This window comes from Necator americanus, chromosome V, assembly GCF_031761385.1.
Source record: "Necator americanus strain Aroian chromosome V, whole genome shotgun sequence".
NCBI classification, from domain to species: domain Eukaryota; kingdom Metazoa; phylum Nematoda; class Chromadorea; order Rhabditida; family Ancylostomatidae; genus Necator; species Necator americanus.
In genome coordinates, this window is record NC_087375.1 from 6527976 (window position 1) to 6597663 (window position 69688).

Consider the following 69688-nt stretch of genomic DNA (forward strand, 5'->3'; position numbering starts at 1 on the left):
CTCCTTATTAGAGCTTAATTTTTATGCTTGAATCAAAAAAACCTGGTAATTGGTACAGTTGTGTAGGAAGCTGTGTTTTAAGCGACGCGATGAAGCTAGCGGCCCTGATCGAGGTGGAACTTTCTTTAGCTCCACTCATCTCTGCACTCCTGGTCGGCCGCAACCGCCACCACAACCGCGCCGTTTCCAGCGGAGCCTCTTACTCAATTGCGCTGAGTCTGAGTTCATTTTGAGCATTTGGCATTTTTCACTTCACTGAAGTCTCGCTTCGCTTACGATAAGATAAATCATTGATGTGAAAAGTCTGGAGCACTTTTAAGACCTATTTTGCTTAATTTCGACTGCTATACTTGTTCAATGAACTATGCGAATAGCTATACCAGGGTATCCATAAGTAATCAATCATTGCTAATATGGATTACTTGCTTCAGTCTAGTCCAGAGCGTGGATTCATAAAGACTTATTTCATATGACAATGTTGCAACTTTTGTCCTTGAATCTTGTTACAATTAAATTCAAACTTTTTATTGAGTCAATAAAAGTAAAATAGCGGGCAATTAACCAACAGAAGAACATTAAGTCACTGCCTTGTCATTTGCATTGTTATGCTGTTTCATTTTTGATCAGGTGTTAATGCGACGATTGCAGCAAACAAAAATTGTTTCGAAAAATTTCCAAAAAAAAATTTTCCTGGAAAGATTTCCAACGGTGATTTTGACTTGTTTGAGAGCGATGGAAGTGGGCCTGCATTTGACAACGACGCCTTAAAATTACTGGTGGAAACTGTTCCCAAACTAAGCATTCAGGACATAGCAAATACTCTTCAGGCTACTTGTTCAAAACTCCAAAGACATCTTCAAGAAATTGATATGGTTTACAGGGGGGGTATATGGGTTGAGATGAATAGAGAACAACGGGGTACAATGCGCACGTCTCTATTTTGGAGACAACTAATTGATCAGTTTTTACAAAGTATTGTTACTGGTAACGGTCTTGTACAGCAACAACAAGCACACCAACCAGTGACTTTCTCCTCATCAATCACCTGTACCCTCATCTAGATCCACCCTCACTTTGTTATTAATTACTATATAAAGAAGGTGTTATTGTGCTGGGACTGTGATGGCACAATTCATTTTAAATAATTGAAATCGTGAGAAATAGGTACGGTTGAATTATACTGCCAACAATTGGATAGATTAAGCAAAAAAATTGTTTGTAAAATGGCCAGCTTTGGTTAACAGAAAAGCGGTAATATTGCAGCACGAGAATCCCAGCCTGCCCGCGGGAAGATTAACCCAGGAAAAAATAAGACAGCCAAACTAGGAGGTTTTTCCACATTCTCCAGACATAGCACCATCTGATTTTGATTCCGGTCGATGGGACATTCTCTAAGGGATAAAAATTTGAAAAATATCGGTGAACTACGTGCTCACTTGGGATCATATTTTGTTTTAGAAAAAACGAAATTTTATGAACAGGGGACTCAGCAAGATGGCAAAAAGTTCTGGATAACGACAGAGATCACACAATCGACTAAGAATTTAAGAAAACCAAAATTAAAATAAAACTAATGCAAGTAAATTCCCTTTTTTGTTCCGACCGTAATAACTTATTACTTATGGGCACTCTTAGTAGATTTACAAATGTGAACTTTTGGAATTTAAACAACAAACTCACAGCAAGGACTACCACAGAAAGTAAGTGCATTCTAAGCGAAGTGTAGCTCACAAACCTCGTGCATACTTTTATATTAAAATTTTGAACATTGATGCCAAATTTCTCTGTTAGACACCTCAATTCTACAATATATTCGTGAAATGTACTACATTTTCTATAGACTCAACGTAGCTCGAAGCAATGAAAATGCTTTGAATGAATATTGTCTAGCCGTAGTTTCATGTAAATACTAATTTAGAAATGTTTCCGTTGTTTCGGTGAGTTGGTGGGGAATATTGTTCGTAGTGCAATAAACGTACTATGAAAAATTTATCACAGTGAAGAACACAAGGTTACGTAGAGGGGTTGTCTCAAATTTTTACAGTTGCGGACTTCTGCCACATTTACTAATAATGACATGTAATGAGGAAAAAAAGATGGAGTGGATGGCGTAGATCAATCCCTAAAAGGATGCTCCTACGCGCTCGACTTCGAACCATACATAAACCTCAAACCAAGTCTGAGTTATATACAAAAGGTGCATTTGAACGTTTTGACCTACCGCTTCTTCGTTATGCATTTTCTTTTTCTTCTTTAGTAAAACTTGTATCCCCTGAGTACTGGAGAAGGTTTTATGATTTCAACCTTGTTATTTTGTGAGGTTTAAGAACTAGAAGGATCTCATCACATTAGTCGCTTCTTATTAACTCTTAATTTGTTAAGGTGATTTGTTTATTGTACTGACTCAATCTTCAGAAAAATTGCTTACACTACTAAAGAAAAAAAAGCAAAAATAGAGGAAAATATGCATCTTTTTAGACAGTTGTGCAGGCTATACTGGACTGCATCATAAATTCAAATTTTCTGACACCACTCCAACTTATTACGAGGAATGGGTTATTTCGCTGAAAATTTCACAAAAGATATGAACATTTGTGGTTTCGTCAGACTTCGCCACCTTGATCTCCCAGCTTCAACCGTTTGTTTTCTCGAGAGAAAAAGCCGTGTGTTATGTCGACCGTTTCGACCCAGTCGTATTGCTGAAAGAATGTCCAGATAGAGTATAACAAAGTCCTGTGCAATTTCTCTTGAATATTGCTATGCGGAACTTTGATCAAATGCTTTGTGCGGATCTTCGAATCTCATGTGATAACTTCGAACTTGAACAAGAGTTGAGGGAAGTTATTCTAAAAACGTATCAGGTAATTGGAAGAGTTTGGGTAGGGTGGAGGGTAGGGTATCCTAAACGATTTTTTTTTACGGGAAAATAGTGGAGAAGTTATTACAAACCAGTTCCCCAACATTCCCCCTCAAAAAGTTTCCTAGCAAACAGTAACCGTTGATGGTGACCCGCTTGAAAAAAATTTCTTTTTTTTTAAATAAGAACATTAAAGAAGAACACTTGCTGAGAAGAATCTATTTGTTCTACCTCGATTCTTCCCTTGAACCCTTTCCACCTCGACTGGCGTGAACTTGGAGTAAATTTCTGCGAGCAATGGATCAAGCACTTATTATGGCCATTTCGTTAAAACACTACATTCGATGTAAGAATGCACTGTTGAGCATGTAATCTGGATAAATCACTAGGATTTATGAGTTTTTCCTAAGCGTCTCTGGGAAGCTTTTAGAGAAAAGTTTTCTATTGAAGCTTAATTTTGGTGCAGCATGTCTTGGCATTGGAAATGTGTGACTTACATCAATTTTGTGATACGCTGTCCTTAAATTCTGTTGTGGTTGCAATAATGTGGAAATGTCTAAAAACTTCCAGGATCTTTAGCGCGTCTAATACTGCCTAGTAGGTTTTTTTTTGCTTAGTTTTTATTGAAAGAGGGGTAGATTTATAAATGTCAACCTCTAGAATTTAGGCAGCAAGAAATTCACTAGAAGAATTAACACAGGAATAAAATGCATCGGAAATGTGAAGTGTATTCCTTTGCATGCTCTTATAGTAAAAATTTGATCATTGGTGTTGTTGAACAGCTTCATTAGCTCATCAGACTTAAAGGCATCATCCCACGAATCTGAGGTGGTGCAGATTTCATGTGAAGTATCCGTATACAGGATGGGAGACTACGGAGAAGGGGGTGATTCCATCCATTTCTTCCTAATTGCCGTAAAAAACGGGCCAGAAGATACGGCTTCATTCGTTTTGGCGCACCATTTTGTACAAGAGGTTCGATTGGAGCGCGCCAGTCTTGTGCGGCGCCGCATCTTCCGGGCCGTTTTTTACGGCAATTAGCAAGAAATGGACGGAATCACCTCCCTCTCCGTAGTCTCCCATCCCGTATACGAATACTCCACCTGAAATCTGCACCACCTCAGATTCGTGGGGTGATGCCTTTAACATCGGGTCGAACCACTATCGATACAACGTATACTATAGTTTCATGTAAGCTGAGGCAATGAAAACATTTACACATACGTATAGAAGCTTTCTCATTGACATTTTGGAGTTCTACTAGTAAACATGTTTATCATGATGAGATTTGTTGTCCTTGTTAAAAGCAGTGCATCAATATTTTGACGTGGTGCTGGTACCACACCGAAGCCCTAGAGTTCGGACTGTAGGTTGCGGAAACCAGCGTGGTACCGCCCCTCTTTCCCTAATCGTCGTTAAAAACGGGGGTGAGAATGGTGTTTTTGACGAGGTACGTTAAAACGTAACAATTTTTACATGCTGCGGTTCCCTTAGTTGCCTGTTCAGTGGTTTTACTTGAATAGGCAGCCGAGGAGACGTCATCGGCTCTTGACCGTTCGCTTGTGGATGGGGCGCGTGAACAAGGGTGGCAAGTTGCAACTGATTTCGTAGGAAAGAACGGCATCTCCCATGCCTTTTTTGACGACCATTAGGAAAAGATGAGTGTAGCTAGACTGGTTTTCGCATCCTCTCAAAATCATGACCTGCAGCCATTAAGGTTTCTCACCGGTGCAGTTCTCTTAGCACAAACATAGCGAAAGGTCGTCGTAATTTTAAGCTTTAGTGTTCAGGGTTGGAATTTTGCGAACCACAAATATTTACTCAAGTAACATTGTTTCTATAGATCATCTCCTGTAACGTCGTCCTCTTCGGCTTTTTCTTCACTCCACTCTCTTCACTCATTCGAAGACAATTAAAAATGATCACTATCATCGCCATGTACCAACTCTATTTGTGATAGTGTAATTGTCGTGGATCACATTCTTGAGTGCTTTTTTATTCCACTTTTGACGACTAAAGGATAATGATAAAGTGTCTGGCGTTGATCAATCCGCTTCGGATGCGCCCCCACGTTCTCTTCAATTCAGAATCGTTTGAGGTTCACAAACCTATAACTGGCCCATACAATGACTTGCGGGGGCTACCGGATGTGTCGAGTCAATGTTTTTATCCTCCCTGACAAGTCTGGTACCAATTTAACGACCCCGGAGGGATCAAAGACTTGGTGAGCACTAGGGCGGATTCGAACCTCAGATCGTGCAGGAAGCGGAACCTCTAACCGATACGCTACTTTGTTTTTGAACTTGCTCTGTTATAAATAACAGGCCACGCGGCCGTCCGTTTGCTGCTTCAAATTTGGGTAATCAGACCATCATCAATAAAATGGATAAATCAACAAATAAACAAATAGAAACGATATATACTGATCCAAAAGAACTGAATAAAGAACTCCTAAAGAACTACATGATGAGCACCTTTACAAATTAACGAGAACGTAAATATTGCTCTCAAATTAGTGAATGAGACTATCAAACAGAATATATGCAAAATGATAAGAAGTGGACTATCTAACTCGGATTAACTAACAATCAATGTGTTCAGATAGAAGATGAAGGGACATTACATATGATGTTTCGAGGCAATCGCCCACATCCGAGACAGCTGGTGGTAAGTTTTCCTTTATGCATCTTTTTGCGAATTTCTTTGCATATGGAGACTTTACTACAACCATTTTATTATTATCCGTTTTTATTCCGTTTATCCAAAGTTTGATAGAATGTGCAGATGACTTTAGAGTAGGTGTTGTACAGTTTGTAAGAGATTTAACTTTGACCGCACAGTTGATGGTTTGAAATCGCCATGCTGAGAACCCAGACTTTCACCTTCCAGGCTTTGGTACTAAATTTGTTTGTGGAGAATAAAAACACTGATAGGATACAACTCCTGACTCCTGCAATTTACCGTTCATTTAGAAAAAAGAACTATTCCTAATTGCGGTCGAACGCGTTGGAGCATCCCAAGCGAATTGATACGCCAGAGACCTATAGATGTTCAGAATAGTTTAAAAAAGTACTATTCTTAACTACTCTACTTATTAGCTATTCTTTTTCAAAAACTTTGAAAAGCCGATAATATATTTATTTAGAAAATTTATTTAGCGAAGTCACATGCTATATGATGCTTCTTGCCGCTGACTTGATAGTTGCAACCAAACCTCTTTAGGTCTTTTATCTGCAATTAATTAATTGTGAAAGGAAAACGAAATTAAAATAACAACTGCATTAGCAAAATGGCATCCAGAGAACTATTATTGAAAGACCTTGTCGTATTTTTCGAATGCCCATCTGCTGGCGGCTTCAAATGCAAATGTTTGAGCGTCGAACGGATCGTTCTCACTGGAAGCAAAAACAATACACAGCAAGTAGGTTTAGGTTTTTTTAAGGTTCGAAATTTTGAATACTCGTTAGCCCCTTCCTTCGCGTATTTGTAATAACTGGTTTGTTCCAGACGTGTATAAGAATAGGTAATCAAATATAATAAAATAAAGTACAAGAAGCCCTGTGTCTGTGCGCTTCTTCACTATGGTCTCCCAGTGACCCTTGACTCTAACGTAGCGATACTAAGTAGACGGTGAACGTGAACGAGCGTCTTCACTGGAACGAGACTCTCGAACTGTGACAGCAAGGGATAGCTTTTTGAAGAAATGTAGCTCACGTAACAATAAAAATGATAGTAGAAATTCAAAGCTGTGACTACGCTAATACTGTGGTTGAAGCATAATGAGATCCAACATCCCGATTTAAAGCAGATTTTGAACGACAAAGCCTTACCTTTCGTGTTCTACGTGAACATCAGGTTTTCTTGTAAACAAACTGGTGACGAAATTAGTAAGCAATGAGCCTTTACCCTTAAGTTTGAGCTCCATTTGACAGTCGTAATCCTAAAAGAATGTCCAAAAAGAGTGTAATAAAGTCTTGTGCAACCTCGTTTAAATGTTGTTTTTGTAGAAATTCAATCAAGTACTTTGTGCAGACGTTCGAATCGAATAACTGATAACTTTGAACATGAACAAAGTTTGAGTTAAGGGAGGTTATTCTGAAGACGTACCAGGTAATTGGAAGAGTTTTCCGGTGGAGAGTACGGTATCTTAAATGACTTGTTTTTTAAACTGGAACAAAGATAGAGAGAAAGTCAAGTTAATACGAACCAATTCTCCAACATTGCCCCTCGAAAGTCTCCTAGCAGACAGCAGCCATGATAGCCAGTTCGGTGTAATCCGTTTGACGAAAGTCTTATATTGCACAACATTGCACATGAACAGAAGCTGAGAAGATTTTATTTACTTACCTGGGATTTCCCACTGGCATATTTCTTAAGTGCATACCACCATGGGGTGAACTGGCTGTAAACTTCCTTCTGTATATAGTAACGGACATCTGGTGTCAAGCCTGATAGAAGGGCAGGGCATTCGGTATAAGAATACACTGCCGAGCATGTAATCTGAAGGAATCGGCGAGATAATATAGTATTTTTTCAATAATTTTGATTCTAAGAAGGTTTTATGTCCTCACCGGAGCTAATTTTTGTATTCGGATCAAAAGAGGACTCCGTAATTGGTGTACTTGTGTAAGCCACGCGGTGAAGCGAGCGGTTCTGATCAAAGTGGGACCTTCTCTAGCTCCACTTATCTCTACAGTCCCACAACTGCCTCAGAGCGCAGTCGCTTACACAACTGCACTGAGCCTCGACCAATTTTGAACCGAATATACACATTGTCCAAATATGGTCACTTCAGTTATGTTTTGCTGCATTTGAAATAAGAACAACTAGTAGTAAAGGAAATATCTAGAACAATTCTGGGATCTATTCTGCTTAATTTGTATTGGTATTTCTGTCCAGCAGACGATGCGAGTAGATATAAGTTTGTAAATGTCAACTGTCAAAATTCGAACAATAACAAACTCACTGCAAAGACTATAGCAGAAAGTAAGTGCATCTTAAGCGAAGTGTAGCTGACTGGCCTCTGCACATACTTTTATACAAGGAATTTGGACATTGATGCCAAATTCTCTGTTACGTACGTGAATTTTGTCCGTGAAATGTACTACATTTTCTATAGATTGAAAGTAACTCGAACTAATAAAAATACACTGAATGGATGTTGTCTGACTGTAATTTCATGTAAACACTAATAGAGGAAAGTTTCCGCTGTTTCAGTCAGACGGGTGGTGGATAATGAAGAACACAAGGTAGTGGATGTTGTGGGGAATTATGTTTGCTGCGAACTTCTCTCAGATTAATGATTGTAGTATATATTGTAATGTGAAGTGTAAAAAATAAATAAATTGTCTGGCATTAATCAATCCGCTCGGGATCCGCCACGACGTTCAATTCAATTCAAAATCGCTTGACGTTCACGAACGTGTATCTGGCCTATACAATGACTTGCGGGGTTAGCCGATGTGTCAAATAAGTGTTTTTATCCTCCCAGACAAGTCTGGTACCAATTTATCGAACCCGGAGGGATGAAATGCTTGGTGAGCACTGGGACGGATTCGAACCTCCGATACGATAAATATGCATCACGCTAAACATTTCACGAAAGGTATGAACATATGTACATAGTTTTCTCATTCTCTGCCACCTTGATCTCCCGACCAATTTCAACTCTTTGTTTTGTTGAGAGAAAAAATCGAGTGTTCTATCGAGCTCTAACGGATGTCATCTGATTCTGATTTTCCAAAATCCAAATACCCCTCTCCGGGGACCTTCCTCAGATGAAGGAGGTTGAGCTCATGGGGTGCAGCTCAAGTGAAATGGATCCTTTCGATAGCCGTCCAAAAGTGAAGTGGGTAATTTCGGCAACCGTTTAAAAGTGAAGGGGGTCAGAGCACCGGCTCCGACTATCGCATGTATGTATGTCCCTGGGGTCTACATATGTATTTATATTAGCACGTATTTGCATGTATGGGTGTACATACTTATATACAGTTGAAAATATACTTCTTCTTTCTTAGCGTTTCACTTGTTCAACGTTCTTCAGCGCTAGATATGTACATATGATCATGAGTTTTCTTGTTTATATGTATAACTAAACAAAGAAACTCACGATCGGGTCTTGTGACTTTGATTTTACTGCAATACTTAATGAATGATCCAAGAATAGACTGTTTGATTTGGAATATCTTCTCCTAAGAAGAAATGATCTTACATGGTTCATGAAATATTTCTTTCCTCTTTTATAGCTATACTAGCCTGGAAAACTCTGATTTCCTCTCCATCGAAAAGTCGATAACACGTTGTTGAACATTTGGAGGTAAATTATCATGAAACCCTCGGTGTCAGGGCCACTGCAGGCAAATATAGAGTTTGGTGGTGTAGAATACGCTGATGGGGTTGTCCGCGCTCAATTCCCTCTGACCGAACTTAGGAACGGCGTGAGAAGCGGCGTTTCTTACTACGAGATGTGTAAGAAGGCATCGTTATTGTGCACTCTTATCTTCCTTCCACATGCAAGTTGTCGAAAATCATTGAATTTCCCTGCTGAGATTGCTGAGAGAACCGGCGCGTGCAAACATGACGTTTTTTAAAGTATCTCGCAGGAACAGACACTGTTCCCAAGAAGATTAGGAAGAATTAGGCGGGGCCACAGACATACTCGCAATCTACACTTCGAACTCTATGCTTGCCCACAGAAACTACATCATGGTCAGTTCCGTGAAACGCAATCCTTAAAATTGGCTTTCCTATTGTTTTGCTTCGTCTGTGAGGCAATACTTTTTACTTTTTACTACCTGGTTACGCACAAAAAGTCCCCACTCCCCACTTAGCTTTCATTTTTTAAGGAAGCTGCTAGCGGATTCTTCGAGCGAAGAAGTAATTAGAGGTTTCTCTGCCTGTAATGAGTTATGCATGTATGTACCACCACTAATTTTTTATAGTGTACATTTGTGTTGTATTTTCTCTGTATGCTCCTTTCATGCACACATGGATGAGCGTGTAATGAATGGATAAATAATTATGTGTATATGTGCATGCATGTAGGTTTTCCGTTTAAAAATTTAAATACATTTAAAAGTGGTATACCAAAAACTGACGATGTCGGAATCTCTCTAGGAAAAGATGAGATTAGGGGGTGTAGATTACAAGTATGATTCTTCCTGAAAATGGCTTGGAGAATAGCGTTCCGTCACCACTTTTCCTTCGTGAGACTTTATAATTCGTCACCTCCACACAAGCGCCATAGGGGACGAAAATTAATAAAGTCTAATCTACATTCTGTCAATGTGAATCCTACGAATAGGCTACTGAGGGAACCTGCGCGTATACGAGGTTGGTGCCTCATAGGGTGCGTCGTGCCGAAGATCTAACGGAAGGTCGTTTTGCACGCCGTTTTTCAGGACGATTGGGAGGAACTCAGCGTGATCACGCTCATACTCGTGATATGATACACCTCTAGCCCTAAGAGCCCTTCTCTAAGAGAGATCCCAACACCGTCCATTTACTGTCTTTAACATTATTTTCTCTCTCTCTTTCTTGTTGCTTTCCTAGCGACGTTCATATAATATGAACTATAATACAACACAACATATCATATAACATTACATATGACATAAGTTTAGGTGGGGTTAAAGGCATCACCTCACGAATATGAGATGGTACGGATTTCAGGGGGAATATTCGTATATGGGATCGTAGGTTAATAAGAGGGAGGTGATTCCGTACATTTCTTCCTAACTGTCGTAAAAAACGGCCCGGAAGATACGGCTTCAAGCGTTCCGGCGCGCTATTTTCCACAAGGAGTTTGATTAGAGCGCGCCAGCCCTGTGCACGCGCCGCATCTCCCGGGCCGTTTTTTTACGGCAATTAGGAAGAAATGGACGGAAGCACCACTCCCCTCCTCCTCCCCGCTCCCTTCCATAATCTACTATCCCGTATACGAATACTCCAAATCAAATCCGTACCACCTCAGCTTCGTGGGGTGATGCCTTTGAGTCGAAAAATGATGACTTCCTTCAGCTCTATCAATCCCAATTTATGTGTGGATAAAATTGACATTTTCTAAATATCTTTATTATTTCTCTATTTTTTTGGTCAAATTAAAAATGTTGTAAAAAGACGGGAGTAGAAGTTTAATAGATGGACTGTAGGATGTAGGGTGTGGAAAATTTTTAGGATACTGTCCTCGATTTTTAGGATACTGTCCCTGAGCTTGAGATTTGCTCCCCCCACTAGGAGGATTCGATTCTGACATAGACGTTTTTATTCTCTCTGAATGAATGTACTTTTTTTGCTTGTAAAACTCGTACACACGTGCACATCTCTTGGATTAAAACTTCATAATCGAGAAAGATGTTTGGATCACATCTTCACGAAGAGACAGACAACTGTGTGATTCCCGTTCTCCTCCTTGTGGTTGCAACCAAATCTCCGGTGTGATCTCATCTGAAATTAACTAACGGTAACAAATAAATGTGAAGCACGGGAACTATAGAAGAGACAGGGTGACAGCTTGTTTAAGATGACTATTAGCGCAACCTTTTTGTAATCCGGCGACCAAGATTTGACAGCTTTTTTTGCGAAAGCTTTAGCATTGAAGTCAGATGAATTATCTCTGGAAATGAGTGCAGTTATTGTTGTTTCTGTTTAAACTCAGATTTGAACAATTATTCCCAAAAGATTTTGATATCTGACAGTTCAGTGAAGTATATTTCTTAATTAACAGATAAAACCTTACGAAAAGCTTTTTTCCAACATTTCTCGGTTTGGAAGCAACTGCTTTAATCGTTCAGGATTTTCAATTTTTAGAAGAGCATCATCTTCCAAGACGCAGCTGTACAACTAAAGTCGTGTTTAGAGATTACCGGTAAAATGTCAAGAAACTGCTAGAAAACTTCTAAGCATAGTTTAAGGATTTACAATTATTTACACTAAAGAATGTCTATCTTGAACAAACCGGGTCTTCTTTCCAGAATTGAAACCAGTACCATGTGATCTTGGGGAATAGCTCGCATAGTAAGGGCTCTCGAATGGTGAGATTGAATGTGGAGTTTGCATGGCAAGGCTCTAGCGGTATGGTATATGGCACTGATGAGTGGAAGAGGGATAGAACCTGAATTTGATCGTTAAATCAACCATCGGATTAGACAACCAATAATATAGCGAAGGTTCTGAAGCGCTTTCTGTTTTAGTTTCCGTCTCATTTCAAACCCCTCCGAAACTCCGTAGTACTAGGAAGCAGAGTTTTTTTTTACTGTACATTTTTAGGTGAGTACGTATGAACTATATAATCGTTTTTGCTTCATAAGAATTTGCTATGGCTTCTCCTTGAAGGCATCACCCCACGAATCTGAGGTGGTACAGATTTCAGGTGGAGTATTCGTACACGGGATCGTAGATTATGGAGAGAAGGGTGATTCCGTCCATTTCTTCCTAATTGCCGTGAAAAACGGCACGGAAGATACGGCTTCGAGCGTTCCGGCGCGCTACTTTCCACAACGAGTTCGATTGGAGCGCGCCAGTCTCGTGCACGTGCCGCATCTTCTGGGCCGTTTTTTACGGCAACTAGGAAGAAAAGGACGGAATCACCCCCCTCTCCATATGCCGTATAAGAATACTCCACCTGAAATCCGTACCACCTCAGATTCGTGGGGTGATGCCTTTAATTGGTTTTTTTCTTTTGAATGGTATTCACCGCAACTATGTAAAACTTTATCTGAGCCCAATCTGCGGTTATTAATGGCACTTAGTTGGATTAGTTGAATCTATTTAGAGTTGCATGAAAGAATTCAATAGCGATCCGTACTAGACATTTTCGTACAAGCAAACGTGACCATAAGCTGTTGAGGTTTCAACTCACCCATTGAGTTAAGGCCTATATTTTCTATCCAAATCCAATCGATTTCATGAAGTGCCCTTTAACGGACAGGTAGTGTACGTAGTAAATCATCCAAGTGTGCAAAACGTCTACGTTGTTGATTTATTTGTGGATGTTGCGTTTAGCGGTTGCCAAAAAACGCCCGCATGGCGCTTGAAGGCGGCGTATGCAAAAATTCACGTGGTGTGGAGACCCGATTTGAAACATAGAGTAGGGATGTAGATTATGAATATAAAGGTAGCCCCACCCAGTTCCTCCAATCGTCCTGAAAACGGCGTCTGTTTCTACGGGGTCCATTAGAACGCACGCCCTTGTACACACTACTGTCCCCTAAATAGCTCAGTCATTGGCTTTACTTCTATAGGGTTGTAAGGAGACCTCATTGAACTTCAACCGCTCGTTCGAGAACCCGTGGATGGGGCGCGGCCAGAAGATGGAGTGCTTCCACGTACCTCGTAGAAACAGACGCCGAATTTAATTCGTTGGTGTTTAGCGCGATCAGGGTAAATTGAACGACGCGACCCTCATATTTGTAATCTGTACGCCGAACCCTACGTTTTCCTTCAGACTTCCTCACTACGTCGTAGGTTCGTGATAGTATCTCTTCAATAATATTATTATTTCTGCATGCCAGCTATATGAGAATACTTGTTACCTGTTTCATGGGCGTACGTTCAGAAATTTCATTTCAATATATAACCGCTTCCATACCGCTAGCGATAACTTTCAACCAATAAACCCTTATCTGAAAAGAAAATACTCACCCAGAGGATTAGCATGGTACGAGAGCACGTCTGAAATATTATAGTGTGGTATGACAAAAGGCCGTTTCGTCCTTTTATGTTTTGTTTTGAACATCAGCGTTTGCGTAGGATACGTCGATAATACTAAGCGCCCGGTACCACAGTCCATTTCCAGTACTTCGTGTAATCCGCACCAGATAACATTTAATTGAGAGCTATTTTGCTTTGATTTCACAGCGAAAGCAACGGTGACAAAAATTTTAGCTCACTGTGATATAATGCGTGATATTATGCAGCTTTGCGATAATGTCTGAGGTCTAATGAGGTTTATCGGTTATTCATTAAGAGATTCTATTGAGCTGTGCTCTCGTTAGACAAAGGGAGATGATATTTTGTCGATATTGTACTCTTAGTTAAGTTTGACTTGGCTTAGTGTGGTATTGATAGTACATGATATGAGCGAGAACATCATGCTACATAATGAGAGGTCTGCTCTGTCACGTGTGTATGTGACAGAGCACATGATCAAAACCAGCATAGGTGTTGATGTGGGGGTAACTCGTCTGTGATAGCAATGCACTCATCCTTCTTGTTCATTTTTGGACTTTTGGCAGTTATCCAAAAGGTCTCTAGTGTTCCGCGTGCTGTGATCTCGGACTCGTAGGATAATATACGAACTTCTACCTCCACTTCGGAGTTTGGATGATATATTCTAAGGTGTACTCCAAGTGGGGTGAAGGTTTTAGATTTTGCGAGTCCATCTAGATGCTCCTTGACTTAAAGGCATCACCCCACGAATCTGAGGTGGTGCAGATTTCAGGTAGAGTATTCGTATACGGGATGGGAGACCACGGAGAGGGGGGTGATTGCATCCATTTCTTCTTAAAAACGGACCGGAAGATACGGCGCCGCACAAGGCTGGCGCGCTCCAGTCGAACTCCCTGTAGAAAATAGTATCTTCCGGGCCGTTTTTTTACGGCAATTAGGAAGAAATGGACGGAATTTCCCCCCTCTCCGTAGTCTCCCATCCCGTATACGAATACTCCTCCTGAAATCCGTGCCACCTCAGATTCGTGGGGTAATGCCTTTAACTTAGTCGAGAAATTGGCAGCTCACCTTATCAGTGCGATGATGACATGTTCACATCATTTCATATTGCCGGATCATTCTGCTTTAACCGTAGAGAAAAAAAGAGGGGAACCCCCATATTTCAAGTAATGTTTCGAACTTGTACCGGTATCGAAGGAATATAGGTATAAAATCAAGTTTCAGTTTCAAATCACCTACAGTGCTTTGACGACGAATAACTCCATCACAGTCGTTCTTTAGGTGTGCAGCGCGCAGGAAGTCTAGGAGCATACAAGTATTTGTTGAAGGGCCAGGTACATGGCTACCCTAAAATGAATAGTAATAGTGAATAACTCTCGATCACGCGAGAATTCGAACCATATCTTGGGTAGATTTTCTGACTTGAGACATTCGAATCATTTGCTCGATCAGTCAGTGATCACTATTAGGCTTCTCCAATCTATGGTGAGCATTTATTGTAGTCGCTCGGTACATCCTTGTAAGGTAGGCCTTAGAGATTTTGTGTTTAGTGGTTGAGAGATTTGGTCGTTTACATTGTTAACTAAATCGCCCATTTCAGGCTCTGAAGAAGGCGATCTGCCGAAACGTTAACCAATGGAATCTGCTAGCAATCTCGTGAAGAACCCATCAAAAATAATTACATTTTACTGTGCCGAGGTTCATTGAAAGTCGAACATTTCAACTAATATTCGTATGCTTGTACTCGAATAAAAAATCTCAGTGAATGGACAGATGTGGGGCGTACCAATAAAAAAATATAAAAATGCTGTATATAAAAATGTTGCGCTTCAGTTATACAATAACACGATCTGTTGATGTTTACTTTTCAGCCCTTTAGTGATCCGGTCTCCGCAGCTCGAATACGTTTCATTTCTAGTATGCGGAGGTGAAGAAAGGCGGTTGGTATGTTGTTGTTTGTCTTATAAGTCACTATAATTCTCTTATGATTCATTATTTGACCACGACACTTCATGTGCTGAGTCCGGGAGCAGCATCGTTTCTGGCAAATAGGACTGGATATTATAAACGGAGTGTTACCTGGAGTGCGGAAGCACAATGGCGCGTTGCAGTCGTACTGTGCCGCATAACTGCCGCTCTTCTAGGCGTTCTAGGGAATGTAGAATAAAAGAGGACTGCGTCTCCGTATCTTTTAGCTAAAATGAATAGTTAAAATGTGAGAAAACATGGATGTGACAGAAATTTAACTCCAAATGGTTACAGTGTGAAAAATATAGCATTTCTTCAAACACATCGACGAATTTGGTATTATAAAGAGGATAACGATAAAGTGCACGGCAATGGTCGATCCCTATGGGAGCGCCTACGTATTCGACATCAATTTAGAATCGATTACGGTTTATGAACGATTAAGAAGCCTTATAATGACTTAGTGGGACGAGCCGATGTGTCATCTCAGTGTTTTTGTCTTTCCAGGGAAGTTTGGCAGCAACCTAGCATTCCAAGTTTTTAGATCAACGGAGAAATAAAAGAATAAGAGACTTCAATTCAGAATCATTTGTTTTGTGAGCGGGTGCCTAGCTTATAAAGTGGCTTACGGTGGCCAGTTTATCGTGTCGGTATTTTTATCCAATCTATCAACCTCGCGGAGATGAAAGACTTGATTGGCACCACAGTGGATACGAAACATCAATCGTTCGTTCACACCCGAACCTCTTACCGACTGCACTACACCCGCCCTCTCTTTCGTTTTACGAACTCGGAGGTCGTTGAGTGCAGCTGGGGAGATCCCCACCAGGATCGTAACTATTACCTCCAATACGCCGATTTAAGCCAAGGCGGTTACACAACTGCACCAGGCTTCAGGTGGTTTTGGTCGATAAAATGACGGCTAGTGAGACAAAACTTGCAGCGCAAGTTAGTACTGGAGGTGGAAGTAGAGGTTAGTACAGACTACAGATTATACAAAATAAGTTTCTGAATAGATTAACCTGTAAAATCGACTTTTTTTTGCTACCGATACAAAAAAGCCATTCATAGACAGTTGCAGGCAAACGAATCGCGTATTAGGTTAGGAGGATATAAGGTTGGTAGCAGAGATTGGAATTTTTCCTGGTACCTTTTCTTAGATGCTGAGAGATTCTTTGTTGTACCGTATACGAGTTCTGATAGTGTAATACTAGATTTTTAAAATAAATTCCAGATGACATTTCCGACAATAATATTATTGTTTACGAGTGTTGTGTTACTAGCGTCATTTATGTTGGTTGTTTGTAAACATAAGAAGAGTAAACAAATTTACAAACCAGGACACATTCCAGAATTTGAAGTAAGTAACCGGCAAATTGAATTAAGATTAAGCGATAAGAGCGGACTTTTTCCAGAATCCTGAAAACGAAGAAACCGATACTTATTACGGATTAAACAGCTCTAGATTGTTCCCTGATCGAGAAAAAGGTCGTTTGAACAAATCAGCATTGGTGGAAGAAGTGAAAGTGAACAAAACAGATGGTAGCGAACGACAGAATCACCCATCAATCAATTAATAACTTCGTTTTTTTTTCAAATTTTAACACTGCATTTTCAGATACACCGATGAGTGAAGGGAAAATTCTAAGTGAGACACAAAAGACGAATGCCGTTAACAATAAAAATTGAGATTTATTGAGGATCTTGAGGACAATGTTGTGCTCTTCTCTTGCTATTCGAATATTCTGAAATATTCGACTATTCATAAGCCGGGAAACTTTTTAGGTTACAACTTAGAAATGAAAGAAGAGCTGATATGAAAGGACTTAAATTAGCGATTTCTCTACAGTCTCAAAAGTCACGCTGTTGATCCCATCCTGTGGATTTTTCACCCATCGAATGTCCACAAAAAAATGTTTACTATTTTAAGAAGTGTTGTGCATCACTTCATTTCTGAGGTTCAAAAGACAAAAATCGATAAATTTCGCATACACTATGATCACTGGGATTTTCAGTTTCATTACAAATCTTCAAGAAATGAGCGAAAGCGGCCTGCGTCAGGGTCTATCGCTCTTATTAATTTTGAACCATCTACGTGGTATCTTTTTAAGCGATTTCGGTTTCGTGATCTTCTACATTGAAATTGTTCCATTAAATGTCCTTATTTCGAAAAAAAAACTAAAATGATTAATTACTTTAAAGACTCTATTCATAAAAATTATCTCAAATCTTACGAGAAGCACCTTTGTTCCGCACTTGCTTGAAGTTGGCACGTTTTCAAAATCACAAATTATTATTGTTTACAGTTGTAAACTTTGTTCTACAATAATCACGATGCCTCTACCTTACACAATGTGATCATCCATTCGATCGTAGAAGGTCTTTTAGTTAAAATTGACTTTTCCAAGGTGTTCTTATGATTTATGTCGAGTTCAATGCAAAATGGACACCAATCGTGAACCATGTCTTGAACTATCCAGCAACTCTTAACGAAGCTAATACGCATATTGATTTTCAATGAACTGTACACAAGGTTGTTAAATAATTTTATTGGCTAACGTTCTGGCTAATTGGTTTTCTTCAGAGCCTGAAATGGCCGATTCAACAAAAAATCATTGAATGTTGAACTTTTCAAGGAGCTAATACTGTTTGGAAGCTTTAAAGACTCGTTCTACTAATTCTCGGTGCTGTTTAGTTATTAGTATCTTTTTAGTAGCGCAATTTGAAGTGGTCTGGCAAGTTGGAGTATGCTTTACGGTCGTTACGGTTTGAGATATTTTAGGAATAGTGTGTACTTTTTTATTTATCTACTTATTTACTATTTAATTTATACATTACGATAATATACTATTAATTTCTATAATATTATTTACTACGCCATTACTGTTGAAACTTATCCATATTGGGGGCGGGTGCAGCGCAGTTGGTAGGAGGTCTGCTCTAGCTGCGCTATCGATCGATAGTTCGAAACCGTCCTAGTGCTAACCATGCCTTTTCATCCGTACAGGATCGAAAAAATGTAGCCAGACTTTTCTGAAAGACTAGGAATAGTGACTTGCTAGCCGTTGGCTACCCCTTTTAAGCCATTGTATAGGTGAACGCGTCCATAAACCTCAAACGGATCTGAATTGAAGTGAACGCGTTGGAGCATCCTAAGCGGATTGATCAACACCGTACACTTCATATCTTACTCTATTTCTACTTATGCCCATATTTTATCTTATCTATAATATTTATGAACAATTCTATCCAATTCTACAACGTTATCATATTTCATCGCTCCTCAGATATAGTGGCCCTCGAGGTGGTAAAGGAATCCTAACGCAGAATGGAAAAACACTTCAATGTCCAGAGGGTTGCTAAGACGAATTTGAAGGCATCACCCCACGAATTTGGGGTGGTGTATCCGTATACGAGGTTGTAGATTATGGGGAGGAGTGTGATTTTGTTCATTTCTTCCTAATTCCCGTAGAAAACGGCCCGAAAGATACGGCTTCAGGCGTTCCGGCGCACTATTTTCTACAAGGAGTTCGATTGGAGCGCACTAGCCCTGTGCGGCGCCGCATCTTCCGGCCCGTTTTTTACGGCAATCGGGAAGAAATGGACGGAATCACACCCCTTTACATAATCTACTATCCCATATACGAATACTCCACCTGAAACCCGCACCACCTCAGATTCGTGGTGTGCTACCTTTAACTGATTTCCGTACCACGGCGGCTAACTTTTCCAAGCTTTCCAGCGAATACTGGGTAGTGGATCTTTTGAGAGATTACGCAGTAATTCAAAGAGTTGGAATCCCTATGGGAGATGGGAGTCCGAACCAAGTAAGTCCATCATTGCTGCGAAACGCCAATCCGAAGTCGAATTAAGATCTGGGAAATCTGTAGTCTCATCGAATAAAATTTCCTTTTGTTGCAAATTTTTGTTGGAACATGGATCAGCGAACGTTCCTATTAATTCCACATTTTATTTTATTTTGGATTTCAAGCTAAATTTTTATTTTCAACACAAAATAACCATTTAACCAAAATATGGTTTTCTACTGTGATAGCAGAAAAAATAAATTTATTTGGACACACGCTCCAAAACATAAAAATTTTTGTAGTGTAATTGATGTGAAGAATAGAAAGTAAATTATTTAACTAATTACTCTTTTTAATTGAATCTCACTGTAAAGACTGTTTCTACTGTATCCTTGCACAAATATCAAATGGAGCAGTTACTCGCCTTTTATAGCAAATAATTGATTGTTATTGATTGTTCGTATTTTCTTCCAAACTGATCAGCATTCATACTTTTGTAGTAAGTTACGCTTCACATGTGTGACCCTTGTATACTCAGTCACGGTCTATAGCCGTTCGTTACCTTGTTTGTTGCTTCACATTCTCATCTTATAGTGTCTAATGGTACAAGCCATTATAATTTTCATTTTCCTTTTTTTTCTGGAAAACATCTCCTTTGTTGTGTCCAGAATAGTGCATTCATTGCTTGATTAACATTTTCTAGGTATTCAATTGTATAATTTTCATTTTTTCCATCTAACGTCTATGTATTGATGATGATATTTAAACTCATGTTAGTGTTATCCTTTGAAATCTGCTGATATCTGCTCGAGGAAAGTAATCCAGGATAAATCCTTGAACCAAGACGAAAATCAGGATTTTATTGGAATTTCAAACTTATTGCTGCTTGGCGAAAATGATAGGGACATGTTTTCTTGCGTTTTGGGTGGTCTCTGCTAATTCTGTAAAGACCTCCATTTAGAATGATCTCCAGACGTGCTTTTAAAGTTTGATTTGACTTATTTTCATCAGCTGCTAACTATTCATGGGAGAAGAGAAACGAGGTGATGATCATCGGCGATAACTCGAGAAATGTTAAAAGATAAAGGAAATCGAGTACTTATTAAACTATTTACTAATATACTAATTAATATAATAATATATAATATGTAATAATATACTAATTACTTATTTCAAATTTTGTTTTGTTAGGATTGGCCTTCCTTCCCTACTGAGGAACCTCAAGGAAGGCTAATCCAAAAATGGATCGTCTAGGTAGAGGCGAAACGATCCATATTTCAATTTTATCCTCTATCTTATTTATGTTGATTTTTTTACATCTGGGATAAGGTTTCAACAACTTATTATTATTATTTGAGATTACTTCCACGAAGAAAAAAGTGATTTTGAAAAAAAAAAGTTACTGGAAAGCTAAGTAAGTAGAAACTTCGTTTTCTTAGTATTATACATAAACGAAGAGAAATCTAAGTAACCTGTAGAAAGAAGATGGCAGAAAGTAGATTTTCCTCAGTTAATATGTACTTCATAGTATCTTTACTAGTTATCTACGATCTGATAGCGCTTTGTTTCTCGGGAACTTTTTTCAGAATCGTTTTCATCCAGAGTGAAACTATCCTCAAATAACTATAGTTGGCTCTTTTTTTTCATTGAAACTCGCAGTAACACATCCACAACGTCGTTGCTCCATCACATTTTTGGAATCGACGGCCCGTCGAATCCTTGAGCATTTCACACGGACTGTTTACATCTCGTGATCTCACAAAAATGATTTTGATGAAAGACAAAAATTTTCACTTCGCTTTTTCATTCGGAACTTCCACTCAGCAGTTAATTTCTTATATAGAATAAAAAATAAGAATATTTGATCTTAAAAAGGGGTTGTGAAAGTTCTATATAGTGATGAAATAAATAAATTAAAGTTACAAAATTTCTACTATCACTTCCACTCAGCAGTTAATTTCTATAAAATAAAGTATAATAAGACTTCGTCTTCAAAGTAGTGTTCAAAAATTCCTTTGAAGTGATGAAATAAGTGAACTAAAGTAACTAATTATACAATCTCTACTATGTATTCCGAAATATTCAATTCCGGTCTACATTCGGGTCCCTCCTCCCTCCCGTAACCCTTTTTTATAACAAAGTTATAACGATAGGACTTCAACGAAGTGATCTTTGATTAGAAGCAGTTCTGGAGCGCGATCGACTCTCCCTCATCATCGACTCGTCGTGTATTTGTCAACGTTATGCGTTCACCCCTCAATGACAATCCAGATGCGAGTCGCTCCGTCCGACCCGCTTGCAAAGCAAACATTCGGGGCTGACGCCATGATGCGGCGCAACTGCTTCTACGAACTGAACTGGCGACAACGTCTGACCTTTCGTCTCATCTCATCGACCGACGTGCCGACGACCACAACGTTGAACGAACGAGTGTCGAAAGAAGTGTGGACGGACGGGACGCAGGAAATTACGTTTGAAATCGATCCCTCTCCACTTGAGCGGAAGAATGTGTTCTACGTTCTTCCGTTCTAGCTAGATATCCATTTTACAGCCACATCACACCCCCATGTTCAAGAAACGACGACGTAAACGACGAATATATGAATTCTATGAAGTGAACTCAACGATTAGATGGAATTCAGGAGCAGTCAGGAGTAAAACTACTCTTCACCATCAACGCTGTGCTTTTTCACTCCCCTAGCGCTGTGAATTTGAGGAAAATTTTGCAGATAATTGAAGAGTCAGGAATTTGCGCTCGATTGCAGCGAATCGACTTTCTGAAATCGTTTATATGTCACAAACTATCGGCATACACCCCTCACGATGGGGACTTTTATTCGCATCGCGTCATAATGTTTCCGTCTAGTTCTTATCTGACACAGGTGGCCCAACAACAGCTATCGGCGACGTCCACACATTCCATCTTCGGATTGATTTTACTGTGTTTCTGGTGCACTTTTTTTTTCGATTAAAGAATTGAACACAACGACGATATCGATGAAATTCAAATTCACATTTTATCGTACATTTCTCTACCTCTTCTAATAGTTGGTGAAAATAAACCCAAAAAAAATTTTCGAAAACGAAACATCTAAGTCAGCAATAAGTCCAAGACTTTGCTTGAATTGAATTGATTGAATTTACAGTAGCGCTGTGAAAATTTTTCAGAAGTTAAATATTCTTACGTCCAATTCTTCGGAAATTAAGGATTCTTGTGTCCAAAATGATCGAAATTATCTCTAAAGTAGAGTTCTTCTACTGTAAACGTCAGAAAAAAAAACTTGTTTTCGTCTTCGAGACAGCCATAGTTATTTTAGACATTAGATCTCGAAGACCGTACACGTCTTCTAAGTTCCCTGTTCATTTGAGTACTCGGATACGAAGAAAGATTCGGCCGGCTGAATCTTCCTTTTGAGAAATCTGGCTACTGTTGCCCTGTGAAATCATCTTGATTTAAATCTCCAGAATATCGAAAGATTATGATCTTGATCGAACTAATTTTTCTCGCTCAAAGAAGGTAGGAGGTGTTCATTGAAGAAGTCCTTGTGGTATTTACTTGAAGGGTCCTAATTCACTTTTTCTTGGATTTAATTTTTTTCAAAGCAGAAGACCACTTATATGATGGTTGGAAAAACCGCAATTCTATGAAAAGGAAAATTTTTAGCAAGTTCTCATCATTATGAAAAAGAGAATATTGGGAGAATTCCTCAAGATTTTCTCTAGCTTAGTATCGAATTTTAGGGGATAACGATCACTCAATCAATTATGATCCCACACAGAGATTTTTTTTCTGGTTTTTTTTTAATATTTTAACAATAAAAATGCTGACTCCCTTTAATAGCTCAAAAACGAAATCTTCTTGAAGAGTATTTTCTTGATGGATGCTGGCATCCGAATTCGTAGTGCCCGTCCCCGTTTCTGTTGCCGGGAGACGCATTATCGTGGATAGAATCACATGCGAATCGCACACACCGCTAGAACTAGCGATTCACTCGCTTCCATTCAGATTGGAACATCTTCGTGCGAACTTTACGAAAAATCTGCGCCTGAAGAACGCCTAACGAAAAAAAAAACGAAAGAGTACGTTAAGAAAAGCAGGATCGGATTTAGATTTGATTGAAATAGTGAAATATAGTGGGGGGGGGGGAAACAGTATCTTTAAAAATTGCTATCTGGAATATTATCTCTGCCTAAAGGATTTATTAGTAATCAGATGAAAATTACAGTTTTTCATGGAATTTACACTTACTTAGACTGTATAGTTCATTAGTAAACAAACAACAAAAAAAAAACAAAAAAAATTGCAAAAAAATGATAATCTCATATCCACCCGGGCCGTCATCAGCATTGCGGGTATGTTCGTTAAAAATTTGGAGAAAAATTTGATTAAATTGTGCGGAATGTGGGAAGAAAACCATAAACCATCGTGGGTGGTCCTTTAGTCACCTTTAAAAAACGCTATCCTTTGAACTTTTCAAACTGTCAACTAAGTAAACATAGGATACATAGCAGTTTCTAAAAGACATTAGACTGGTGACATTAGATTGAGTAAATCAAACAAGCAGTACGTGTACGTTGTTGTGTTTATTCACAAGTTCCATGAATGAGTCACGCGGAAAAAAAAGCACCGTTGGGATTTCGTGGTGTGGGTGGCTCCGGTAAGTAACTGGTTACACACAACACTTTAGAGAAGTTCTTTTTCTATCCAGGAGTTTTTCTGACATTACTAGAAATACTCCCGAATTTTTGTGTTTCCATATGTTATCTAAACGAAATTATTTACACGCTTGCAGCAAATACGAATAACTTTTCACAAATTCTTTTAAATTCTTAAGCTAAGCTGAGTACATAAATAATAATAATAGTAATAATAATAGTAATAATAATAATAATAATAATAATAATAATAATAATAATAATAATAATAATAATAATAATAATAATAATAATAATAATAATAATAATAATAATAATAATAATAGTAACATAACACTTAAGCTGTGCAAAGCACAAACATAGATCCTCCTCAACTTTAGTACTCGGTTCAGGTGGCGGAAAGTTGAAAGAGGTTCAAGTGTGCCAATTCGGACGAGTTTCCTTTACGCGGACGATCTTCAACTCCTTTTTACTCTCGTCTATGTAAATCCACATACATAAAAACACGGATCGTGTCATAGATTCAAATTAATGTGGATATATTAGTTGAATATAAGGTAGCGTTTTCGATTACTACGATGGATTAACCTGGTCAACTATACTGTGACGGAATTTTACACAAATTTTTTACAAGAAGTTCCTTACAATTCGAGGTGTGTACGGTGCAGTACACGAAAAAACTCGTCCAATTCCATAATCATGAAGAAAACTATAAAAAGTCATTGTTCTGCTACTACTCATTGCTGTAACCATCTAGGAAGTCCGGAAACTTCTATTCTATGCCTGGAAAAAAATCTGCGACTACAAATAACATTTTTTTTGTGATGCCAATTATATAGATGTATTTTAGAGATTTTTGTGATCGCAAAAAAAAAACACAAATTTTTGCGTGCGGTTGTTAATGGGAACAGATCCGTAGCAAATCTCAGGTTGATTTCCTTCCGGGGGGCAAGTTCTTCCGGAATTTGCTACCGTGTCAATTATTCCAAATCCTGGTTTTCAAAAAAAAAATTATCGAAGTTGGAGCTCACTATGCACCGTAGTTCTGTGGGAGAATTTTAATCAGAGACCTTCAATCGAAGCATTAATGATGAGAAGAACGAGAAATTCTTGGAATTTACAGCAAAGGCATGTTCCTGAAAGACTAGTACATTGCTGCATTGTTTATTATATAGTAATAATAATATTTATAATATAATACATAATTGTTCATTATATATATTGTATTATATTATTGATGTACTACATTAAAATGGTACGCCTGCTATTGTTACATAGTAAATACAATGATCTGTCTCGAGGTACAGAAAATCCAAGCCTCAGATGAAAAAAAAATCTCAAGGAAGGACAAGCTGACACTTTTCGAAATGAAATCTGTTTGATCGCTTAGGTTTTATTTTAGAGAAATTTTAAAGAAAAAGGAACCTCATAGCATGCCATTGACATTGAGAAAACAAGATGGATGGTGTCCTTGCAATGGAGAGCCCTTCATGTTCATTTTTGACCTCCACATCATTCTTCCAAAAAAAAAAATCGGGAGGAATCACCAAAAAACCAACTGAATAAAAGTTCCAACCATGTAGAAGGTAAGCTGTAACTAATTGATTACTTACAATCATAATATTTATTTACTCCGAGTAAAACGTTCATCCGAACCGCTAATCAGTGGATTTTACACGCCGCTGGCCTGGTCAACTAATAAACTACCAATACGATGTGAACGGCTCGGATCTAACCCTTTAGGTTTTTCTCCCGCAACGATCAGATGACGTTTTTCTTGGTTTAAAGCTTATTTCATTGTGCTTCTCATTTATTTGTCATTTTATTGAATTTCTTAACTTTCTATTCATTTTTTTTGCATCTCAAAATTGGTGACGGGCTCAGTAACAGTGCTGAAAATTCCCCAAGAAAATGTACTGAGCGCTGCTGTTTTGAGTAATTTTTTTATTGAAAAAGAACTTTTGACGTGGAAGAAAACTTCTTTCTTTTCTGGAACTTGAGTGTTTGTGGAATTTCTTCTTCGATGAGTTATCGTTTGAAACTAAACTGAACGCTGCAGAAGCGTTGAGAATGCGTTTTTTTTTTCCCGGCCAAAGTCCTCGTCGTTGTCGCGAATTTAGAACACACGATGCCGGCGACCGGGGTCTCCGTCGAGGCCGCCGGGCTATTCTGATCTTCAGTCGCATTCCAGACTCTTTGAATCCGGGGCAGCTGTGAGTGAGATGAATGCATAGAGGTACATATCGATGTTTTAATGGTTCACGTCATTCGTCGTCCATTCGCTCTGTTGGGAGAAAACGACGACTGCATAGATGATGCGCCGCCATCACGCCACGCCACCACTTCACTTAATCCTGGCGATGCACTTCTACTGCCTTGGCAAGTCGGAGTTAAAAAGGAGTGATATCCCTCATGAAATTTAACCTCATCTCATTCGAATACGTGAGGTGAAACAAAATACATCCACACGTAAAAGTTGTTTCTAACAGTTTTGCTGAAAAAAAAATTGTTTTTGTGGATTCTATCTACCGTTTCCTTGCGGACAGCATTTCCGTAAATTTTCGTGTAAAAAGGGCAGAAATAATTCGTCTACGGAACGTCTATTGGTTTACTCATTACCCTACGAAGTATCCATAATCGTATAAGGTTTTTCGAAAAATTCTCCTAAACACCTAAATCTGTTGTACCCTTTCAAGGATTTCCGATGTGAATCCTTGAAAATCCTATTTTAATGTATTGTCTTATTTAATTACTTGTTATTTATTATTGGAGGGGTGTGGCGCAGTCGGTTAGAGGTCCGTTGTAGCCACGCGGTCGAGGGTTCGAATCCGCCCTAGTGCAACCAAGCCTTTCATCTCTCCGGGTCGATAAATTGGTCTCAACTTGTCTGGGAGGATAAAAACACTGACTTGATCACCGGTTGGCCCCGCAAGTCATTGTATAGGCCAACACGCGTTCCAAAACCTCAACGATTACGAATTCCAGTAAAACGCGTCGGCGCATCCCAAGCGGGTTGATACGTCAGTGACTTTATCCTGACTTTTTATTTATTATTATTTTATGCTATTTATGTTGTTTAATTATTATTCTTGTTTTTTTATTTATTACTATTACTATTATTATTTATTATTTATTTAATGTGCATTGCTTGTCAGCTGCTTAGAGCTGTGAGCATCTTTTCTGGGGTTGACGACAATCTTTCCTTAAAAAAAGAACCTCTTCAACCATCGCGTCTGTCAAACGTTGATTAAAAATTATATTTATATGAATTCCCTTTGTCAAAGTTCCTTTTAAAGCGGGGAAGCTGTACGTTTTTTATACATTGTTTTTTTTTTTTTGTTTTCCCCATCTTTGGCACGACAATATGACTGACAATATGATGGTTGAATGTTTCTTGGCGCACTAATTTATTTCTGCATTCTAACGAAAACTCAAGTTACGCTCTAAAAGAAGTCGTTCGAATAGGGAACATTCATAAAAGAGTAGAAGAGGATTGATCAATATTTAACCGGCTACTCTTCCTGAAAACTACGCATTAGATCAATTAATGAACTTTATTTATTCATTCAAATCCACCAATGTCGCACAAAAAAAAAGAAAAAAAGAGGAGGAAAAATCTTGTATTATTCACTACGAAGAAAGAAAAGAAGAGATAAATAAAAAATATAGCATAATATAATAACAAATACAGTATAATACAATATAATAATATAATAAAACTACGCCGATGAAATTTTTAACGTTATGATCCGTTACTAGAGTAGTCCTAGAGCGATTGAGGTATGGGAACAAAAAAAAATCGAGGTTTAAGTTCACTACTTACTATTCGACAAATAAGAGGATTACAAAATAGTATCGAATAACCACAAAAAAATGGATCTCACATGGAAGAGTCGATTTTAAATCGTTATTTTTGTAGCATCGTAGGAAAAAAATACGATAGCAAGTATGTATAAATTCTCCTAAGAATGAGAAGTTACTTTTAGGAGGAAAACAGATGAGGATTGTTCTTGTTTCTAGGAGAGTTTGATGAATGATCATAGTGCTTAACCTAATAATTCCATAGTAACGTAAGTTTTCTTTTTATACCCACAAGTTTTTCTTTTCTTTTCTTTTTCTTTTTATTTCCCACAATTTTACAAATAGGTGAAATACCAATGGCTATGGATAATTTTGTAACTTTCGGGGAATTAAGGAATTTAATTGAATGAGGAATTTCAGTTTAATAGTTAGGAATAGTAAATAACAAATAAATAATAAACAATAGTAAAGGAATAATTTTGATAAAATAACCTAACACTTTGATTAATTAGCTAAATAAAAAATACATAATAAATAAATTATAAATCCAACGAATTACAGTAAAACGTGTTGGCGTATCCCAAATGGATTGATACGCCAGAGACTTTAATCCTCATAATAATTATAATATAATAATATATACATATAATAAATATATAATATAATATAAACTTAATAATTCATCCTTTTAAACGGTGAATGCAGAGTATTTTCATTTAGGAAAGAAAATTATCTCGATGTATTACCCTTTGTTTATCGTTTGTTAGTAAATTTTTGTTCAAAGTCTATAATTCAGGTAAAATTAATGTGATTTTTATTACCATAAGTAAAATAAAATGTATTTTCCTGTTGTTTTTTTCCCTTTCAGTTTTAAAACACTCCACTCATTTTATTCAATGTTCAAGTGGAAGATTTTGAGCGCACAAGCAAATAAGTAAATAAATGATATAATAATAGTACAAAATTAAATAAAATAATAAGTGATATAATAATAGTAAACAAATGGCAATAATATATAATAAAACAATCAACAACAAGAACAAGAATCTGCGAGATCAAAGAAAGAAGGAAAAAAGGTAGCGAGACAAAAAAAATCAGGCTTTCATTCCTTAAATTCTTTTTTTTTTCTTGTTCTATGATGAAAACTCTGCATTTCTTCGTTCATTTCATTTCATTCGTTTCAGTTCATTTCATTTCTATTTCGATGATTCATTTGGTGAGATGATTTCTATCTTCAAGAATAGTGCATGACCAACCGTGTTTCTGCCCGATTTCCTCGTTAGAGATGACTCATTGAGGCAGAGGAATCTAGGTTTCGTGTCTTCGTTCCTTTTTTCTCGCTGAGCTTCGATTAAACGAAGCTTTTCTGAGCTGCTGAGAGGAGGTGAAGAGCACTGCGCGTATCGCTCGTGAGAATCCATGTTTTCCGACGTGAAGTATCTTCGTTCCGAAACGATGAAATGCGTCATGAAACGCGTGGCGAAGTCATCTTTACGCTTGATGCAGCTGGTCGAAGCGGCGTCAACGATCTGTTCCCTTCATCTGGCAACGGTAATATGAGTGTTGTGAGATGGAATGATGGCGAGGGAGGTCGTTTCTTTCGGTCGACGTCTCTCGGCCACTTTACTGCGCTCGAGAAGACACCCGTCGCCGGGGCGCTCATCGCGTCTGCTGCTGCTGTGGCTGTGGCTGTGGCTGTGTGTCTGTTGACTATTGTTCGGGGCGCTCACCGCCACCGCCGCTCAAGAATTCTCTCCTATCCGTCCTTCGTTCGCCTCCTCGCTCCTCGTCGTGTCCGTCCCCTGTCGCTTCGTCAACATCAATTCTCCGCACTCTACGTCTTTCACTATCTTCTTCACAATGTTTCATATTTCTTCCACCCACACGCAGTGATGAATTTGATGACGATGAATACATTCAAATTTCGCAGAATCCACAACGATTCGACGTCAATGAGACGAGCAAAACGTTGGGAAAAAAAACAGATGACATTTGTTTTAATCTCACTCTGCGCCTGCGAACGAATTATTTCCTCTTTAACGTACGAAGCGTTGAGTTGAAGAGAATCTTGGATGCAGTCTCAGGATTTTTTCATGACGCTGTCCGTCGCCCCGCTGTAGTTCTTTCTAAACCACGCCCACGGAGGTAAAACATCCAGTAAAGGATAATGCGCTAACGGGGACCGGGGAAGGAGAACCCAGATTTTTTCCATCTGAGATAAAATAGCTTAAAGGGGACTTTTTTCTTTTTTTTTCTGGATATGCTCCGTTATGACGTAGATCTAATGGGATCTATAGTAAAAGGAGGTAGACGTATGCGAATCAAGGACAAATTCCTTTCTTAAAATCAGTATTAGAGCAAAATAATGAAGAACTGGATTATTTTATTATGAATAACTATATTTTTAGATTATTGACACTTCAAAATTTTTCTAAGAAGCGCATTTTTCTGAAAAAAAAATATACTAAGAATTTATATCTCAATATTCAATAACTGTTCCTGGATTTAGTTTTGTTTTAGGGTTACGGTGATAGGGATAATAGAGGAAACCGAGTCCAATGTTGTACTTCATCTGCATGATAAATTACCAATTCAAATTTACATTACCGTATCATACGGTCATCTGCGGTTTTCGTGCGTTATCAGCCAAAGTAGAAGTATCCTTAAATCCTTAAAATCTACTGCTACTTCTCAGCTACTAATCTTCTACTACTTCTTTTCGTGGATTTACTTTTCCTTATTTTCCCGTATTGTACGATCACAGGTTCAGGAGTCATATGAGCGTATGTGATGCGTTATCAGCCATAGTAGAAAAAAATCCTTAAATGTGCTTAAAATTATTTCTCAGGGTTCAATAACTGTTTACTTCCGGTCTCTTTTAACCTCTCAATCATTGCCTGCCTATCCGCTGATGTAACTTCTCGGATTAGAATTTTAGAACACATCAAAAAAATTTCCTCAAAAATTCTCTCGAATCTCTTCTGGATCAGTTCGAAACGTGGAGCTACTTGTTTTTGAACAGGCCCTGTTTCTCCCAAATTTCTCACTTTCATACTTTTTTTCATCTTTACTTTCGAACTTTTCGTCTTCTTTCAGCTGGTCGTAATTTCCTGGAAGTTTTTTTTAAAGGTCATTAGGGACTGCGACAGTAATTTTTTTAATGTCTAGTATCTCTTGATCTATGATTTGATGCTAAAATTCGCCACAAACCAGAAAATTTTTGGAATTTTCTGTTGATTTCTATTTTTCTAGCATAGCAGTTGTGATCTGTTCTGAAGAAGAAGAAAAAAGCAACATCAGTCAACAAAGATTTCATTGCTGTCTACGATTCAGCGGTTATTCACGATACATTCCGAGCGATTCAGTACTTCGTTATCATGTGAATGTTGCGGGAGTCCGAGCAGGGAGGGAGTCATGTGTCCGGCGAACTCTTACTCCTCAAACGCGCGGCGGCGCGATGAAGTGATTTCGCCGCCGCCACGTTCAGCACGAAAAACGGCCGCCAACAGCGTGTTTTCATCACACGAAATGAATTAAGTGTGCTTTTTTTCTGGCTTTTTGCTCGTCCATTATCTTCCACTGGGGACCTGCCATGACTTTGTTATCCTCAACAGAATAGGTCGCAACGATCGCTAATCGCCGAACAAAAACGACAGCGTTGCTTTCGGCATTGCATGAGCGATCACTCACTGATTCGTTATGGCTCGGCGGTAATTCTTCAGGGATCGAGTAAGAAATTTCTCTGCCCACCGTATAGCAATCGAAAAGAAATTGGAGAAAAATGTCCTCATTCATATCATAGGTCTTGTTCTGGATCTTGCTATGGTTACTAGTTCAGTTTTTTTTCGACCTACTTCCGATCGTAATGTATGTTGAAAAGTTGAAAATTTTAGAATTTTTGGACAAATTTTTGGGGAAAAAAGGATTAATAACGATGTAGTTGCTATTGGCGGCCAGCGGCGGATTTCTTCTTCTCGAGAGAAAGAGTGTCTACTTTTTGAATAATGGTCCTACACGAACAATTTTTCTTTTGAGAAAAAGACCTAAAATTAATATGGGAGGAAACAGAAAACCAAAATTAAAATTCAGCAAGAAATTTAAATTGATTGACAAGAAACTTTTTTCTTTTTCTCGCGTTTCAAACGAAAAAAGGAAACGATGGCGGAAATGATTTTATTCTCTTTTTGCCTCCTCTACTATTCTTCTTTTTTCCCATCGTCTATTTGTAAAATTCGGTAATTGTCTTCGAGTGTATATATGCATGTAAATGATTCAAAAATATAGACATATTTTAAATTTTCTGGAAAATCTTGGAATTTTAGACGCTAGAAGACAAGAATATTCAGTTATATTCTCTCATCCTAATTAGAATTAAATTAAAAAATTAAAAATTAAATTAGATTAAAAGGCTGAAAGGAGACCCTCCCAAAAATATCTGCGTCGTTTTTAGTCGTTTTGTGCTCACGACTCGATTCCCCTGCGAAGCCGAAACCTTAGACATCACCATTCCGTCGCGTTGTTGTCGGCAGAGAGAATACTTGTGCAATCGTGGATTTTCCGAAGAATCCCCTACACGTAACCCCTTGTGTGCATCCCCGTTAGCAACGGGCTTCAATCATCGTTAAACGCGTCCACGGTGTGTGTGCGCATCCATAGAATTGAGACGCAACCCGACTAGCAGTCTGCACTTCGCCTCCTCCTTCTTCTTCTCCACCTCCTTCTCCTCCTCTCCGTGTCAAAATCGGTGAGCCATTGCCATCGACTGGCTCCTAATGATGTGAAGTGAATCCATAGAGTTTCGGCACTCGATCTGTTGACTTAGCGTCCGCCGTGGTCGTCGGTCGACCGATTGCCCGGCCACCAGCCCATCAAACAGCATTCTGGGGCGTATTCGCGTTTGTTCCCCCTACATTACACCCCTCTCCAAATGTTTCAGCATCAGAGTGTGGTGCGTCATCGATTAGAGGGAGAGGTTGCGACTGATGCTCTCTGACGTCGAGACGGACGACTGACGGCTGGTGCCCTTCGACCGAGTGCTTCACATCAGGTGCCGACTCGTTTCTGCTAGCGCTGATAGGCTGAGTTCGTTGATTCCGTGCCCCGTTAGCAGCAGCATCCGAGCAGTCAAGACAGCAGCAGCAGCAGTGTAATCTATGACGACGCAGCCCGGCACATCAGGCGCCGTGCTGGCGTCTCTTCTACGTCAGTCACGATTCGCCGGGGTATGCCGGCGAAGTGTTCGCGATTCACAGATGTCGAAACTCTTACTCATCTTTTCGAGCAAAAAAAAAGCGCTTATCGAGCCATAACAGAATTCTAAAGTTTTTCTCACACAAATCCATCCACTTATACACGTAGATTCCTTGATATTTATCGCTATATTATGTCCAAACGGCCCTAAAGGCGGTTAATACGTTTTAATGCTTTTGGTCCCGTGATCACTATCAAAAACACTCTTAACTAGCTGCCAGAAGCGCTGAACAGACTGATATGTTACGTTGAAAACGCTCGTGAATTGTTGCATCGTTAGACGAAATGTCTGATCTTCTGAAAGTTCAAACAGTGTTCTTCTTGTAAATTTTTAGACTTATCACTCTCAGCCAATTCTTCAATTTATTGTGCTGCGATGGAATGTGGAAAAATTACTGGTATTCTGTGACGCTCCTGATGTATTAGCTGGCGTAATTTTGCACCACCTGTGCCTCATTCGATGAGGAAATCTTGAGATTTGAGAGAGATCAGTCGAAGAAACCAAGCTGGACGAAGAAGAAATTGGAATCCTTGATATGGTGGACTCACTTCTATCTATGATGGTTTCATCTAACATTTCTACATGTACGAGTCTACGAAAGAATGTTTGTTTGTTGCTTTCTGAAATTGTATGCCGAATCAACGATAGTTTTCTCTCCTCTTCCCCCCCCCCCCCCTTTAGGTCACCGAATTTTCGTGAACCCCTAAGAGTATGGCATTAGAGTGAAGATTAGTCAATGCCTATTTCGGGCGGACCGCAACGAACAACGCGACTCGAAGGACGTGTCTCGGATGTAGAGGGGGGGCCTCGTGAAACCCGTCGTGTCTATCGATTCCGTGGGCGCGTAGCTCCCCCATCGCCACATCGCCGTCGCCTTCACTTCGGCGCAGTCATCACCATCACCATCATCCTACCATCGCCGAGCGCCCGGCCACCGCCGCCTCTCCACTCCAGTTTCTTTGATGTTGGACTAACAGCGCACTGCTACCACCGTTCTTCAACGCCGCGGACAACGTGTGACGTCCCCGTGTACCGACGTCGTCACGCAAATGCGACGAGAAGTTCGGGTGTGGAAGTGGGACCGCGAAGTTTTTCTTCGGATGACGTGTGCTCGGCTATGAGGAGCTTAGGCAATGTTTGCCTTTCACGATGGGTCAACGTTGAAGCTTTGAAATGAGAAGGCGGTGGAGACTGTATTATTCTGATTCACTCCTTATAAAGGAACTTAGGGCTATAGCGAATATAACGTTAATCTTAGAGGTTGAACAAGGGACAGAATGAGGAGGTAGCATGAAGATGTTGAAGGTTCAATGGAGGTAGAGGTCACCAGTCTCATGGAACAAGGAGTAGCTTCATCACCGTATCCGTATTCGTACTTTCTCAGGATAATTTCCCTCCATAACTTCTGTAGGATTAATAAGCGGACACTACATTTAAATCATCACTCCATCCCATTTCTCTGTCACAGCATATAATAAAAATAAACAATAAACAATATATAATTTAACAAAACAAATATATTATCCATAATTAACATCATAGATCTTGAAACTAATTTTTAAGTTTCAGTTTTGGTCATGTCCTAGCACAGAGCTGAATGAAATGCTCTTTTTTTTTGCTCTTAACTGTTTTTCCAGCCAAAAAACGTCCATGGAGCTGAAATCTGTTGTGGTGGAATTCCCAGCAAAATTCTGATCCTTGAAGGATTCTGTGATTTTTCGAAAAAAAACTCATATTCTCACTGCAACTTCAGTTACTTTTTTCTAAATAAAATTGACAGTATTTTTTAAATAAATTTTAGGCGAAATAAAATTTGAGCGTTTAATTTTGGGTGAAATAAAATTGGAGCGTTTATTTTTGGGTGAATCAAAGTTTGAGCGTTTTTTTCTCAAATGTTTACTGAAATTGTCTATTGGAAAAAAAATTACTGGTCAGACGACATTTAATGGTAAATCTTGTATTATCTCCATTCCAGGAGTTTGAATATTTCTAGGGAGCAAAATATTTTCTCTCACTTGTCAAGATTTCTATGTAAATAACGCGGAAATGATCTATGCATCCCGGTAACTATGTCATAGGATGCAAATTTAATTTTTGCAGAAAAAAAGAAACAAATTTCGAGACAAATTACAATTAAACTGAAGTCTTTATGAGGTGTTTTTTGGAGCTGAGATCAAAAGAACGCGGTAAAATTTAGGCGTAAAAATGAATTTATAAAAGAAAACATTTTTTTGAAGCATGAATTAAACAATCATAGCAAAATGGCACATGATGAATGCTGCTGATAGTGATGGCGAATGCGTTGTTGATCCTTGATTTCTACTAATAAAATGAGAAATTTATTTTTTCTCTCAATATTCGGGAAAAAGACAGGCGTAGACGCACCAGAATTGGCTATGACAAACCCGCTAATGATTCGGTTAATGCTCGAAATGGATGCGTTGACCTAACGTGGAGAGGGTCATTCTGTGTTGCGATGCGACCAGCGATAATCCCATTCGTTAGTGTTGGTGGTGGTGGTGGTGGCGATGGTGATGGTGGCGGCGGCGGTGTTCCATCGATGACGATGGCCTTCGTCGTCGCGTCGTTTGTTCTTCGCTATCCGACCAGGAACAACCACGAATCGTACGCAACAAGCACCGCTTGCGATGCGTGTGCTATGTCTTATCGTCGTCAGTTTGGTTCGCCACCTACCGGCGCCGCCACCGCCGCCGCCACCGCCGCCACTGTCACGATACTCACGACACCTCTCTGAACTGACGTCCATGAATCCATGAATCCCACCGCGTCAGTCATTATCATCGTATGGTGAGTTTTTGAGTGGTAGAGACGGTGTCGTAGGGTTCGTTGAAAACGGTTCGTGATGGCGAGTGGCGACCGCCGTCCACGATGATGGTGACAGTCGGCCTCGAATGAGGCGCAACAGCACGCATCTGTAAGGCGATCGTCTCGAAGATTAGTTGCGTTCGACGATTATTCACGCTCTGTATGACTTTCAGCAAACGAATTTCTGTCCACTGCAGCTATAACTTCAAGAATTCCTCATTTCATCCCACAATTTTTAGTATTTTTCAAAAATTTGCCGATTGCAACCTCAGAAATCCTCACATCTCTCTCCTTCACTCCAACATTAACTGTTTGAAAAAAGGGCAGCGTTGAGAGTTCATCTTGAAGGTAACAACTAGCAAACGACAAAAACTCATACTTTTCCTTTTTGAACGCAAAAAATATCAAAATGTGTTCTTATTTTAGTAAATTCATCGATTAGATGAGAAAAAACATAAAACTTGACGATCTATCCACAGCTCTCTTCTTATTGATTCTAATTTTGATCAACTGCTAAGGCGCCAACTGTAGCCGAGCCGAAATTTTTCATTTTCCTACTGAATTCTTTTTTCTTTTCTTTTCTTCCTGAATTCTTTTCTTCACGCCGGATTTCTTTTTTCAAAAACATACTAAACCTCCCTTTCGACCGTTTTTTTTTTTGGGAACTAGTTGTTCCAGAAAGGTTGCAGCAGCACATCTCTTCGATCATGTTTGATAAGGCGTCTGGCCTAGTGCTCGCTGAATGATAAACAATGAGCGTCCCTTATATGATATTTAGTTATTGATTTTATTATTGTTTTTATTGTTTATTTGATAGCTTTTGTTTAGCTTTTGTTCAGTTTATTTCTTTTAGATAGGTCATTTCATATTTATTCACATGGTATCTTTTTGGTTTTTTCTTAGTTGTGGGATTTTCAGGAGATAAAACTAGTTTAATTAAATTGAATTAATTTAATTTAGTTTTAACTGATTTCAAATTTTTGAAATGACTCAATGCAGTAGAGCATAATTCAGAACCATTTTTTTTTTAGAAAAATAGGTTTCTAAATTTCCTAGAAGTTAAGTTTTTCCCAGAGTTTCTGCGAGTTTAATTTTTGCAGCAGATTAAATTCCTCGTTCTATCAATTTTCAAACGATACCTGTTGCTTCTTCTGTATTTATAACGTTGACGAAAGCGTTGCTGAGCGGAGACCTTGAGATTTCGCTAGTAGCCGAACAAGAAGTACAGTTTCGCCGTGAAAACACTGCAAAATTTCATTTCCTTCTAATTTTTACATCGATATCATTTTCGTTTATTTAGAAAACACAAAATTTTCCACTTATGAGTTCATCTTCACAGCGTGGGAAAAGATTTTTCTGGAGAACTGCTGCACTAATAACCCAATAGATCCTAGAAATCTGCTGTTCCACCGTAATCTCATTATTATTGCTGGGATGACCGCTTGCTCGCTCTAACTATGCACAAGTTTTATTGATTGGAATTTCTAGAAACTATGAATGGGTTTTATTCGTTAGAAATTTTAGATTCTGTCTCCTTTCTTTTCTTCATCTTCAATTTCTTTATCTGTGTTCCACTACATTTTTCTTTTCTTTTTTCTTATATTTCACGTTGATTCCGCAAATGTTTCGTAGATAAATTCACCTAGATAGATGATCGATTGATTTTTTGCGGATTTTCAGGTTCAACAGAGCTTAATTCCACCTCTTCTTTGGAGTCATCCTTCAACCTCTCTAATCCAGATATTCTTAGCCGATTTCCACGACGTTCTGAAACTCCTAGCAGCGGCTTTTTTCTTCTCTCCGGACTCCTCTTGAAGCTTTCTTCCAACCGTCCTCCGTTATTGACGACGGCACCGACCGGCGGACGCATCCCCCTTGGCAACAACTATTCATCGTCGACCGCTTCAATCAGGCTGGTGAGTGAATATCCTAGTTAGTCGCTTGTCTCACATGCGTGTCGTCTCTTACAATTATGTCACCTCACGGGGTTCTCGCCTCATAATTACCTCATAATCGTGCTGTGACGATGTGACTGCGCTGTGGTGGCGGCAGCAGCGGCGGCGTCGGCGTCACCGCTCCAACGATGTTTATCTCGAGCAAATAACGTGGATTCACTGCGCTATGTAAGAGTGACAGTGCAACGTTGAAGAAGAAGATGATGAGGAATGTTTTGCGATTCCCTGGAGAAGACATCACGAAGGTCACAGTCACCGAGTTTGAGACACATCGAATCGAATCGTCAACGCAGCGAACGCGACACGAAGACGTCAAGGACATCTGTACGCACTGCCACAACGTGTATTTGATTCGTAACAATAGCGAAATTGTCCTTTACGAATATATGCCAGCTGTCCGCCGGTCTTCGCTCCAGAAATCTCCTCGTTATTCGTGTGGCATCCGTCTTTTGTACTCATAACGAAACAGGCGGTCATATCCCCACGTCTCTCGTCGAATCCTCGAACTACTTCTTAACACCCGATCCATCGTCTTCACCAGTCAACCAGCAAGAAGTGCTGTGGCTCCGCTCCGTGGATGTGTGTGTGTGTGGGGGGGGGGGGGGGGGAAGAATTGTTTGCTTTGTGTGTGCGTGTGGGAGAGAGAGGAGAAACGATGAAAGTTCTGATGCAAAGCACACGTTTGCTGTGCACATCTCTGCTAACGGGAATTCACCAGAATCGCCTCCCTTACACCTTTTTCCGGAACAGCCTCTGCCATTTTGAGAGCCATCTCCTCGAGAGAAAAAAACGTGTGAAGTCTGAGCAACGGCAAACAGCTATGATCCGCACTTCTCGATGACAGAATCCATTCTGCTAACTAGCTAGTTAAAGGAAAAATGTGACATGCCTTTTTTGTCAAAAAAAATCGTCCATTACCATTTTATTGCAAAAAATAAATAAATAAAAAGAAGCAGCAGCATCAGCATGGAAAGTAACGGACACGTCTGAAGATACTACTAAGAATTTGCAGTGAAAAGGAATTTCACTTTCAATTTCAAGGAAAGGGGTAGCTTCCCCAAAATAATTCAGCCTCTATGAGAATTTCTGCGTTTTTTTCTCAAACTTTGGAACTTTTTCAGGTTTTTCTTTTCTTCAAATTAAAAATTTTCAAATAGATAGTTTAAGGAATTTCCAGAAACCATAACACTTTTTGGGAATATCCAGAAAAGATATTGGATGGTGTCCCAGTACGATTTCCTTATAGTTCCCTTAAAGTGACTATTTTCTCTAGTACTTCGCAAATTTCGGCTAATCATACATCGTTCGTCTTAGAAAATGATAAATTGCTATTTCTACTTGAAAAATTATGCTAATCTCTTTATTTCAACGATCTTATTATATTGATTCAAATCACTAATAGCTCTGTTTTAAAATATGTTGAATAAGTACGAGATTCCCGCACGAAATCATGGACGGACATGCGGTAAATAATTGGAATATCGTCATTTATTCACAATTTTCTGGAAATCATCTCATTTTTTAACGATTTTCTGACCTCTAATCTCGGAGACCTCCAACAGCACCAAAATATCCAAAAAAGCAAAAAAAAAACCGCCTTTTTTTTCTTTATCCGATCTGCTTGTGCTAGCATTGGTGACTGTTTTTTTTTTTGTAAAGGTCGACATGGAGGCAGTTGAACGATGTCGTTAATTCCTCGAACGAACGTTCTACGGTAAAATTTGGTAGATCAGATTGTTTTCAAACTTCTCAAACGAACCATACAAAATGTTTTATGGTAATTAGAGTGAGTTTAAATCTACAGCTAATTTTTATTTATTTTTTACACCTTTTTCCCCAAGCTGTTCCTAAATATGTGCATGGTTAAGGGATTTTTGTAGTTGTTTTCTGTTTTCTAAAAGCAACAAATAATGTTAGAGGCATAAGAAACGAAAAAGGGAAGTAGGGCTGAAGAGGGAAGGGGAAAGTGGCACTCAGAAGTAAAAATAAAAATTAATAAAAAAAAAGATGTAGAAGTAAGAATAGCAATTCGCCAATCGTTCCTTTTGTGAACAGAAGTTTCGTAAACGTTTCCGCATTTGTTTGTTGCTATCAGAAAAGAAAAAAATCAGTCCTGTGCATTGAAAAATCTTTGCATGTCCCTATTTCAAGCCTTATCGTGGTCACTTTCTACTACTATGATTCAGTAGTTGCTCAGTAGTAAGTTCTAAGGTTCCACAAAGTTTTGATTCCCTGAATTCTAGAATTTACTGTCCCATGGACAATAGGCCGTCTCTTTGCTATTTATAGGTCCGGAAGCGATCATGAACTGAAGCAGTTCGCATTAACGTTGGAGAATTCGTAGAAGTCAAAAGTGTACTGTGACCTCCGCCGGCCAGTTCCCTTTGTTCTCATCTGACGTTTGCTCTTAATCGGGTCGTCGGTGAAGAGACGAGTGTGTATGTGTGCGTCTGTGTACGCGGATGAGGTGTGCGTCGATCGCGGAGGGCTGCGATGTGAAGAGTGGATGACTGCATTACTCCGACTCGTCCGTCGCTCGCCATCTGTTTCTGCTGCAATTGGCGGCGGTGCCGGCAGCAGCAGCAGCAAACAACTGCGTCGTCGATGGATCGACGACGAGGTCGCACCCGGTTTGCGATGCTGCGACGAGATGATCGGCCGCCACCACCACCGCCGCCGCTGGTCGGCCGGCGCTCATCATCGTCATCATCGTTCGACTCGTCACAGAATCAGATTTGCATGCGATAGGAGCGGATTGCAGCCGTTGTGCTGTGCTGTGTTGTGCGAAGCCGGCACTCAACAACCAGTAACTGACTGCTGCGTAGGCGGCGTTGTGGAAGAAGAGAAACGAGCGCATGGCGAAGAGGCTTGCTTCGCCGATGAGATAATGTTAAAGCAACCTGTCCAATGATTAGTTCTGCTCGCGGCGAAGAAAAACCCTCGAGGACGTGGTCTAACCATGGATTCTAACCGAATTCCTTGGATATTGCTAGGAAATCTAAGCGATTAGTGGAAGAATCACTTCATTTTGAGAATCGCAAATAATATAATGTTTCCCTTAGAGACTCGTGATTCTCATAGTTTTTTCTTCTTGTGACGGCCCATGTTAATTTGCAAAGGTCAACATTTAGCTATTTCTGAGCAAAAAAAAACGCATTCTGCACATCTGTTCACTTGTCTTTTTTGGAATTTTTCTTTCTGCATTTTTATACCTACGTCTTACTCTCCTCCGTCTGTATTCACTTCCAAGGAATTTACGATATCTAATCGTTGTGAACGTACATTTAACTACGCTTACCTTCAAAGTTTTCTAGTTTTATTGAAGTGTTCTGCCTTCTCTCTCCCTCTCTCTCTCGAATTCTCTGCTTACCTTATCAGGTGTCGGCGTATCGATCGACTCAATCGAATAGTCCAATGTTTAAATATTTCCTAGAGCTCAAAATAGGTAATCCATCAGCTATGATGATTAGTCGTTAATCGTATTATTCCTAACATTTTCAGCAAAAAAAAAATCACCGTACTCCAAAATTTCCCGTCGTTCTGTAACCCAGCAAGACCTCCAATTATCCACGAAGTCATGTGACGAAAACAATTCCAGCTCGTTTTGTCGAAGGAACCACTTGAAACATTTGTGACAGTCATAGATTGTCCATAGGATGATAAGAAAATACGATCTCTAGTCAAGGAGCAGAGAAACCTACTTCTAGACGAATTCACCTGGAAATTTTCTGATTTTCTCGTGGGATTTCGAAATTTTACACGTACATTTTTTCCTTAAGATCCAGAACTAGGTCAAATTTCAATTCGGAAGCAGAGCAGAGATATCATTGCATTTCTTCCTTCTCCTCTTCTGGTTGAACCTATGGGAAATTCGGAATAATGTCGGTAGGGTCGAGAGTGATTATTCACAAAAAGAACTGTAGACATTTTTCTATACGCTGACATAAATAGAACTTCACGTTCCACGATTTTATGGATTATGAAGAGAATGAATGATGAAAAGAAGTGTTATGGTTCATCCTATTCGAGGATCTATCAAAAGACGTTACTTTTCTTTTGTTTCTCCTCTTTCAGGAAAGATCATACCATCACTCTGCTGCCATCGATGGTGACTATTGTGTTCGTCGTGGGTGTACCGTGCAAAAGAATCGATGTCCGACTATTGATGGATGTCGACGCCTATGATCTCCGATATGTCGTCAAAAAATACGCCACGAAATCACATTGACGATCGCTTCTTCACCTGTTGTAGGTCGTTGTTTTTCTCTCAGCAGTATGCACTGCACATCTACGTGGAAATCCTATTCCCCGCATTGTTCGATCGTCGATGTGTGAGCGACTCGGCGAGAATGCCGATCGTGGCAGTGTGGTGTGTTTCGTCGGCCGAGATGGCCTCGCTCGGAATCGGTGGTCGGTGCTACGCTTCGACCTTGACAGTGAGAGAGTCAGTCACTCAGGCACGTCATATACCGACCGACAGGCGGCTGTAGTGGTCGTGTTGGTGTGCTGATGGTCGTCGGTGTATCCGGCCGGCGTCCGCAGCATTGATTGACTGTGTTGTATGCTGTGTGCGAGAGAGGTTGTTCGTCAGGGGTTCGATGGTGGATGGGCTGGCGACTGCGATTCTGGCCGCCACCGCCGCTGCCGCCGCCATCGCAACATCGCCGCCGCGCGGCCTCTAGACGAGCGTTTGTCCTCCGGACGATCGTCACTCAGTCAGACTAGGCAGTCAGTAGTCCGTCAACATTGTCAGCCAAACACAACGTACTTCGTCGCCGCCGCCATCCGCCTCCTCCTCCAACTGCACCTCCTCCTCCTCTTCTTTTCGCCGCCTCTCTTCTCAGCGTCTTCACTCACCCATCCGCTTCTCTGCAGTGTTGGCCGGCCGCTTCGCTATCACCTTCCGTTGCAACAACTGTTCTTCTCGATGGATTGATCCGACGAGCGTCGGTTTCGGTTTCACGACGTCACCTCGAGATGGGCACTGGTAGTTTACTGTGAGTCATCTATGCGGGATTCGATTCACCAGAACTCTTCATTTTCTCCTTAATTTGTCCTCAAAGACCTCACCACGCTTACTCTACCGTTTTAAATGCTCTTCATTGTAAAATTGTCCGTGAATTTCTTTTTCCTTCACTTCGTTCTTCTTTCGCTTTCATCCCGACCTCTTCCAGAAACACTCTCTCGAAATCCCTATCGTTGTCTCCTTCCGATGCATCATCTCCTCAATATTCTGCGTGGTTTCTCCACAGTTTTCTCTTCCAAATTGACCCCTATTAGTTTGAGGTCAGCCTTTTCTGCTAAACTGACCTTTGACGACTTACTTTGAGGTCAAGCAGAAAGAGTATTAATTACTACTTTTGAATAATTGATAATTCTGCAAATTTTTAATTTGACGTCACTCTAACCTCCAACCTCATTATTTTCACTCTTTGAGTGATGTGATAATTTTCATTCATGAATTGAACTGGGATTTTGTGGATCTTCTCGCTGTACTAGTCACCTGACTTCTCAACGTAACCTGGACAATGCGTCAGTTGGGTGTTCTTTGATCATCGGCTCACTCATTATCCTGCAAAGGTCAGAAAAAAAAGATTTATTTCTATTATAATGTGTTATTTACCTCATAAGGAAAATTCACACCAGAAAATTGGTTCGCGATCAGAATTGAACATTGTCCAATTACAATCATAATTGCGCGCTATATCTATGATAATGAGTTCCAGCATTTTCCAGAAAAAAGACGATTCTATTTTGAAATTTAACGGAAAACTTCGGTTAGCTTGACATGATCTTTTTTTTTTCTCTTGGAGAATTTCTTGACGTGCACGGCACGGCAGCCTATGTCGTGTGTTTCTTCACTGTTATTGCGAAAGTCTCCTTTTCTATGCTTATATTGATCTCATGCGATTCTTCTCTTCTCCTCCAAAGGACAACGTCTCCAGAAGGTCCCACGAGGTTTTCATTCTTTCCTGGCTCATTTCTCTACACGCTCTACACTTTACATTCTATTTTTTCGACGCGAAGATTCGATAACAACAATTTTCAAGGTTGTCTCGTGTGGAGTTAGCTGAATGCATGTGAATACGATACAGTGAACGCAGGTACTGTACCCTCCCCCCTCCCCCCTCTTCACACCCTGGAATGTGTGACAAAATGTCGTCGAATAACGCGTTTGCCGGCAGCAAGCAGCATATAGTGGGGCTACGTCGGCCGAGGCCCGTTGTGATGGCAGTGCAACGAGCCGAGGACAACGAACGCAGCCTCAACGGCGGCCGTGTCCTCGGCGGCGATTTCCGGCCGCCAGAGGTCACCGGCACATCGATTCAGATGAGTGACGCTGCTGCTGCTGCTGCTGCGATGGAAAATTGGGAGGAGTGGCCGGGCAGAGGAAGAAGAAGAAGAAGAAGAGGAAGATGAAGGAATGATGATGGTGGTGGTGGCGGTGGTGGTGGCGAGAGTGGCCCAGGCCATCGTATTTCGGTCGACGCTGAGAAGAGATGCGTATTAGATGACATTATTATCGGTGGAACGCTAGAGGACAACGATGATGACGACGAAGATGAGATACGGGATTTGCGAGGATTGTTCCGTGAAATGTTCGTGACGGAGAAGAAGTTCGCGACGGTAACATCCACAACTTCCAGTTATCTTCTTCCCTACTGAGGGGCCTCAAGGGATATAGAGGGATAGAGGCGAAACGATCCACCATTTCAATTTTAGCCTCTATCCTTCTCTTAATGACGTTTTAGTTCACACTTGATTTTTCTTTCTGATTGATCTGTCTTATTCTTCAGAAGACTTACGCATTCACCTCTATCACTTTGCTTTTTTTCGTATTAACCACTTATTTTTCGTTGTTATCCCGTTCAGGATATCGGATTAGCTGCTCTAATCCGTTCTACACACCTTTTTATGCATTATACGTGCTTATCCGTTGTTTTTCCCTTCGTTTTTTTTTCATCCCAGCTTAACGAGACAATGTGACGATTTTCACCGCTTATGCCATGTCCACATATATCTTAGTGCTATAATTATAAGCTTAGAAGGCACCTGGATAACGTGACCTAAAATCCTGACCTGATGTGATGTGGCCTGTACTGGATCCTGGCTTTTTTCATGTAATCCACTTTTAAAGTATATTTCGATGTATTAGCACTTTTTCATAAAGGTAGGCATAAAATCAGTTACTGTTGTGATCTATAGATAAGTAAGGAAGGTATAAGTTGACTAGTGAGTGAGAATTGTTACTGTGAATAACAGAAATTCTCGATTCTTCAAAAACGTGATCGATTATTGATAGTTTTCGTGATCTACAGACGTAGTATTTCAAATAATTACACTGTTGATTGTTGTTGTTGTTTGTTTTCTTTCTCCTCGTTACTCACCAATTTCATCTCAAATTTCTTAATCAAATAGGTCGAAGACTTTTTGTCCCCAACGTTACCCCTTGCTATCCAAGAGTTTTCCAAAGACTAGTATTCTGGAAAATTGCACTTCTCAAATACGGGAAATGCGTCACCCGTTAGTATTCGGTGTTAGATTGAGACGATGAAACTATGATACTTGTATTAGTCTACTCTCTATTCTACAGTACTAAGAGGTTGTACAGTAACACGAATGAATAGTTATGGTTTTGTTTTATTTGTAAACTTACTCTGTTGTTCTTTTTATAAGAGGTAAATTAGATGAATAATAGGATAATGCTTTGTTTCCTTCGGTATTCTTGGGATTTCTCCAGCGCACACATCTGCATGGAGTCCTACTTTTACACAGTTATCCAGTAGAAGTTAGTTCCATATGAAATTTCGATTTTCTTTTGCTTTTGCTCTCTTTTTTTCCTCTGCTTTTTTCTGGTATCCGTATAAGTTTTGCAATCTTGTTAGTCCATTAGGAGTTTGAAATATTTCCATAGAACTTGATGTCGTAACCAGTTAGCAAAGTTTGCCGTTAAACAAATTCCTTAGCTAGTTTCGCCGTTATTCCTGTAGTAAGGAACGGTCGCTGACGTCAGCGTATCGTCTTCATCGCTGTATTTGCACTGTATCCGCAGGCGTAGCGGCTCGTCGTCGAGAAGTGATGAGGAGAGGAGCGAGAGTGAGTGTGTTTTTCATCTCAGGCACGACACGGCGAAGCAAACCACACTCTCTCCGCTGCTGCTGCTGTTGTCCTGTGCTGCTATGCACTTGTCGGCCGTCACCATCACAAAGTGCTTCGTCCCGTACTTTCAACGACTTTGAATTCGCCGAACCTCAGAAGAGGCTAAGGTGGTGGCGGAGGGGATCGCCCTGCTTCCTCTATGCACCTGCTGTCGATTAGTTGATGTCCTTGGTTCCCAGTCGTTTCAACGACGGCGACTAGACAAATCTGTTCGGATTAGTGTCTGGATTTGTTGTGTCCTCACACTCTGCGTCTTCTTCCCTACTTGAAGTCGTCATCATCGTCATGATGTGGACTGGATGGATGGATGCTGTCGTTGTGTGGTGAAGTTCTTGGAGAAACTAGTTCGGTGAGCGTCGGTTGACGTCCGCCTCCACCACCGCCGCCGCCATCACTACCACCACCACCGTCGCCACGATCGCCGCCGTCGTTACACTGCCAATTCTCCTGCAACTGCGAATTCACGCTTCAACACGCCGTTTAACGGCAATAGAGTAGCGGCGGCGGCGGCGGTGTTGGTGGCGGACCGGTTATCTTCTTCCACTATCCGTTGTATCATCTGAAACACACAACGTTTCGCTGATGTGAATCGTGTGTCGAGGGCTATTCTCATCCACTCTGGACCGACCGACTCTTGGCCGCTTGTTTGCTGTCGAAGAATGCAGCCGACTGGCTGGCTACCTAGGAGCTCGGCCTGATCTGGTTGGCTGGACACAAACGGCGGTGTTTTCGGATGCACTAACACTTCGGATGAATTTGGTTTCTACCTGCCTTTTTTTCCTTTCTTCATTATTTACTCCTCGTGAATGCATCAATGCTTAGTTTTGCTTTAGTTTTTGCACTCATTTCGTACTGTTTATCTTGAATTTGCTCTTGAAAATGGTTCTCTTGGGCGCTGTATATTTATTAGCACACAAATTTTGTTTTTTTTCTGCAACGTTTTGTCTCCGGATGTCACTCAGTTTCCTACTCGCTTCCCGAGACAAATCCGTTGCGTTTCGAACGTATTTACCTTGTTTCACTAGCAGTTAGATGAATCACCATGTGCACAAATGCTCTCGCGTTGGGACCTTCCCTTATTGCCTTCGAATACTCAAACTCACTCTGTTTTTCAAGAGGTCAACTGCACCTCATACACATCTGATCATTTTTGAAACCTAATGAGAAGCAGCTTGGTGAAACGTGGTAAATTTTATGCGTTGCGTGTCGGGGATTCCTATTTTCGCATATTTTGGCCCACAGTACTTACGATCTTCGTATATTTGTATTTATTCTATTGCTTTCTGAAGACTTGTGTCTCTTGTGTCCCTACAATGCTTCTCAAAATAAGTTATCCATTTTGATTCTCAATAATTATTGCGTAGAGTACCAGTAGTATTCGTACGGTTATCATGTTATGTTTCAGCACAGGATCACTTTCTTCGCGACCTAATCGCAGTTTACAGGCGTCGGCAGGTGTTTTCGCCCTGGTGACCGTGACGCATCCGCGACGCAGCGCTTTCTCAGCTTGACGCACGCTGTCGGGGAAAATTTGAGTTTGAGGGGGCACTCAGTGGCGCCCTTATTTCTGGAAGCTCTAACTTACTTTTTTCTCTCAGTAACTTTAGTTTGTTTGTCAAAGATCCTCTAAGACTATTGCTTAGTCCTTAGGGCTCCGATTGACTCAATTATTTACTTCGAGAAGTAGGGGCGCTGTCTACATTTCTCCTGCGGTGCTCCAATCGCATGCGTATAGCGGCCGTCCAAGGAAACATTTCCCAGCGCCTTGATATTTTCCTATCGGAATCCAAGCTGCAAACCCCACATAAACCTTAAGCAAGTTAATATGGTTTATGTCGGAGCTAAGTAAGGGTTTTAAGGCTTCATATTCGTCCCCTTTTCCTTGCACACATTTTCAAAATTCAAGGAAAATATGCTTCCTGTATGATATAGTAGCTTTAGGTGAAATATGTACTTGTCAGGAAATGATAGACAATCAAACTGATGAGACGATAGAAGGGTCAAATACGAAAAATAAACAAAATAAATGTTGGTAATTGTATGGATGATATTTGTTTCTTCTTCAATGCGGAATTTGCAGTTGACTTGCATGTAACTTTTCCAAAAAACAAAGAAAAAAAGAACCTACAGTATCTTCTTATGTTCCTAGTGAGTACAAGTGAACAACTTTAACGCAACGCAAGTAACATTGTTTCGTACATTTTTCGCTTCGATTGCGTTGAAGATTCTGTCGAGTTGAGTTTAAGTGTGACTCTTTATCGTCGTTGTTTAGAAGATTCACATCAGTTTTGTTCACGTACGTTGTTCGACGAACACTGAACGCTCATCCGTTCACAAATCTGCTTCTTGATGGGTCCAGCGGTCGACGTTATCGATCGATATTTGACCACTCACGCACACACACACACACTGATGGACGAGCTTAAGTGTTTGTTTTGTTAGTTTTTTTCCGGATCACATTTCATTGCTCCAGATGTTTGTTTGGATTGGAAAGCTAGTTAGATCTTCTTTTTCTGATTTCCATCCTCTATTTTGCTGCCGTACGTGTAACTTAAAGGCATCACCCCACTAATCTGAGGTGGTACGGATTTCAGGTGGAGTATTCGTATATGGGATCGTAGATTATTGAGAGAAAGGTGATTTCGTTCATTTCTTCCTAATTGTCGTAAAAAACGGCTCGGAATTTGCGGCGCCGCACAAGGCTGGCGTGCTGCAGTCGAACTCCTTGTAGAAAATAGTGCGCCAGAACGCCGTGTCTTCCGGGCCGTTTTCTACGGCAATTAGGAAGAAATGGACGGAATCACCCCCTCTCTTCATAATCTACGATCCCGTATACGAATACCTCACCGGAAATCCGTACCACTCCAGATTCGCGGGGTGATGCCTTTAAGCAACGTCCAGAAATTAGATGTGGTTTAAACTTTTTCTTTCATCTCCAATAATTTGCGCGCGTTTTATCATTAGTGGTTTTCATTATTATTACTTTTGCTGTAATTCTTATTCTGTTGCTGTATTGCGGGAAGATTTATGGTCACGAACATCTTTGAAGCAATTTTATTCTGGTGCTGGATCCTTTATTCTCTGTGATTTGAAATGTTACGTATGACTTTGAAAAGAAGCAGTGATTTCGAATCGTGATAATCGTAATCAAAGGATCATGGTTCATGAGTACTCAAAAGTTACTTTTACCTAGCTCTGTTGTTGAATTGGCTGGTTTTATTGTGTTTTTTTTTTGCATTCATCATGACCGCTTCAGATTTTTGTGTTGTTATTTGTTCCCATATTCAACCATATACTACTCTATGACAACACTCCTTATCTTTCATTTGCATCTTTTCAGTCAAGTTTTCTTTCTTTATGTTATTGCTACGGAAATTTGGACTTGTTTCTTTCTTTAAAAAAAGATTGTTTTAACCTTTTTCCTTTCTTTGCCGATTTTCTTTTTCTATCACCTGTGGACTTCAACTTACTACCTCTTCTCTGCGTAAAGCTATGTGATTGTTTTCGTTTCTTTTTTCTTCGTTTTTGGTGAATAATTACGATAACCTGCGTGACTGTCCGTGATGTTGTCGCGTATATCCCGTTTACTCATCATCTGACGTTTCAGTATTGTGAATGCATTGAATGCACCCGCCTTCGTCACCGTCATCGTCTATGCAAGAAGCTGTGTCGTCGTCGTCCGGGCAACATCAGCTTCAGAATCAGCACTCGCTCATGCAAAGACTTTTGATGGGCGTAGGTAGCACGCAAACGGCGAGCAGCGCAAGAAATGGAATCGAGGACATCGCTGCACGATTACATAAACAGAATGGAAACGCGACGATCAGTGCATCCACCGGGAATGGATACTATTCGGTTTGTTTGCTTAAAGTTTCAGCGTTTTCCTTTTCTTCCTCTTTATCACATAACTGATCTTGTTCAGCCCGAAATCTCATCACCATGGGGTGATCAAGTGCTTAGCATTTCCAACAACACTCCTATGATGCATTTAACGTGCTTAGAATGTGGCATTAACAAGAACAATAGTGAGGATATGGAGGTGAGCCTATCTATTGCTTTTTCTTTCTTTCTAAGATGGACTGCCATTATAATTCACCATCGTTTGCACGACACTTTCTTTTTTGGTGGATTATGATGGTGGGAGAACAATGCAACGGTTGCGATATTCGCAATTGAACTGCACTGAATCTATGTATTCGGTGACCTGAACTGTGTGATCTCATGGGGCAATATTTTTGTTAATTGGTGACCATATTTTGATGTTTCTCATGTGTGATGCAACCATGAGACGATTGTCAAAAGTACTAAATCTCCAAGATCATTAATTTAAATTTGCCCTCAAGGAAACTGAACGGATTCTTTTCTTATCTTATGCCTTTTCTTATTTCCTTTTGTTGAACGCTTGAAAATTCGTCCACCCCCATTTGCTATCTTGCCGAGTCCGTGCTCCCATCGAAGACTCATTGCAATCTTCCTCAAAACATGAGTACCAAACTTAAAGATTCAAAACAAAACCTCGACAGAGACTCCCAACTTGACACCGAACTAATAGCTAATCTTTTATATGCTTCTTTTTATTCATTTCAGCTTTCTTCGTAGTCGAAAGCATGCTATTTCTGAGAATACATGTATTTATATTTGAGAACGAACTTATAACTGTTTTGTTCATTATCTCTATTATTTTCCATTTACTTTCAGGTCCATTTGAAGCGAGAACATCTCAACTGGCTGCCTTTCCAATGCCCTATTTGTTTATCGGAAAGAGCATCGGATGCGGAAATGAGAGAACATCTTCATTCTTCACATCGAAAGAATATGAATAAGGTGCCTTGCTGTTCTCGTTCATTCGTATTCCTGTTTTTGAAGTTTTCACCCTTTCCAGATTTAAGTTTCTTAACACCTTACTTTTCTCCAAAAGGAAAGGAAAGGACCAATGCGTTGCATGAAAGAAATATTCTGTAGTAATGAGATCGAAACCTCGGCATTTCCCTTCCCTTTCATTTTATTGGTTGATATATTCTAATTTTGAGAAAAGTATTCCCTCTCAACTTTAAAACTATTGTTTCGAAAGAGTTTTCTTTGTTTCTGCAGCGTTATGTTGCTTCCCATGTTGCTCTGACAACAAGCCTTCTTAGATGAAGAAAACTTCCATTAAGTTGTATTATAGCATTTCACTGCATCGATAATGCTTTTCTATAATTTTGCCTACACCAGAGGATAGTTTTTCAAATGAATAGTGACACTTTTTCGGATTTTTTCTTCTATCTTCTGTATTGTTTACCCATTTTTATCTGACTGCCACTGTGGCTTCTTACATCCATATGGAATATTTAAAAAAAGCTTAGTAGATTAGACAGTTACTTATTAGTTTGTATTCTTGGTTTCTAATCTTTCTACTCTTTTAATTTCGCATTTATTAGAGAAAGAACGGCTTTCGCCACTTGCACATTCTTTCAATTTTTGTATCACATTTTTTAATACTCGTAATCTCAGTTCATATATGTGGACAACGTCACCGCAAAGCGTTCGCTGCAACTCATGATGGATCGTGCTTTATCGCATGCGATGGCTCGCCGAGCGAATAGCAGTCATCACGGAAGCGGGCGGATGTCCTCGACGACGACGATATCGCCGCCAGCAGCAGCCGTCAATCACTTTGCCGCTGCGATGAAAGCACATGATGTGGTAAGTTGTGCTGAGATATTGCAAATTTTCAAGGTTCTTGTGTTCTGAGTTAGTCTTCTTTCAAAGCTCCGGAAACAGGGAAAAAGAAGTGGCAGCAACAGAACACTCAAGGGATTTGTTCGGATTAAGAAAGTTATATCTATATACTAATGCCCTTTGTGCAGTTTTCTGTATCAGCTTAAAGAATTCAAGTTACTAGGAGGGATCCTACTTCCTGAGGGATAGTTTTAATGGATTGTGAGTTTTACCTGGTGGTAGTCCCATATCTACGTTTTCCCATAAACGAAGGAGTGTGTCATTATTGAAATTATGTAGATGTTTAAAGTGACGGATTTGCATAGCCTTCATCATCTGTTGTTAAATCTTGAGAACATGAACCCAAATGGGCAGCGCCAACCCTTGTGTCACAACATTTAAATGCGGAATATTTTCAAAAGAACTTTATGGCAATTTTAACGTGTATTTATAGAAACTACCATGTTTGGAACGATCTCATACTTCTCCTGTCGAGGTGCCGGTAGCTGTAAACACTGGTTCACGGAAACGACATATTGATGAATCATTGTCCACAGGGAACACAAATACGGATGCCCTTTTGGCCAGTATTAGTCGGGCTACGAGCTCAGGAATTGTAGAAGGAGAAGGTAGGCCGTTTTTGTCCTTATTTTCTGTGAGTATTAGTTCTAAAACCTCTTTACTGAACTATTTTCCTCTTGTGTTCAATCACTTAATGTTTAGTTGATTATTTCTTCTTTCTTTAGTGACAGACGATCTAGATATCATGCCTATGTTCAATAATAAGAGAATAAAGTCGGAATTCGATGGAGGTGACCACGATCAAGATGACGGTGCTATGATTGACGATAGCATTCTCGACAATCTGAATCCTATGTAAGAATTTGTTTTCTTCATTTTTCTTGTCTTTATTACTTTGCTGACTTCCTTCTTCGTGTATGCTTGAATTTCTTCCTGAAAATCATCGAGAACTTTCTGTCATTTTCTAAAACTTAGTGCTGGTAATTAGCTATTTATTAGGCTAAAGCTTTGCTAAAAAATGGTCGAAATAATCAAAATCACACGTCAAATCAACATTGGTTATGAATTTCGCATCGCCAGCGATTTTATTATTTTTAGCTCTGTTCTGGACAACGTCGCTGCTCTGTTTGCATCCGACGGTCGGATCGAAGATGCCTACGCGGACCCGCATCCAGAGAAAACATCGAAAAGTCAAAGTGCGAAGGCTTTGAGCAGCGCGTGAGTGCAAAGTTTTGATGGCTTCTTAATTTATCCCTCTCAAAATCCTCATAATAGTTTTTGTTTTAGCATTTTATCGTAAATAAGTTTTTGATGTTGATAGTCTTTAGTGCACCAGAAGTGATTACGAAGAGTTTTTTACGCAATCCAGTTTTCATTCGCGTCATTTTGTTCGGAATTTCTGCTTCCAGTGGCGGAGAAAGTTTTTGTTTATGTACAGCTATATGCTGTTTATGTACATATTTGGCACTTATTTAGTTGGAGTTATTAGTGTTATTTTGTTTTTACTGATGCTATATTTACTCTCCTTCATCTTACGTTTTTTTCGACTAGGAGTTTCCACAGGAGACTTGAGAACACTCACCAGAACCTCATTTTCTAGCATATCGAAGAAGCGAGTGCTTGGAGAGTGCAGCAAATGTCAGAAACCAGTCACTGCAGGAGCACGTCAGATGCATATGTTTTTCCACTTGGCCAAAGACCATGGAGTGAGTTTCTTTTTTTCGAGTCGAACTGTAACATTGTAAGAAGTTTTCAAGTTGCGGTAGAAGTTCGCTGCTTTCAATCCTTTGTTTCTTCAGACATTCCGCTTCCGTTGCTTGTTCGAAGGATGTACCGTTGAACATTATCGCAAGGATCAGATGGAAAACCATCAGTCGAAAATTCATGGAAAGATAGATCCGGAAATGATGGAGGACAGATCTCTTGAGCTGTTTCATCGATGCCAGGTTTGTTACTCCACCTATTTGTTTGTTGTTTTTTTTCTTCTTCGCGGTTTTCCTCTTTGTTCTCAGGTATCATTAAGTTCATCCAACTAAACATTTTAATTGATTTCTCACCTTTCAAAAAAAGGTGGCTTGTACAATACCCTATCTAGCTTATGTTATCGTTCCTGGTTCATATACCAACATTTTCATTAATGGTGGTAGTGATTGGTTGGCTACGTTTGGTTGACTCTTCCCCCTTAGCATGCTTTCAATTGTGGTCGTGACACGCTCGGTTAGTGTTGTGTGGTGTCGTTTCAGGAGTTGAACCATGAACTATTTCTGGCCCATAAAAACAATGCTAGCAACAGTGCTGCTGCAGCGGCAGCAGCCGCCGCTGCAAAAGCAGCAGCTGCTGCAGAAAACGCGAATTCGTCGCAGCTACAGCAACAACAACCACAACAACAACAACAGCAACAGCAACAACAACAGGTTGGTTCTCGGGTGCCACACTACTAACATCGCTAACCCCTAAGTTTTGTCAAGGATGTATGTCTAACGTTCTGTTTTACTGCATGAAATTATTAAATTGCATGGTTTTTTTGGTTTTGTTTGGACTATTTCTATAGTAGACCCACAATATTCCTTAGTTTTGTCATGTAGTGTGGCTCGAGAACTGATTTGCTTTATTTGTATAGAACATCATGAAAAAACATACTATCAGGGTTCTATGCTTCAAGTCTGAATTCTTTCAGACTTATTCACACATTTTTTTTCTCCTGAAAATGCTTGAAATGTTCAACGATGACCTCATGATTGGAACGTCAAATGTTTCAGTCACGTTCTAAAATTGAATGTTGCAAGTTACCAAGAATAAGTTCGCTTTTGCAACATATATAAGAAATGCAGATGTAATCTTGTAGAACACAAAACGTTGTTTCTCGAGATTTTTCTTGAAACGTCGTTTTTCGCCGTGGCGCTAACAACAGTTGCTGCGTCGTTCAAGTGTTATTAACTTCAACAATTTTGTGTGAATCTGCTTCTAATGAGCTGTTAGAAATTACAAAATTCCTTATAGTTATCTTCATCCAGTTAACGCTTTCTAGGAGTTATCTATGGAATTGCTGGGGACAAAAAACGGAAGCACCCCAGGCCCAACGGCCGCTAAGGCTGAAGCTGCCTACAATGCTCAATTAGCTCAGAAGGAAAGGGTAAGCACATCACTTCTAGTCTTTTCCTTTTGTTCTATTTTTAAAGACCTACTACACGTTTTTTTCCTTAATACCTTACCTCAACTTCTCAAAAAGTGAAGTGTTGCTCTTCAAAACGGTTACTGAATAAATGCACGTTGCCCGACCGTCTTGTGAAGTTTTTTTTTTTATATTTTATGTCTTCCAGAACAGTAAAAATGCCCCGGCACCACCACCAAAGCCTACTCCAGCCACTACTGTGGTCCCAAGACCAGTTCCAGATGAGGAGCACCCTTTAGAATGTCGCCTTTGTCATAAGACAATGCAAAATAGGGTGAATTTTTTCATTCCTCATGAAATAATTATGAAGGTTAAGAAGTAATATCTTTCAGATACGTGGTTTTCACATCCTTTGGCATATGGCCAAAGATATGGGCATCAATCGATACATTTGCCGAGTTTGTGGTTTCGGACACGATCGATCTCAGTCGGTGCAGGTGCACGGCAAGAAAGAACACGGCACGGAAGATGTTGTACAAGATCGTATAGGAGTGAGTACAGCAGCTTACTTTTATTGTATAAAGTGACTTCTGTAGGAGGAACGTGAAAACGCAGCGTTTCACTCGTGTTTATTGGTCTATCATATACACTTTAGAAAGGCACTGATTTTTCCGTTATTTTGCGAACGAAATTTGTTGGTTCGAAAAAATGCAGAGGAGATCAGACCGTTCTAAGCAAATGACACTGATACGTCAGGTGATAATTATTTCTTTCTGTTCAGGAATATTCTGACGAGGTGAAGCAGATGTCGGAGCAATGTTTTGGATTTCAAGCCCTCTTTGCCCAGGAGAATAAGCGAAGGAGCAAGATTCCGACGGCCGCAACTGGAGTAAGATTTATCGGAAGAATCTATATTTTTTTTTTGCACGAGTAACAAGAGTGTAGTAATGGAGATGCAGTGAATTCTAACGTCGGATTGCTAACATGTACTATTCCCGCAGTTTTTTTTTCATATGCTTTCAGAAATTGAAGAATACAGTAGATGAAGACGATACTGTTGACGATTTGACGTTAGAGTTAGGTCAAGATTTGCAGGTAGTTAGGGAGTAGTCTCAAATGTGTGCGAAAATAACTGATGATTATCTATTAAGGGTGAACTAGATGATCCCGATGCTACACCAGAAGAGGAACCAGAGGATGAACAAGATGTCTATGAGGATGAAGAAGAGGTTTGTTTGGATATTCTTAATTAGCGAAATCACTGGTAATCCATATTACATTCTGCTGATCATTTTTGTTGCAGGAACGGGATTCAAGTGCCTCAACAAAAGTCCGGAGTAAAAAACGCCAAAGTCGTTTCCCACGATTTGGTCTTAGACGACCAAAATCGAAGAGCAAAAGAACGGAAATGGCTAAATTGAGAGAGATCAGTATGTTGCTGGGAGGAGCTCAATATTTTAAGAAGAAACTCTCAGAGGCTGCACATTGTGAGGTTGGTTTCTTTACCGTCTGTCTATTTCCATCAGGTGATCGACATGGTCTGCATGCCAACTAAAATGCTTCTTGAGTGTATGGTTTCACGCTGAAATCAGCACTTAGCTCGTTCCAGTGATGTCCATCTTAGGTTATCCATTTAGAAATGTGGGAAAATCACCAACTCGCGTATGAGCGAACATGCGTACACACACATGGAAGAGCATTTGTTCTTGTGTCCTCTCTGTGACTTGGTTAGTTTTCGTACATTTAACGATTTCGTTTCCGTCTTCCTACCGTCTTCCTCTTTTTTTTTTGTGAAAAACACTCACGTCGACCAAATATTTTCCATAGCGTTTCGACTTGACTTAGTAAGAGTTTTTTGTTTGAATCGGAGGAAGAGTTTGTCGAAACTAGGCACCTATTTACATTTCTATTTACATTCTACACTTTTGCGCATTTTTCTAATTCGTAACTGCAGTATGTTGGCTATCAAGTTCTTATATGATCTCAGCTAATTTTTGTATGCTTGCTACCTGCAAGTTTCAAATGAGAGAACATGTCTTTTTCAGTGTTATTTGATAAGCATCCATCTGATGTGACGCAACGATCAAAAATTCCATTTTTCAGGGTCACCAGTCCCGTGAACTAGTCATACGACATATTCGCGAGATTCACGAATCAGATGATCGACCAGTTGATAACCGATTGAAACATGCGAAAGATATCAAAGCGATGATCCGAGAATGCTATCCGGCTTACTTTGTGGACGCACCGATCCCAACGCAACAGGATATTGAGAAGCTGTAGGTTTTTCTTCCAGACGCTTCATCTTCCTTCCATAGTTTTTTTTTGGTTCCACGTTTTCTGCGGGTGACATGGTGCTGATCACCTTGTTTTGGTACGAAAGAGATGTAAATGATGGCTTGTGTTCCTTTCCAAATGTATCATTCTTAATTTTTACTCACTAAAGAGAAAGGATGGTATTGCTGTTCTTGTTCGTAATCTCTATTTAGTCGTAAAATCTCAGCCGATAAAAAACCGATACCGTAATTTCCTCTACCGATGGATATACAGTAGAACAGTAATCCAATGTCACTAGAAATCTTCCTTCTGCAATTGCGCGAACCATTTCACGTAGAATTCATGCAGGTGCATCTACGTTTCTATTTCCCACTCATTTTTCTTTTTTCGTCTTTTTAATTAGTGATAATTAAAGAGGTGCGTATCTGCTCAAAACTGACATTTCGTCCTCGTGTGCATGCCGCATTTTTTGTCTGCTACACACACTCATGAAATTAGAGAATAAGAGGGGATTGTATGCAAATACTGTGAATGTTTCATCAAAAGTATGATTTTTGCGGTTGTTCTAAAGAGTTGTGCTACGTAGGTTGATGTAAAAACACATTATACTACTTGTTTAATGATAATATCTTTTGAGATCTTTTTTCCTAATCGCCGCAACATTGTTTCATCTTCCTGATCTTCTACTATTGTTATAAGAAACATTTGTATATTGTTTCTTCACTAGATATTTGGTTCTTAATGATTTCTTTTTTTCAGTAAACAACATATGGGTGCGACAGCATCTTCTATGATAGCTGGGTTAGACGATGAACCTAGCGATGGTGTTGATGACGAAGAAGGTGGAGACTACGAGGACGATTCAGCATCAGAGCAGAAACTCGTTCTTGATGATGAAGGTGGACTGGAGATTGAAAGAGAAGATGAAGAAGAACCTGAGGATGAAGAGTACGCTGAGTGAACTCTCCATTATCGACTTGCGGATCAATCATCCTTTTTTCTAGTCACCAATTTTGGAACTTGTTATTAGATGCTACTTTTTTTTCTCTTACAAGCACCTCAGAGACGAGTGTTTTGTTTTTTTTTCTGTTTTTTTTTTGTATTTACTTTTAAGTATTAGTGCGTTTTTTCGTATATTTTTGTTGCATATGAAGCCAGTATTTGCTGAGAAGGGTCTGTGACCTTGAGTTGAGGTACCTGAATTCGCGCTATTACTTTTGAATGCAATAGAGTCAATGCGGAGCTTTTTTTTCTCTGTTCGTTTGCGGTTTCCCATGCTCTACTTACACGAGTTGTTCATAATATCTCGCTTAAAACAGCCCAAAAGCTTATTTTTTTTATGTACATTAATTGGTATTGTATCGTTTTCTTTATTTCATATTCCAAATCTCGAGTATATGCGTATGTCCAGCACAGTTCATTGTTATTATTTGCTGAACTGAGAATCTGTAATCCCGGTATATGAGTGCCCAAAATCTGTCACCTCAGTACATCTCATTCATCTTCATGATTTAATATCATTATTTTGCTCGTTGTAAACATTAAAAAAAAACTCAGGCGGTTCAGAGCGTCCCCTATGCTCAAAGCCAATGCGAGCCGCTAAAGGTCATCTAAGCAGAAGTTCTTTTTTTTTTTCGAATAAAGAAGAACATTACTGGCTTTATTACACTTACTGTTGTATGTAATAATGCTTCTATGAAAGTGAACGTTACGTTTCGGCCGTAAACTTAGCCTGCCTGTACGTACACTTCGCCTTTTCATTTTTTTTTTGCTTCTTTTTGACAGTAACTGATTTCTACGTGTAATTTCGTTATTTCATTGTGCTGTTACTCATATGAAGATTTACAATGAATTTGTTGATCTTCATTCGCAGCTGGATAATTTTTTTTTCATGTCTCTACAATTACGAGACCTGCGACTGTATTCGGACATACTTTTCGGCCTATAATCTCTAGAAAGGATCTCTTCTCTTGAAAAATCCGAATAATACAGGATGAGAGTCATATAATCGGGTGAATACGATCTGAAGCCCAGTGTAGTTACAGAGGCACTTGCGATCGAAGCGGCGTGGTGAAGTAGCGGTTGGGATCGATCGCTAGCTTCACTCGGAATACAGCGATGAGTTCCGTCAACGAGGATCACCCCTCGATTGCAACCGCCCCGCTTCAGATGCAGCCGTACACCCAACTGCACCAAGCTCGAGGTCGTTTTCACTCGACAAATAGTTTTTTTCTTCGATAAACAGTACTATCACTTCGATGAGAACTTCAACAGAGGAATAATTCTAGTACCGTTCAGTACTACATTTTACGGGAAAACAGAAGGAATTAAGAAAAATCCGAACCTCCCGCAACTTCCATGTTTGGAAGTAGAAGTTGTGAGAGGAACGCGACTGAAAAAATCTTAGTGACTGATTAATTCCAACGTTATCGTACAGAGCTCGCTCGATTCTTCGCGCACCCCAGCTTGATCACAGTGTTTTCTTGCTGGAAAAAGAAAGGTGTCCGATCCACTATGCTCATTTCATTTCATGATGATGAGGAGAAAACCCACCTTACGAATGGAATGTGTTATTTTAAATTATGATTTTCCATAGCCAACATGACCCAAACAAGGTCCTTCAGTCAGACTATCACATGCCAACAGAAGGATTTGCAATCGATAGCGGCACTTAGATTGAAGACTATCCTTCGTCCTCTTCACAGTTTCAAGCACAGTGCAGTTGCGTAAGCGGCTGCGCTCGAAGCGGTGCGGTGGAGCGCAGCGGTTAGGATCGTGTGAGGATCCTCGCTACCGCCACCCATCTCTGCATTTCGTTATGCTCCCGCCCCGATTCCAACCGCACCGCACCGCGCAGCCGCTTACGCAACTGTCCGTGCTTCATGTCGTTTTGATCCGACCATAGCCTGATGGGATTTTCATGCCAGAACTTAGTAATTTAGAATAATTATATACATTTATTTCATATCGCATTGCATTTTGTATTGTCATCTTATATTTTCTGTTATTTAATACCCATTATTACTGTTATTGGATATATTACTATCGGATGGGTCATTCGGATGTTATCCATGATGACCGGGAGTCAATCCATATCTTGCCTCAGGAAAAAAATCACCTAGTCTCTGTTGGGAGTGATAAATCCTTCATTTAAGGTAGTTTAATACATCAATTCTATTATTCTGTGTCTTCATACTCACTAATCCCTGATCCACTCATCCGTATCAGCAGCGTTTCTGTCGTGGTAACCGTCTGGTTATTTTTCAAGGTTTTTGCCTCTAACACTACTGCTTCACTGGAGCCTACCCTAGAACAGTTAGCGAAGATCCTTTTCCTTTCTAGGTCCCTTTCCAGTACCTTATTTTTGTATCCCAAGATTGTCTGAACTTCGATTGAGCACCCGGTGTGTAATCTGGCAGGTAATACTTTTTCCTGAATAACGTATCCCTCCATTATTCCCGCATACCTTTGTGAGAACAGTTCTCCAGAGCTGACTCAGCCGTTCTCCGAAACGTGACTTACTTGCGCAGAAATTCCTTTCGATTTTCTTAGATTTTCGGGAGCAGAGAAAATAAGCGAGAATTTGGACAATTTTGGCGACTAGCTTGGAATAATTTGGCCGGTGTTAGGACATCTACGGGAAAATCCTCCCAAATTCTGTTTAGCCTCACCTAAACGCAGATTGCGGTTGAAGGCAGCTCGACTTTGCTGCTTCGTAGCTGCCCATTTTCGGCTATGTGATCTTGTTCAGTGCAAATACCGTAGTTGCATACGGTTCGAATTTTACGTTTTTTTATATTATTTTTTTTTGCGTTTTCAGGGGGCTCTTTTGAACTAATATATTATTTTTCTCAAGCAAAAAAAAAGAAAAAAAAACAGTTTCCAAGCTTTGAGAAGGCGACACATATGGAAGTAATGAGCCTTTTTTAAGCTAAGATAATTCTTTTAAGATAATTTCTTTCTCTTTTAAGATAATTTCTTCTACTGGATCGCAATTTAGCTGTTGCAAGAACTTGTTAATTTGTAAGCCTTCAATAAGTACATCTCCTATTAGTCTTCTAATAATTTGATCCGAAATTAGAAGTAGCAACCGAAGACCAGAGTGAGCTTTTCTTTTTTTTGGTGAGATGACTAGGGTTTCTTGCCGCATTCGCGCCTAAAGCAAATATTTTTGTTCCTGAATGTTTTTTCTCTTTGTTTTTTTTTTAATTCGAGTTTGTTCGGGTTTAACGAATGGACTTTTATCGCATTGTGTTCAGACACTTTTTAGAAAGCGTTGTTTCTTGTTTTGTCCATGTTGAAACATTGCTTAGTGGTAGGTTTGTTCAAATTGTTTATTTCTCTTTGTTCCGGAAAATGCTTTTTTTTTAAAGATTGATTAGGGCCAATCCTGCCGCAAGGCTACGGTGTTTCTCTTTATACTTTACAAATGAAGCATATTGTTGCCGTATTACGCATTGTGAACATATCTGAATTCTTTTAAATATCTTCGCTTTTCAGAGGGTACTGAATAAAGGCTGAGAGTTGAGGACGATGAAATTCCTTCTTCCCAAGTAAGGCCAACATCTGAGTAATGGCCTCGGACCGCGCTGTCTTCAACGTCGGACCGGTCGGTGTCTATTACATTATCAGGTCAATCTGTTCGAGAGTTGCAAACCTTTAAACTCTTTCGACCACTGATCCTATTTGTATTTGTATTTTGATTGTAGTATTGACTTTAGACTACACTACCATATCTTTTCGGTCATCTGTGAATGAATCACTCTTCATTTTCTAAAATTCTACATCGATTCATTGTACTGACTGTTTTCACAAGTGCTCGTATTGCCGGGGATAATAATCGACGACCGTAGTAAGTTCTTTCTTTTTACGTGAGATGATTACGGTTTCTTTCCGAATTTGCGCTTAGAGCGAATTTTGTTTGTTTCTAAATCTTTTTTTTCTTCTTTTTTTTCTATTCGATTTCTGTGCCAGGTTTAGCGAAAAGACTTTTATCGCTCTGGGTTCGGCCACTTTTAAGGAACCGTTGTTTCTTGTTTTGTCTGTATTGGAGCATTACTCAGTGATAGGGTTTTTAGCAAAATACTTGTTTTTGTTACTGCTGAAGAGCTTCGAAATCTGTGGAAAAGGCTGACCGATCTTGGAAAGGTCATTGATTTTGCTACGTTGAGCACCTGAACGGTCGTTTTAGCGGTTGAAGCGACGACGAGGTGTGGTAGAAGTGGTGTGATAAAAGGTCTCAATAGGTTCGGAGTACTTCTGTTCGCAGTTTATTTTTACTTGGTTTCTGAATTCTACCAGTCGTTAAGCGCGCTCATCATAAGTTAAGACATCCGGTCGGAATTGTGGAATGATTCACATCTAACTGCGATCCTTTTCTTGTTGTCTCTGATTTATGTCAAAAAATTAAGTATCTAAGCGACTAGGTGCGATATTGGAGCGAGATTGCGGAGAGAAGTTATGATTTCAACATTGCTGCTGTGATATTCCACCCTCTATGGAGTAACATTGGCTGGCTAAGCGTCAGCGTGTGAAACGTTGTGTGATGGATCACTATCGAGAGAAATCGTGATGATTCCAACTTGTTAATCGCTGTAAATCCAAGCTGTAGTTGTCATCGCAAGTGTTCATCGTCATCTTCAACTATGGTGAAGTGTAACGACTGCTTAACCGGTGGAGGTGATGATTCTTTGAAGTTAAAAGATCCATTTATGCCTAGCATTATTAAGACTGGGGCGGGTGTAGCGCAGTCGGTTAGAGGGCCGCTGTACTCACACGGTCGATGGTTCGAAACCCCCTTAGTGCAAACCGGAGTTGATAAATTGGTACCAGACTTGTCTGGGAGGATAAAAACACTGGCTTGATTATCGGCTGGCTCCCGCAAGTCATCCGTATAGGCCAAAACGCGTTCCAAAACCTCAGCGATTACGAATTCCAGTAAAACGTGTTGGCGCATCCATAGGTACGATAGGGAGACGCCGGACCCTCAGGTGAAGGGGGTTTGGCTCATAGAGTGCAGCTCAAGTGAAGGGGGTTCATTCGCCAACCGTTTAAAAGTGAAGGAGATCCCTTTCCCAACCGTTCAAATGGTGGCGATGGCGTATCCCAAGCGGACTGATTAAAGTCGATGACTTTATCCGCTTTTATCCTTTTACCAAGAGTTTCAAGTTTTACCAAGATGCCACCATTAAGAGATCATCTTTATTTAGTTTTGATGAATGGGTAAAAACGGAGGAACTCCTTTAACAATCTTATATCTTTTGTAACTTTTTATTACACAATTACAAACAGAATGTGGGTAAAAGCTGCATTTCTTTCGCTTAGCACTCACAACCATAAGGCTTGCCGCAAATTGGGCGTAACAATTCGTTCTTTATGCAAAATTCGAACAATTTACAGTACAAATCACATAATGGATGTGCGGGTTCCTTACGTATATTTTGAGTGATGAGCAGGTTCCGAGCTTTTTCCTTCTCTTGTTTTCGCATTCCAGCGATCCACTGAGTGAGCAAATCTGGAGTAGTTGTAGTGGAGCTTGATGTCGTGCGGGTTGTGAACAAATCGAACTGAACTGTGTTCTTGAGAGTTCGAAATGTCGGAAGGCAACAAACAGTTTATAGGGTACGAATTCTCGTTTGAATACGAGTTTTGCTTAGAGGCAGCACATCACGAAATTGACGATGTTGGGATCTCTCATGGAATGGAAAGAATATAAATGTGTTTACGTTCGATCTCCCTTAATCGTTCAGAAAAAATGGCATGGGACCTACACGCTTCACCATTTATTGTATATGAGAGAACATAAAATAGTTAATTTCGTGATATGGTTCCCCTAGAGGCATTACCCCATGAATCTGGGGTAGTGTGGGTTTCAGGTGGGCAATACCTATAATTTATAGGGATTTACGGTCGTAGATTATGGTAAGGAGGGTGATACCGCCCATTTCTTCCTAATTTCCGTAAAAAACGGCCCGGAAGGTGCGGCGCGTGCACAAGGCTGGCGCGCTCCGGTCGAACTCGTTGTAGGATATAGAGCCCCGGAACGCTAGAAGCTGCATCTTCCGTGTTGGTTTTACGTCAGCTAGGAAGAAATGGACGGAATCACCCTCCTCCCCAGAATCTATGACCCCCTAAAGGCATTGCCCACCTGAAACCCGCACCACTCCAGATTCGTGGGGTGATGCCTTTAAACGACTTAAAATTAGCTAAAACCGTTTCTATAATTTTCTCACACCACTCCATATGATAAAGAATAGGGTCCAGCTCGAAGAACGTAAGTCAAGAAATGTTTGAGCGCCTTTGCCAAGCTCTTTTTTGCATTGCGATCTCGTACGGCATTGAATCCTCGTCAGTCATTCATCACCTCACCGCGTCAAATTCATCACATCAAATTCATCAAGTGTGCTCCTTATGGGAGATTTTCGTGCCGCATTTGAAGGAAACTATGGAAACGACTTTATAAGGGAAATTTTTTGATCATTTCTTTCTTTGTAGCCAGTCCTATTAGAATTTCCACGGAGTTAGGATGGAAATTTTCCTAAGTTTTAATGTTTAATTTTCTAGATTTTGATTTTGAAAACTTATTCTGACCATTCCATAAAGAGTCATTTTCTAAAAAAATACCCTCTATTTCCGAACGGATGAAGTGAGTAGAGAGTAAGTACTCATAATCAGACGGTATTTGCAACTCAGTTGCACTGCGACTCATTCTTTGGTTGTTTACTATTTGTTTACTTAGAGAAAGAGAAAGAGGAAAGGCAGAAGAGCAAAGGCTAAAAAGGCGTCACTGTTTTTTTTTTGGGGAAAGGAACACAATAAATAAGAATTCTGGAATGTTTTAGAACTGTGCGACTTTTTACATCACTGCTTCGTTTTAATTTAAATTCATGCACAAATCTACTTATTGCTTCTCTTTTGGAGAACTTAAAAGGTAAAGTTTGAGCACTCCATAAAACAATGTTTTCTCGCTTTGTCTCATTCATTAAACGTACCACTTCAAACTCGTCCTGTGCAGAAATTAAGGGCAGAATAAGTGCTAGTAAATAATAACCGGAGTAGCCGCTCATAGCCGACTCGAACATTCTCTGCTTTCACTGCGCTTATATAGGGATCTTCTATTTACGGCGCTTTTTCTGTACACGCGAACACGAACTGTAAATCGACACCTTCGACTACCTCGGTCACGTACAATGACCTCACTTAACTCGTGTCTCTGAAGGTGGTTCATACTTCTTTTCAGTGACGAAAAATTGGCAGAGCCACGTACTTCTATTCAATTAGGGATCATGTATGCACAAAATATCTACAGGAAGCCTACCGCACTTCATTCAATAAAACGAAGAAATTCTCAGAAATTGCAGTAGTCAGTACTACAGAAACAGGTGATAACTCGAGGTTCTGGTCGTCGTATTTTGTTACCATTCGTATCCGAACAGTTTGCGAAGAATTCTTCCGTGAGAGCGGAAGTAGAGCAGTCACGAGCGATAGCGATAAACCTTGTGCTATGGATATCTGCAAAATAAATAGAAGTGCTAGAAATAGATACATGCTTGTGATTATACTGTAACAATAATTAAGGAGTAATTACTCTTTTTTGTAGCTGTTACACTCCCAGTGATGTCGAATAGAATTTTGTTTGCGAGATGAAAGTGCGCAACGGGTGGCATAACGTGGAAGGAACGAGAGGAAACACTCAGCGGCAGGCGACAGTGGGCGGACTATAAACGCGTAGCGTGATTGAGCAGTCGTGTTTGGAGCAAAGCGAAGTTGCTAAACGAACGCAGTGATATTCGGAAATCCCTAAGGGTTTTGTATGTATTAAAACTATTGTTTTTTTTTGTTCTACGCACTGCGTCAATCACTTCATCACATCCGCCGATCCACCAGTGCCTAAGTGTCAAGTATTGCGTGATTTTGGAGAATGCCTGCTATAGTTGAAGGCTAAATAGCACGAAGCTGGCGATATGATGGGATCTCTCCATGGATAGATACGGTCAGGGATGTTGGATACGAGTATGAGTCCGACCACTCTCAATCCCGTCAACTAATCTGAGAAAAGCTTGTGAAACAACCTTCTCGCTCGCAGATGGGCGCGCGTTTAGGTGCCTCGTAGGAAAATGTGTTTGACAAGGTCATTTCTCACGCCGTCTTGTTGTACAATTGAGGGAAATTGGGCGTTATCGCGCTTATACTCTTGATCTATGTACATTCCAAACCCTATATTGTCCACATCAACCTTAACCCTGAATTTCCGTGGAGAGATCCCAACATCATAAGTTTCGTGGTATGCTGCCTTTAGGCGCAAAAATTGTAGGTTGCTACTCAGCATTTAGTTTTTGTCGTATGTGGAAGAACTAAAATATAGGGATGTTCTTAACAAGTGGTACTTCGAAATATAGATGCGATAGAGAGGAGCCGAACACTCCTCAGGTGAAGGGCCTAGCTCATGGGGAGCATTTCAGGTGAAGAGGGTGTTTTCGCTAATCGTCCAAAAGTGACGGAGGTAATTTCGACAACCTACCAAAAGTGAAGGCGGTCAGAGAACGATCACATCTATAGTTTGAAAAGTGAAAAGTAAATGTAAAATTCTAAGCATAGGTAAAATTTATAACAGTAGAATGGAGAACCTTCCGCAAATGCGCCACCAGTTTCTGCGGGAACGCCAGTTCACACCAACGCATATCAGATGTAATGTATAATCTGTTCTGCTAACTCACCATTAACTCCGCCAGTTTCCATCAAAACCACCTGTCTCATACATACACCGTTACATGATATGGTGCGTATCTCGCTTTTACCCGGCATTGACTGAACACACAGTAGACCGATCGATAAACGGAAAAGAAATCCAAGTGATAAGCATAGCAATATTTGAATCATCGTGAGATCTGCAAGAATGGTGTGTGAGAATTAAAATTATAACTTATAATTACATATTAGAACTATTATGAGTATGAGAATTATAATTATATACTATGAGTGCAAACAATATAGGCTATTCGAACAATGTTATCAGATATGGGGACCAGTTTTCGTACCTTTGTTCTGATCACTGAACTTTTTTTTTTTGAAATTCTGCCACTTATTTGCACAAGTGCAGTGTGGATATTTGGTCCATAAGCTTTTTACTTTTTTTTGCTAAATTCAATATATATCAGAAATTAAAAGCAGCATACCACGGATCTGATATGACGAGGAAATGTGAGCTTAACTTTAAACTTTGATCTTAGCCAAGGCTGAAAAGGACGGATTTAGCTCAATCGGTGAGAGGTTCGACTGTGATCATGCGATCGATGGTTAGAAACCTCTCTTGTGCGAACTAAGATCATCCTTTCGGCGTCGATAAATTGATCATTCATAAACCTCAAGAAATTCTGAACTAAAGTCGAAAACGTGGGCGCGATCCTTATAGAGGTTGGTCAATGTCGTTCGATTTATTTTCTTTATTCTTTATGTGCCGGCACCATATATGTAGATATTTGTTCTTTGGTGGAAACAAATTTCTGCGCGATGACGGATGTAAAGCTCCAACTGGAAGCAGATTCAGAGCTAGATGACAGAAAAGTACAGATAATTATTTCAGCAGTCTTCAATAAGGGAGCAGAATAGGTTCTAAAATGATGATGAACTCTTTAATAGAAGATAAGTTCTCTACGGAGTATGTGAAAGTCGACGGCAAAAGAGGGGCTGTCGTTTGCTCGCTGAGAGCAAGGTGAAGGGTGTCATAGCAAAGAGAGGTAGAAGAGACTACTACTAAAAATAAAAGCATTTTGGTCGAGTCTAAGATTCAATGGATTAGTGGAGTACCCCTGGGATTATATTGTCTTGGAAGTGAATGAAATGGCAAGAAATATTATTTAGTTTAATACTTGTTTGTATAATGAAAAAGATGCTAGAACTCCGATTGTCAAGGTTTACTAGATCAGAAGCTCAAAGGGGCAAAATGAAAGTAGAAAGTATTCCCTGTGGCAGATTGCGGTGCAAAAGCCGAACTTTGGGCTTTTGGGCGAACTGTCACAGCGCAATATTAAAATACCCTTTGAACGTGCTCCTGCTCCGTTACAGAAGCTGGTTTTCCTGTGTTTGTTCAACTTGTTGCGAGAGTGGGAAGGCAATTAAGAAGAAAGATACAGAGACAACAAAAAGTATCAAGTTTCTTCATATGTACGAGTTTGTGGATTTGATCGAGGACACGACAAACGCACAATCTTGGGAAGTATTACCAACCATCCACTGACGCTAGACTAAGCCAGACTAAGTTCATAACGATTTTTTTTCTTGGCTGGAAGAATATGAGTATGTGTTAATTTACTCCAGTGCACACAGAAAATAAGGAGAAATAAGAACGGGGCGTGCGCAAAGGACCGTATGAGGTTAAAGGTTTGTTTGGGAAAGAGGAGAATCTTTGCAGGTTAGGCTATCCGTATTCGTTAACATGGAATAAATTATTTCGATGTTAATAACGGCCGGTGCTGTAGCTTTAACTCTGTTATGAGGACATCCTGCTGGCTGTAATTTTTATACCTACCTTTACTTTCTCATTTTCCAAGAGTCTTAATTCCCACTCTGTCGAGTTTATGTTTTTCTTTTTTTAATTATTAAATCGTCCCTTGCCTTTACCGTTCGCGTGACTTATCCCTGCTCATTCTCATTCTACCCTTTTCTTGTTGCTGGATTTTCTATTGCTTATTTGTATTCAATCGTTGCCTCTCTTGGCACGCCTTTGAGCATACCAAATAAATAAATAAATAATAAGAACGAGAAAATAAAAATTAAAGCGTTAGTCCATAACTACGGAAAAGAATAAGCGACAACAATTAATTTTCCAAGTAATTTACCTTACACTCAGTTCTGGGTAAAGTGTAGTTGAGGGGAGAGGGGATAGGGGGACACTCGAAATCAGCCTCACTCCAATTGAACTGTATTTTTAGGCGCAAAGACGTCCATAGAGCACAAAATTCGTTCTCAGGTGACAAATAGTTTTCCCTTTTGAGCAGCATTTTAGAAGGGGATAGTTCATTAACCGACGAGTCATCACTGGAAGTGAATTGGGATCGGTCAGTCGGGGCCCTAACACCGAAGCATTAGTTTTCAAGGACTCATGACATGTAGGGTAAAACTACTGAGAAAAAAACAAGGAAGGGCTGGAACTACTAACGTTTTTTTAGTTTTGAAGGACTCATGACATGTAGGGTAAAACTACTGAGAAAAAAACAAGGAAGGGCTGGAACTACTAACGCTTTACCCTCAGAATTACATGACTTAGGCATTCACTTCCAGACAGACTTATTGGAAGTGAATACCTAAGTCATATCATATGTAGTATTTCCAGCGGAAAAGAAAATGGCGTGAGAGATAACTTCTCGGCAGTATGCGTTTGATAGCTAAGAACGCCATTTTCATCAGGACCTATTTTTTGCGCTCCAAGTGCAGGTCGCTAATAGTTCAATTTGACCAGTGATGAATGCCCCCAACACATTTTTCCCGCGGCTTTTGTAGAAGTTCATTTTCTGGAAACGCTGTGTGTGTTATGGAATACATGACTTTGGAATGGATAGGCGATAGAGTCTCCTTAACGATCCACAGATGCACAGAAATTATTTCCGCGCCCCCAACACATTTTTCCCGCAT

General features: G+C 39.9%; 14 protein-coding genes across 19 annotated transcripts; 7 read left to right on the top strand and 7 right to left on the bottom strand.

Moving 5' to 3' along the window:
• Positions 1-6007: 6007 nt before the first annotated feature.
• Positions 6008-7352, bottom strand: RB195_013099 (uncharacterized protein; the record flags this gene model as incomplete). The annotated part of the gene is made up of 6 exons (XM_064202771.1): positions 6008-6088; positions 6177-6252; positions 6688-6797; positions 6965-7003; positions 7065-7181; positions 7242-7352. 6 exons carry the CDS (start codon positions 7350-7352, stop codon positions 6008-6010), a joined length of 534 nt encoding a protein of 177 aa, XP_064058652.1.
• Positions 7353-11218: 3866 nt separating this feature from the next.
• Positions 11219-14965, bottom strand: RB195_013100 (uncharacterized protein; the record flags this gene model as incomplete). 2 transcript variants are annotated; one of them, XM_064202772.1, is made up of 6 exons in its annotated part: positions 11219-11302; positions 11396-11471; positions 11595-11698; positions 11814-11969; positions 14765-14872; positions 14924-14965. In XM_064202772.1, the coding sequence occupies 6 exons, from the start codon at positions 14963-14965 to the stop codon at positions 11219-11221; spliced, it is 570 nt and encodes a 189-aa protein (XP_064058653.1). The 2 variants fall into 2 exon arrangements, with proteins under 2 accessions (XP_064058653.1, XP_013306483.2); XM_013451029.2 differs by lacking the exons at positions 14765-14872; positions 14924-14965 and adding an exon at positions 13499-13513.
• RB195_013101 (uncharacterized protein) lies at positions 14024-17182 on the top strand (the record flags this gene model as incomplete). 2 transcript variants are annotated; one of them, XM_064202774.1, is made up of 5 exons in its annotated part: positions 14024-14031; positions 15397-15469; positions 16728-16853; positions 16909-17035; positions 17112-17182. In XM_064202774.1, the coding sequence occupies 5 exons, from the start codon at positions 14024-14026 to the stop codon at positions 17180-17182; spliced, it is 405 nt and encodes a 134-aa protein (XP_064058654.1). The 2 variants fall into 2 exon arrangements, with proteins under 2 accessions (XP_064058654.1, XP_064058655.1); XM_064202773.1 differs by lacking the exons at positions 14024-14031; positions 15397-15469.
• A 4388-nt stretch (positions 17183-21570) lies between these two features.
• RB195_013102 (uncharacterized protein) lies at positions 21571-21831 on the top strand (the record flags this gene model as incomplete). The annotated part of the gene is made up of 1 exon (XM_064202775.1): positions 21571-21831. One exon carries the CDS (start codon positions 21571-21573, stop codon positions 21829-21831), a length of 261 nt encoding a protein of 86 aa, XP_064058656.1.
• A 2303-nt stretch (positions 21832-24134) lies between these two features.
• On the bottom strand, positions 24135-26958 carry RB195_013103 (uncharacterized protein; the record flags this gene model as incomplete). Its single annotated transcript, XM_064202776.1, has 2 exons — positions 24135-24297; positions 26873-26958. The coding sequence occupies 2 exons, from the start codon at positions 26956-26958 to the stop codon at positions 24135-24137; spliced, it is 249 nt and encodes an 82-aa protein (XP_064058657.1).
• Positions 26959-29466: 2508 nt separating this feature from the next.
• Positions 29467-29673, bottom strand: RB195_013104 (uncharacterized protein; the record flags this gene model as incomplete). The annotated part of the gene is made up of 1 exon (XM_064202777.1): positions 29467-29673. The coding sequence occupies one exon, from the start codon at positions 29671-29673 to the stop codon at positions 29467-29469; it is 207 nt and encodes a 68-aa protein (XP_064058658.1).
• Positions 29674-33743: 4070 nt separating this feature from the next.
• On the top strand, positions 33744-34184 carry RB195_013105 (uncharacterized protein; the record flags this gene model as incomplete). The annotated part of the gene is made up of 1 exon (XM_064202778.1): positions 33744-34184. The coding sequence occupies one exon, from the start codon at positions 33744-33746 to the stop codon at positions 34182-34184; it is 441 nt and encodes a 146-aa protein (XP_064058659.1).
• Positions 34185-35483: 1299 nt separating this feature from the next.
• RB195_013106 (uncharacterized protein) lies at positions 35484-35762 on the top strand (the record flags this gene model as incomplete). Its single annotated transcript, XM_064202779.1, has 1 exon — positions 35484-35762. The coding sequence occupies one exon, from the start codon at positions 35484-35486 to the stop codon at positions 35760-35762; it is 279 nt and encodes a 92-aa protein (XP_064058660.1).
• A 1713-nt stretch (positions 35763-37475) lies between these two features.
• RB195_013107 (uncharacterized protein) lies at positions 37476-37703 on the bottom strand (the record flags this gene model as incomplete). Its single annotated transcript, XM_064202780.1, has 1 exon — positions 37476-37703. The coding sequence occupies one exon, from the start codon at positions 37701-37703 to the stop codon at positions 37476-37478; it is 228 nt and encodes a 75-aa protein (XP_064058661.1).
• A 2525-nt stretch (positions 37704-40228) lies between these two features.
• Positions 40229-40699, top strand: RB195_013108 (uncharacterized protein; the record flags this gene model as incomplete). The annotated part of the gene is made up of 1 exon (XM_064202781.1): positions 40229-40699. One exon carries the CDS (start codon positions 40229-40231, stop codon positions 40697-40699), a length of 471 nt encoding a protein of 156 aa, XP_064058662.1.
• A 1416-nt stretch (positions 40700-42115) lies between these two features.
• RB195_013109 (uncharacterized protein) lies at positions 42116-46054 on the top strand (the record flags this gene model as incomplete). Of its 2 annotated transcripts, none has more annotated exons than XM_064202782.1 (3): positions 42116-42232; positions 42664-42785; positions 44211-44454. In XM_064202782.1, the coding sequence occupies 3 exons, from the start codon at positions 42116-42118 to the stop codon at positions 44452-44454; spliced, it is 483 nt and encodes a 160-aa protein (XP_064058663.1). The 2 variants fall into 2 exon arrangements, with proteins under 2 accessions (XP_064058663.1, XP_064058664.1); XM_064202783.1 differs by lacking the exons at positions 42116-42232; positions 42664-42785 and adding exons at positions 43933-44165; positions 45908-46054 and having other exon boundaries at positions 44211-44415.
• Positions 46055-46209: 155 nt separating this feature from the next.
• Positions 46210-46561, bottom strand: RB195_013110 (uncharacterized protein; the record flags this gene model as incomplete). The annotated part of the gene is made up of 2 exons (XM_064202784.1): positions 46210-46414; positions 46476-46561. 2 exons carry the CDS (start codon positions 46559-46561, stop codon positions 46210-46212), a joined length of 291 nt encoding a protein of 96 aa, XP_064058665.1.
• A 3011-nt stretch (positions 46562-49572) lies between these two features.
• On the top strand, positions 49573-58019 carry RB195_013111 (uncharacterized protein; the record flags this gene model as incomplete). Of its 3 annotated transcripts, XM_064202785.1 has the most annotated exons (20): positions 49573-49803; positions 49871-49987; positions 50647-50772; positions 51442-51633; positions 52103-52277; positions 52395-52524; positions 52768-52887; positions 53270-53375; positions 53469-53615; positions 53913-54083; positions 54698-54802; positions 54990-55115; positions 55174-55332; positions 55563-55670; positions 55805-55876; positions 55933-56010; positions 56085-56273; positions 56419-56508; positions 56885-57060; positions 57818-58019. In XM_064202785.1, the coding sequence occupies 20 exons, from the start codon at positions 49573-49575 to the stop codon at positions 58017-58019; spliced, it is 2820 nt and encodes a 939-aa protein (XP_064058666.1). The 3 variants fall into 3 exon arrangements, with proteins under 3 accessions (XP_064058666.1, XP_064058667.1, XP_064058668.1); XM_064202786.1 differs by lacking the exon at positions 55805-55876; XM_064202787.1 differs by lacking the exons at positions 53913-54083; positions 55805-55876.
• A 7386-nt stretch (positions 58020-65405) lies between these two features.
• RB195_013112 (uncharacterized protein) lies at positions 65406-66937 on the bottom strand (the record flags this gene model as incomplete). Its single annotated transcript, XM_064202788.1, has 2 exons — positions 65406-65569; positions 66775-66937. 2 exons carry the CDS (start codon positions 66935-66937, stop codon positions 65406-65408), a joined length of 327 nt encoding a protein of 108 aa, XP_064058669.1.
• Positions 66938-69688: the final 2751 nt, after the last annotated feature.